Source organism: Artibeus jamaicensis, unplaced genomic scaffold, assembly GCF_021234435.1.
Source record: "Artibeus jamaicensis isolate MK-2021 breed Jamaican fruit bat unplaced genomic scaffold, CSHL_Jam_final contig_729, whole genome shotgun sequence".
Lineage (NCBI taxonomy): Eukaryota > Metazoa > Chordata > Mammalia > Chiroptera > Phyllostomidae > Artibeus > Artibeus jamaicensis.
In genome coordinates, this window is record NW_026521939.1 from 7,157,515 (window position 1) to 7,229,102 (window position 71,588).

Here is a 71,588-nt window from a genome sequence, read left to right on the forward strand (position 1 = left end):
ATGAATATGTAGATATATTTATGGATTTTTATTCTGTTCTGTTGATCTATGTCTATGCCAATACTATGCTATAGCTTTATAATAAATCTTGAAGTCAGAAAGTCTAAATCCTACAACTTTGTTTTTCTTTTCTAAATTGCTTTCGGCTATTCTAGATTGTTTGGATTGTCACATGAATGTTAGAGTCAGCTTATTAATTTCTACTCCCCAAAAAGGCCTGCTGGGATTTTGATTTGGTTTGCATCGAATTTAACCTTCACTTTGGGAGAACTGTCCCCTTAACAACATTGAGTCTTCCAGTTCACACACATGATGCATCTCTCTATTTATGTCCTTTCAAGACAGAAAAGTAAGAAGCCAGGAAAACCCCTTAGCAAGCGGAGTGGGGAAACTGAGACAAATAGCTGATTCAGACTGGCCTCATCCAGCACCCTCCTCCCCGCCTCCTTCTCCCTTGCTCAACTGCTCCGTTGGGCATTAAGCCCTCTGGACAAAGAGGTTCTGACCCACACTGAATAATCTTAGGAACAGAGCCTTGGGTCTGTTGAGCACAGAGACAGAGTTTTGGTCAAACTAGGGCAGAGGTGTCAAACTCATTTTCACTGGGGGCCACATCAGCCTTCAAAGGGCCAAATGTAATTTTAGGATTGTATAAGTGTAATTACTCCTTAACAGTTATGCTAGAGCTTGGCGCTGCTGCCAGGTAGAAACAAGGTGGAGGGCTGAATTCAGCCCGTGGGCCTTGTGTCTGCCACCTGTGAACTAGAGGTAACATCTAGACTTCAGTTGTGTTTCAGCTCCAGGCCCAGAATAACAGCAAAACCAAACAAGGTGACACATGGCTGCCTCAGGATCAGCTGCAAGAACTAATGACCCCCTACCCTAGTGCCGACCAATCAGTAGAGACCGACTCTGACTCTCTGATCATTTTTGATGCATCTGCATATTAAAAGATACACCTGGAACTTCCGCCAAGATGGAGGCGTAGGTGGAAGCACTGTGCCTTCTTGCACAACCAAGTTTAAAAACAACAAAGTTTTAGCAACAAAAAACACAGCCAAACCACAGAAAATTTGAACTATACAGAAGTCTGACAACAATGAACCCTTCAGCCAAACTGGTAAGAGGGGCAGAGCCAGTAGCAGAGGGGGGTCGCGCAGGAAAGATCCACCGGAACAACCCGGGTGTGAGACCCAGGTGTGCCAGCAGCCGTGGGCAGATCCCAGGTGTGGAGTAGTGGGTGGACCCGCTGAGGGTGCAAGGCGGTGGACCCACTGAGGGCAGACCATGGTCACACATTTGCGCGCAGATAAACTGGTGAAGAAGTGAGCAGTGAGATGGACGGTGCAGGCCCCAGTGGCGGGAAGCAGCAGAGCGGACTGCCATTGCTCCCTCTCTGACCCCGCCCCCACATACAGTGTCACAAACCAGCGACCTGGGTGGCCCTACCCTGGTGAACACCTAAGGCCCCTCTCCTCATACATAACAGGCACAAACGGATCAAAACATGGCTCAAGAACAACTCAGAGCCCTAGAGCTGATAAATCTAAGCAATGAAGAAATAGCCAAACTTTCAGATGCACAGTTCAAAACACTGGTGATCAGGATGCTCACAGAACTGGTTGATTTTGGTCACAAATTAGAGGAACACATGAAGGCTAAACTAATTGAAATGAAGGGAAATACATAGGAAACCAATAGTGATGGAAAGGAAACTGGGACTCAAATCAAAGGAGTGGACCAGAAGGAGGACAAAAATGACTAAACAGAAAAGGATGAAGAAACAAGAATTCAAAAAAATGAGGAGAAAAAAAAATGAGGAGAGGCTTGGGAACCTTCAGGACATCTTTAAATGTTCCAACATCCGAATTATAGGGGTACCAGAAGGGGAAGAGGAACAGCTACCAGTGGAAAACTTATTTGAACAAATAACAAAGGAGAACTTCCCCAATCTGGCAAAGGAAATAGACTTCCAGGAAATCCAGGAAGCTCAGAGAGTCCCAAAGATGTTGGACCCAAGAAGGAACACACTAAGGCACATCATCATTACATTAGCCAGGATGAAAATGAAGGAGAGAATCCTAGAAGCAGCGAGAGATAAGGGGACAGTCACCTACAAAGGAGTTCCCATCAGACTGTCAGCAGATTTCTCAAAAGAGTCCTTACAGGCAAGAAGGGGCTGGAAAGAAGTATTCCAAGTCATGAAATCCAAAGACCTACAACCAAGATTGCTCTATCCAGCAAAGCTTTCATTTAGAATGGAAGGACAGATAAAGTGCTTCTCAGATAAGATCAAATTCAAGGAGTTCATCATCACCAAGCCCTTATTATATGAAATGTTAAAGGGACTTATCTAAGAAAAAGAAGATAAAAAAACATGAACAGTGAAAGGACAGCAAACTCACAGTTATTAACAACCACACCTAAAACAAAAGCAAACTAAGAGGCCAGCTAGATCAGGAGCAGAACCATAGAAATGAAGATCACATGGAGGATTAGCAACAGGGGAGTGGGAGAAGGAGAAGGGGGAAGAAGGTACAGAAAATAAGTAGCATATACGGTAGATAGAAAATAGATGGGGGGCAAGAATAGTATGGGAAATATAGAATCTAAAGAACTTGAGACACATAGTCATAAACTAAAGGGGGGGAATGGTGAGGGAGGGGATATGCAGGGTGGAGGGGAATGAAGGGGGGAATAGAACAACTGTAATGGCATAATCAATAAAATATATTTTTAAAAAAAGATACACCTGGAAAGCTGATGAATATTCTATTGAGATCCTCTCAGACCTTCCCTAAAATTCCCACCTTTAGAAAACAAATAAAAACCCTTAAGACAAAGGACCCAGTGCCCATTCGTCCTGGAGCATGCCTGTGTCTCTCCCCTGCCCTTTCCTCAGGTGCGTAGTTCTGTTTTCTTCCTCCAAAGCTTTAGAGGTTCCCAGGAGACTTGCAACCAGGGAAGCAGCGGGAAGTGGCAGGTCATCTCAGCTAACCTCTGGAACCTGTTGCCAAGGGCCCTTATTTAACATCTGTAACTTGTTTCCTGAGTCTGCCCATCCCAGCTGGCTCACTTCTGCTGCTGCTGTGACTTTCTAAAGGGCAAGACATCTCTGAGCAGCCCGCTTGAATCGTGTCTTTGAGTATATTAAGTTTGCATGCTGAATAAACTCCCTCTTGTGCTAGCGTTCTTGGCTCTGAACTCTGTCTTTGCCCAACTCAAGAACCAGAAGCCGTCATTGCTGCTAACGCTTTTAATCTGATTCAGCAATATTTTGTCATTGTTTTTCAGCATTTTTTCTACTGCAATTTACTCTGCTGTATGATGGATTGAATGTTTGTGTCCCTCCAGCCCCGAATCCGTATGTTGACGCCCTTACCCCCTCCCAATGTGATGGTGTTCAGAAGTGGGGGTCTTAGGAGGTATTAGGGTTAGATGATGTCATGAAGGGGGTGTCTCATGATGGGATTAGTGTCCCCATACTTAGAAAGGCCCGACGAGGACACAAAGAGAAGGTGTCTATAAGCCAGCAAGAGAGAGCTCACTGGAACCCAACCATGCTGGAATCCTGACCTTGGACTCCCAGTGTCCAGAACTGTGAGCAATGATTTTCTGTCATTTATAAGCCACCCAGGCTGTGGGATTTTCCTGGGCAGCCTGGGCTGACTAAAACACGCCTTTAATCTCATCGTGTGTAGTTTTCATTTCAGACATTGTAGTTTTCGTCTCTGCAAATTCAATTCGATTTTTCTCTTTTTTAAAATATCTTTAATGTCTCCATTTGATGTGTCCAATATTTCTTCTAGCTTCTTGAACACATAGGGTGCAGTTATAATAACTTTAGATATCCTTGTCTACTAATTCAATTATCTGTCATTTCTGATTTGGTTTCAGTTGATTGATTCTCTGCTTCTGTCTATCACAGGTCATATGCTCCTGCTCCTTTGCAAGACCAATAATTTATTATTGGATGTCAGGCATTGTGAATTTTACCTTTTGACTGATGAAAAATGTTTTTTTATAAATTTTTAAAAATACTTTTTTCTGGGCTACAGCTAATTGACTGGAAACATTTTTTCTAAATATTTTATTTAATTTTAGAGAGAGGGCAAGGAAAGTAGAAAGAGAGGGAGAGAAATATCAATTGTGTGGTTGCCTCTCACACGCACCCCCTACTGGGGACCTGGCCTGCAACCCAGGCTTGTGCCCTGACTGGGAATTGAACCTGAAACCCTTTGGTTCACAGGCCTGTGCCCAATCCACTGAGCCACACAAGCCAGAGTGACTAGAAACATTTTTATCTGTTGGGCAACTTTTATCAGTTGTTTCAACTTTGTTAGGCGGGGCCCTTCCAGGTGTTTGACTTGGTGCTGCACAAACCCTGACATTCCCTACTGTGGTTGTGGGACGGGAAACTATTTCCAGCCCTGTGGGAGCTCTGGGGATTTTCCCCTCTAATTCTTTTGGGCTGTTCTTTCCCCTGCACAGGACTGTTGTGTCGCACGCAGGCACTGATCCTGCGCAGCTGAAAACCAAGTACCCCTCTGCCAACCTCCAGAGCTTTCCCTGGGCAGCTCTTCCTCTTCCCCACTCTGTCCTTCAGACTCTGGCCACATTGGCGTCCCACCCCCTGGCTCTGTCTCCTTAACTCCAGAAGTGATGCCCCCCTTGCACCAAGGACTCTCACCTCCTGTGTTCCCATCTCTCAGGGATGACTGTCCTTCATAACCTGATGTTCCTGCAACCATCAGTATGGAAATGAACACATACACGCACACAGTTCAGCACAGTCCATGTGTGTATTTGCAGGAACATTTCCAGAAACTTTGCTGGGTCCTTGGACACCAGCCAGGGCCAGGACTCTAAGCACCAGAAAGACACCTTTGGCAATTCAAAGTGAAATATAAAATGCTTAATTATAAAAACAGTTTTTGTTTCTAAATGATACAAACCTATGAGGATGCTGAATTCAAAGCAGCTGCTTTCTGGATTTTCTCTGTGTGTGTCCCTATTTTGCTGGTTTTCTGAGCACTAGCTGGAGCCACTTGTAGTTACAAATTTTGGCTGAGGGAAGAGCACGGGTGAAAGATTCCTGCCGACCCACAGGGGGCACCCAAGGAATGCTTGCTGCCTGGCTCGGTGAAGCTGCGCCAGACAGTACGGCGCAAGCCATCACCTTTCTTCTGCTGACAGAGGGTTTTGCATTAAATCCACAAATGGGAGCTACGGCTTCACGGCCCATGGAGGTCAGGCTGCCCAAACAGCAGATTGAAGGAGAGATCGCAATAAAATAGAGTCAATTCGATCCAGGGCCGGGCTCCCAGGTTTGGGAGGCGGAGCTGGAGTGGAAGACCCGGAACTCCCCGGGGAGGGCGGGGTGTCAGTCAGGTCTCCCATCTCCCCAGCCTCCCCTACTCCACTCCCCACAGAGGTGTCAGAAGAGAATGAGATTTCTACGCGCACGGTGTAGAAGAGACTGAAAAAAATCTTCTAGTAGGATCTCCAAACAGTGACGTGCCTGACGACACACAGAGTGGACGATTTCATTAACATCTTCCCCTCCACGCCACAGATTTCCAGGACTGTGCTCCTGCTTACTTTTCTTAGTTTTGATACAATTGGCAAATACAAAGATTACACACAAAGGGCCTTACTTTTACTATTTTCACTCTCTAAATTTTTAGAAGTTGATTCCTTTAGTCTTCTGGACAGAGTTGTCAGGTTTTACTATTCTTTTTTGGTTGAGCTGTGGCCAATTGTTTTCTATTTATTTTTCTCATTTAATGGTATCTGAAGTTCTATCACTTCATTCATTCACATACCCATGTTCTACTCACTCACTCATCCATACATACATGCACCTAGCCATCCGTCCACCTGTCCATCCATCATCCATCCATTTCATTCACTCAGCAAACCAAAATTGTGCACCTACTATGCTCCAGGTACCCAAGTAAGCACTGTGGATACAATGATGAGCAAAATAAAAAATGATCCTTTCTCTCATAGAATTCATTTCAGAGCCTCTGCTATTCCAGGTATGTGTGGACCAGTCTCACCTGGGAGCTTGTAAGAAAAAAACATCTCTGGGCAGTCCCAGCCCCAGTCAACCAGCATTTGCCTTTTAGCAAGCTCTCCAGGCCATTTGGGGGCACATGAACAAATGAGGGGCACAGATAGGAGGATGCAATGGGAACTTAAGTTTGGGTGATAGAATTGTTTTTTAAGACTTAAAACAAATACATTAGAAATTCATGAGACCTTGGGAACAGCAGTGGCTGAGGAGATGCTTCAATCTGCCCTGAGTCTCAGGCCCGAGTCTCTCCTCAGTGTGGACACTCTTCAGCACATCACTCTTGTCTGACTTGTTATCACCCAGCATCCTTTCCTATTGCTTACTGTGGTGGAAAGAATGATGGCCCCCAAAGATGTTGGCACCCTAATGTCCGGAAGCTGTGGGTATGTTGCTTCACATGGCAAAGGGGATTTTACAGATGTGCTTAGATTGAGAATCTCCAGAAGGGGCGATTCTCCTGGATTATCTGGGTGGGTCTGATATGATCAGAGGGTCTTGTAAGAGGGAGGCAGGAGAGTCAGAGGGGAGAGATGAGGCTACACTGCAAGGTTTGCAGACAGAGGAAGGGGCCTTGAGCCAGAGGGGCCAGCAGCCTCCGGAAGCTGGAAAGGCCAGGAAATGGTCCCCTGGAGCCTCCACAAGGAGCCAGCCCAGCCCACTCCTTGATTTGAGCCCCTTATGGCTCTTTGGAGAAGAAGTTTGTGTTGTTTTCAACACAAACTTGGTGGTGATTTGTGACAGCAGCCGTAGGACAGTCACACACCCACATTTGCCACCAGCACACGATTCCAGGTTTAATAGAATATCTTTTGATGACTATGATAATCCCATCCTTTCTCTAAGGATTAGTCTGACTTCAGAGAACCTGGACATGGAATCTGGCTTTTCCACTTCTCGACTAGGTGGCCGTCATTTATGAAATGGGGTGGGGGGGTAGACCAAATCAGGGCTTCCGCTGAGCTCCCCGGAGCTCTGGGGACTCATCTCCACTCCCCACAGCCCAGCACCTCAGAGCTCCTTGTGCCATGTGCCCTGCTCCTGTGGGGGAGTTTATCTGAAGACAGCCTTCGATGTCAGAGAATGTGTTTGAAAGCCACTGCATTTTTGAAATTCTTTATAATGTTGCAGGTAAAAGAGAAACCTGACTTCACTGAGCTCTTCTCAGAGCTCCCTGCCAGCTCCACTGGAAGGAGCTGGATTTTTTATCTGGTTCTCCTTCCCCCCTGGAAAACAGAGAGTGTGCTGGCTGAGCCATTTCTGGACACCAGCTGTGTGCCCCTGGGGAAACGAGCTCACTCTCTGAGCCACAGTTTGCCCTCTGTAAAATGAAGGAGTGAACAATGCCCGACTCCCGACATTATCAAGGATAAAAATAAAAGGATTGGTGGAGTGTGGTGTAATAATAATGATACTGATAACAATTGCCCAACACCTACTATGTGCCAAGTACCTTGCTCTGCCCTCACTTGATTCTTGAAACTCCCGTCCAAGGACAGCATGGTTGCCATCATCATCCAGGCCAGGAAGGGTTCCACTGTGATGCCACTCTGGGGAAAGGTCACCTTTGCCTGAACAACATCAATCAGATGTCCCCAAGTGCATCCTTCCTGCCACTGGGACCCCTCAACCCACGGTCAGGACCTTGCGACTGATGTTGTTGTCCACGAGCGAAAGTAGGAGGGCAATTACTTAACAAGCCTAAGAAAACAGATTCGTTTGTAATCAAACCTCTTGCCAACTTTCCACTCCTCACATAGATTCTTCTTTGTCTTCAGAGCCGGAAAAATGTGTGAGTCATATATATATATACATATATGAATGTACATATGTCTGTATATACTATACGTGTATAAAAAATCTGTATATATAGGGTGCTGCAATAAACCTAACTGAAAGAAACCTCACACAGAGTAATCTGATCATACATTTATGACTGGGCAGATCACGGTGGGGAGTCACTCCCAAGGCCTATAACTTCTTAGTGAAAGGTTCACCTTTGCCTTAAGCCAGCCCTGCCCATTGTTCTTGGGCACCTAGGTTAACGCACCTTTGAAAAGAGGATGCCAGAGTCGTCATCTTTTCCAGACCCCCCTGAAGCACAACCACCCTCAAGAGAGCACGGAGCGTTGCTGACTGTCCTGTGATCTGATCCCTGCCTCACTTTCTCCCACCTTCATGTACTCTTCCTTCCCTTTCCTCCTTAATTACAACTGTATAAAAGAAACTGCAAATTGCTATTATTTGGAGCATTTGAGATCTTGCTTCCCAGCAATGTTCTTCGGTTTGGCCCAAATAAAATCTTATAAAAATTCTCTACAGGTTTGTACATTTCTTATGTCGACAATAACATATGCAAAGTCAAATATCGGGCCTTCGAGATCTGTTTTTCTCTTTAAGACATCCTGTCTTGCTCAGGAAAATCAAGCCAGGGCCCCAAAGTGCTGAAAGGCAGGTGGGCTAGTTTCTCTGGTGGCAGTTTCACTTGGTGGTGGGGTTTGTCCCTGCACATTTTGCCAGATCGAGCAGGCGACCTGGAGCCCAGGGGAAGGGGGCCACAGATACTTCCAGCCTGCTTGAGCTGTTCCTGCTGGAAGTCACTGAGGGACTTACCTCGCCAGTGTCTGGGGTTTTCTAAGGCCCTGCTTCCTTTCTGCAGCAGCCCTGTAACTGGTGTGGCGGGGGCCGTGGCGTTCAGTCTGAGCCCCCCACACCTACAGCACCGGGTTCCCAGCCATGGCAGACAGGAGGAGCAGACACTCCCAACTAAAGTCCCTCGGTGTCTGAATTGAAAGCCATTGCCAGGGTTCAGAGAAAACCCTGGTTGCTCCCCTCACTCACCAATGGGACAGGAAAAGCTTCAGGACAATGTACCTCTTATTCTAGACCTTAAGATTTCGTTGCCACTACCACCAGACCAGGAGACGGGGAACTTTCCTGATGGGATAAACATATTGATGTAGAACAGAGGGTTGAATGCTTTTTTTGAAATGTTAAAACTCCCCTTTGAGATGCCCATCTGTTCATTCCGTCGCTCAGTGGTGTGCTGGGACCTCATGGTGAACCAAACAGAGTCCCTGCTGCGTTGAGGACCTCACAGTCCCTCCCCCTCCCCATCACAGTCGGGTTTATTGAAGCATAATTTGTGTAAAATTCCCCCTTTTTAGTGGGCAGTTCTGCAGGTTTTGACAAACATGTTTTGCTGTGTACCCCTCACCACAATCGAGATTCAGACCATGCTCTCGCCATCCCCAAATTTTCTCATCCTCTTCGTCTTGTCCCCTTGTAACTGTCTGTCTTCTGTCCACATGGATCTGTGCTTCCAGAGCAGCGTCTGGATGGAATCACACAGGATGTGGTCTTTTGAGTGTGGCCGCTCCCACTTAGCTGAATACGTTTGAGGTTTATTCCTGTTGTTCTGCATACTAAGAGTTCATTCTGTGGATGTCGCACTTTGATGCCGTCTTAGAGACAGACAGAAGGAGAGCCACCCTGTTGACCAAACTGTCCCTGAACTGACCGACTGTGTTTCACTGGAGTGGACATTAAATTTTCTCCCATAGGCAGAGTTAGGTCTGCAAAGGCAGATTTGATTGTCACGGGAAAATAGATAAATGTCATTTCTTACACCCCCAACTCTGTGGGTTGAGCAACTCCTATTCACTTAGGTGATTTTTGGTGTGTTTTGACTGGAACAATATGACCCCAGCTGGCCTGATAGTGAGCGAGGGCCCCAGTAAAGCCCTGTCCCCCAGGCTTTATGACAACAGTGCAGAGTCACAGAGGTCCTACAGTCCCCAGAGGAGCTCCCTCCCTTTGCTGAGAGCCTTGGCTCCTGTGAGCAGTGTTTTGCCCTTTTGGGGCTGATGGGAGAGGATGGAGTTTCTTGGAACTGCTCAGACTGCCAGTTACTGTGGCCCCAAGAAAGCCTGTGGCTTCAGTGTGGTGCCTCCAGCTGTGCCGGCCCCAGTGATCCAGGAATGTTACCAGCCCTATTACCTGCCTGGGTACCGCTACCTCAACTCGTGGAGACCCAGCCTCTTCTACAAGGTCTCCAATGCTCAGACCTGCCTGGACAAGGGAGCCACATGCCACAGCTCTGTGAAGCCACCCATCACGCTGCCGGTGCTCCACTCAGCGCTCTTCTGTCGCTACAGCCCCCAAGACTGGGACAGGTCCAACGAGCTGCAGGTGCGCGGGGCCGAGGCCTCTCGGCTGTGGGCTGGCAGGCTGACAGGGGACTCCTTGCAGCTCATGCAGGACAAGGACCAGCTGACCCGCCAGATGCAAGAGGGGACCTGCCGGAACCTGGGCCAGAGGCTGTCAGACATTGGCTTTTGGAAGTCTGAGCTGAGCTATGAGCTGGACAGGCTTCTCAACGAGAACCGCAGCCTGGACACTGTCAAGAAGCGGCTGGAGTGTGCTGCCGAAGAGGCCAACTGTCCCCTGCAGGCGAGTGTGGGGCTGGGAGCAGGGTGCAGAGGCCACCACGCAGTGCCTGCATGTTTTCTGAGTGAGGACAAGGATGGTAGGCTCTTAGGGGTTGGTTTGAGCAGCATCATCCTCTATAATCAGTTTTTAAGACAAAAAATATAATCTGAGTCATTTTAGGATAATCCTAGTCAAATCAGGGTTCCTTACAGTGAATGGAGTTTCTTTTCCTCTTTGGGGTTACATGGAAACAAGAGTTCCATCAGGCATGTGCGTGTGGTGGTCTAGAGAGGTCACGCTTACAATAACTGTTTCGTTTGTCTCTGAAGTTCTCAACACCTGCTCACATACCCTATGAGATTCACATTTACTATTTAGCGGTCCTCGCCCCGCACTAGAATACAGGCGCCATGAGGGCAGGAAATTTTGTCTGCTTTGTCGCCAATGTGTTTAACACGGACACTCAGCTCTGATGTACTGTACTTCTCTGTGGGTCCTTTACAAGCAATGTCGGTGCTCACTGCCTGTTCACTATACTACTGGCTTGAATATCTTCCTAGCCTAGCCCAGTGTGGGGCACATGGGAGGCACTTAATGAGTACTGGTTAAATAAATGAATAAATATCTGAATATGAACATTTTCAAGACTTCCTTGGTCTCCCATCATACCCCGGATCAGTAAGGATGGCTTTGGGCTACATGGAAACAGGTATATAACTAAAGCCACTCAACCAAACAGGAATTTCTTTTTCTGTCACAGTGAGAATTCTAGAGAAAAACAGAGCAAACTTCTGCACTTGATGCCAGAAAGTAGACAGGCTCCAATCTCTGCTTGGCCATCCTTAGCATGTAGCTGCTATCCTACTGCTTGCAAGGAGGTTTCGTGTCTCATATTGTGAGTTCCTGCTTGCAAGGAGCTTTTGATATTTTCGTGTGAGGCAGGAAAGGCATTGTGCCAACTGTGTCTGTCTTTTTGTGGGAAGTATCAGTTTTCCAAAGGGTGCATCATGGGATTTCATTTTTAGCCCATTTGCCAGAACTCACCTGGGCTCCCTGGCTTCAGGGAGTCTGGGTAAGTATTCTTCTCTGGAGTGTACATTGGGTAAGGAGCCTGCCCTGTGCTGGGGGAGCTGGTCTTGGCCACCCAGAATGATGTTCTGTGGCTCCCTGGAGCACGTGGGGACTCGGAACCTCCTGCCTGGAAACCTCCTGCCGCAGCTCCTGCTGCCTGTCAGGTGTGGGGGCTTCTGTAGGAGAGGTTCTGCCTCCAGATCCTCTGGGAGACGTGGCACAGATTCCATCCACTACAGTGGGGTGGGGGGAGTCCCACTGTTTCCCTGCACCCCCAGGTTTCTCCCTGGGAGGAGAGTGGGCAGGAGTGCTGCTCGGAGACTGAGGGCAGCGTCCCAAATCTATGCCCTCCTCTTCTGCTCTCCCCCCACCTCCCAGCCTGTCTGGGGAACTCAGCCCTGGCCCTCACATCATGTGGCCTCCTCAGACGGCCCCATGGTGGCACAGGGTCCAGAGACATCTCGATTCTCTCCGCTTCTCTCCATGTGCAGGGTCACCGCCTCAGTCCAGGTGCCTCTCGCTGGGCAGTGGTAACCACCTCCCCATTCCTGCTCCCCTCCAACCTGTTTTCCAGACAGTGGTCAGAGGGGTGATTTTAAATATTAAACTGGATCTTCCCACTTCCCCACTCAACCCCCCTCACTGGCTTCCTAATGTGCCCTAATTAACATCTAAATTACTAACCACAGCCTCCAACTGCAGCTTCTGCCCACCAGTCCATCCTCACTTTCTCCTCTCCAGTCCCAACAGTTTTCTGTCCTCTCCTCCTCCTACCTCGGCCTTTGCACCTGCCGCTCCCTCTTCCTGCTGCATGATTCCCATTCAGCTCTGCTGCTTCTCTTGGTTTAGGTCGTGGCGTGTGACCTCAGAGAGGTCCTCTCTGATCACCCTGACACACTTACTCCCCGCCAAGCCCCCCACATCACTGTTTTCCTCACAACTCTTACTACAGTCAGAAATGATTGAGTTTATGTGTTTCCTTGTGGGTGTTCTTCCCTCTCTGTGAAAGCTCCATCACAGCTGGGGCCATCTGTGGAGTTTATTGCTGTTTCCCCACTACCTTGAGGGGCTCAGGAAATTCTTGTGGAATCAATGAATCCCTCTCTTCCCTGAGGTCCCAGATGCACTGGCATTCCGATGCCAAGATGTGATGCTCCCCATTTCCTGCCCTGCCCCCTACTCTTTGTGACATCACAGGCTGGTGGCCCATCACCATTCTCAGTCTCACTGCAGGGCTTCCCCCAGCTGCCACTTCTCCTGTCTCCTGTTCCGCTCTGCTCATGTCCCCAGGACAGTTGAAGGTCCATTGCTGAGTGGCAGGGTTTACCGGGCTTGGCCTTGGTCACTTTCCTAAGCTCCCCTCCCATTTAGAAATGTCCAAAGACAGGTTTTCACATCCAGTTGACACCTGGACAATGATGGGGTGAGGGGCATCAACTGTCCTTGCAGCCCAAAATCCACATATAAGTTTTCACTTTCCCAAAACTTAACCACTAATAGTGTACTATTGATGGGAAGCCTTACTGATAACATAAACAGTCAAGTAACACATATCTTGTATGAAGTATAATATACTATGTTCTTACACTAAAGTAAGCTAGAGATGAAAAAATGTTATTAAGAAATTCCCAAGGGAGGGAAAATACAATATCTACAATATTTATTGAAAAAATCTGCATCTAAGTGGACCCATGTAGTTCAAACTCACATTGAAGGGTCAATGTCAACAATAATTAATATTCATAGATAATATTAATTGCCATTATTTTGAGTGCTTTACACTTCTCAAGCTGACTTAACATGCACAGCAAACTGGTGTGATATGCACCAGTATTGCACTCCCTGACCACCCCCCGCCAGAAACCCACGCAGATGCACAATGATGCCACTACCTGAAGTATCCAGTTTCCTGGGGATAAAACAGATCATGGCCAAGAGAGATGTGAGTCCCTCCTCTCAGGGTCTGATAGACAGCAGGGAGAATCCCCAATCTCCCCTGCTTGCTTCCTGCAGGTGGCCCTGGAGTGTCTGTACCACCGAGAGAAAAGGATTGGGATCGATTTGGTCCATGACAATGTGGAGAAAAACCTTATCCAGGTAAGGTGCCTCCTGAGTCACCCAATCCCTTAAGGTGGGAGGGAGGACCAGCTGGTCAGAGAGTGTTCTGAGCTGCCTGCTGGGAGCAGAAGCCCCATATGTCAGCCCGTGCAGAGTTGGGGCTCAGAAAGCCTGGGTGGGGGGCCAAGGTTGTGGTTTAGGAACAGGGAGGAAGGTCGTTTGACTTTCAGTCTTTTCATCTCCAAACTGTGGGTGCCATCTTCATCACACTAGTAAATAATAATAATAATAATAACTAGCATTAATTGAGCACCTACTCTATGTACCACTTGGTATGCATTATATAATTCAGTGATAAAATATTCCATAATTGAGTAGTTGGCACAAAGTAGGTGCTAGATTTTCTTTTAATCTGGAAATACACAAAAAAGGAAGGAAGGTGGGCAATGTATGTGGAATCTCCATAGTCGCGACCCTCATCTCTCTGGCCCTGGGATCACACGGGGTGGGGCAAGAAATGGACTCCACCCTGACATTTCAGCTTGTGGGGTCGGGGGTGGGCAGTGGGAGGTGAGGATGGGGGCTCTGGTCTGGGGGACAGGAGGGTGTGAGTTTCTAAGGGGCACTGTTCTTTCTGACATTTTCATTGCAGGAGGTAGATTTGTTAAAATGTTGCCAAGAACAGATGAGAAGACTAGCTCAGAGAATTGATATCCAGATGAGGTAAGGGCTGCTTTCTCTCCCTCTTAGAGTTTGTACTGGGTCCCCCAGGTGTCGTGGGGAAAGCCAGATGGACCCCTGGCTCTAGGTGGTTCTTATGGTCAGTGGCCTATTGGGAAGTGTTTAACAACCAGCTCCCTAGAAAGGAAAAAAAAATCCTGATTTGGAGCATTTGCCGATTTCAGGGGTATAAATGCTGTTATCATAGCTGATTTCATTCTACCAGTAGGATGTTACTGAGATGTGCACATTGGTTCTCATGAGTCAGCACATCACTGGTTGTTCCTGTTTGCAATGAGAGCCTCAGCAAAAGAAATCGTTCTCACTGTGGCCTCCTCACTGTGGCTTCCCCATGTGAGTTCTGAACCTTGGGAAATGGCAGAGAGTGGGTGGCATTAGACATCAAGGTGAAAGACAGGGGCATCTCCAGAGTAGAACTAGTGGACGCTTGAGCCGAGAGCCTTCAAAAGGAATCAGCTTTTAGTTCTTGGAAGATTATGTAACTGGTACCATGACAAGCCAAGAGGCTCCCCCATAATTAAAGAGAGGCTTGAGTTTTACAAGGCTTGGAGCCCATAGCTAAGCCCTTGGCTCCCAGCTCTTCCAGAGGCAGCCTTCCTGCCTGGCTCTCGACTCCGGCACTTGCTTTTAACTCATGCAGGGCACACAACTCTGCTAGCTTCTCCTCTTCCTTTACTCAGACAGAGGTAGCAGGAGGCAAGCTGGCAACCTTTTCAGGGCTTCCCTCCCTGCTGTGTGTGGCATGTGGGCAGCCCGAACGGAATGCTAAGGGGCCAGGCAGCTTGCACATAGGCTCCGGGGGTGCCCTGGCCTGCCATACCCCAGCGGTCACCTCCACGCCTCCATCACCACAGCTGTCCCTCAACTCCACTGAGGCAGTGAGGACTGGGTGGCAGGGGTTGCAGAGAATCGCCCAGGACAGTATAGCATCCAAGACAGGGTTGAAAAGCTACTTGCAGAACTGAAGGCAAGGTTAGGGGCAGATCCGAATGAGGTGCAAACATAGCACCTCACTGAATGGATGAAAGCAGGTTAAATCCTGTCATCTGCATGCCTCTGTCCTGACTTCTGACAATTCCACCCTCCACTTGGGTTGCTGTTTGCCTAGCATTTGTCTATACATTAATTCACTTTTTAAAAACCTTATATACTTGGATTTAAACAAAAAACATGTGGGCAGGTGAATGCCTTTACCGCATTTTTATTGCTTGAGTTTTTACAATGACTTTTTTTTGGCAAGAGTGAATGGTTTTCCTTTGTTGTTGACGTAAGACTATGACAAAACTTGGCCTTGAGGCGCCGAGGAGGCTGAAGTTTAGGGAGCAGGACAGTTTGAACTGGCAAAGGGAGCAACAGGCCAGACTTGAAACTGAGGAGCTGAACCCCAGAAGGGAAATTCTGAGACTCGGGTTGGGGGGGGCTACTTGTGCAACCCCAGACAATGAAGGACATGGTGGGAGAGTCGGGAGAACCAGAGAGAATGAAACAGACCAAGCCAGTCCCATCACCGGGGCAACAGGGAAGCACTGAGAGAGACAGACAGACAACATGAAGTGGTCAACAGAGTTGGGAGGGGGGTGTCAGAGAGACAGAGGGACAGAGAGGGACAGAGGAGAGACGTAGTTGTACTCAAAAAAGAGAGAAATGAAGAGGTGAGTTAGAGACAGAGAAGAGCAGAGGTGGAGAGGGGCGGACACAGAGACACAGGAAGAGAGAGCAGGAGATGCTGGAACGGACACTGGGAGATGCACCAGCTGAGGCAGAAGGTTGCGGGCTGGGGAGCATCCCCTTCGCGGGACCAGAGGCTGGGCCACCCTGGATGGAGATGGTTCTATCTTGAGGAGCAGCCCGTTTGTCAGAGAATGCCTATCATCCTGCAGGGAGGCAGCCTGTGCTGTCAGGCTGCCTAATTAACCTAGAAATGGCCAGAGCTTTATTACCAGTGTGTCCTGGCCGCCTGCAGGGAGGCTCTGCCACTGACCTACTCAGGTGGCTAACCTGGCACAGGCAGGCCTGGACTCTTGACGTGCGGTTTTCCGGGTGATTCCTGAGGCCCCTGTCCGGGCAGCACCACGTTCTCGGCTCCCCAGCCTTCCTAACAAAGCAGGAAAGGCTCTTCCTGACTGGGCAGGAGCCAAGTTCTGGCTTTTTTCCAGTAGATCAACAGCTAGGTGAGCCTTGACACTGGCAGGGCTCACTGTCTTGGGCCAAGGAAGGGACTCAGAAGCTGTCCCATTTTTCTCCAGGCCTCATGAGCAAGGGCCAGGAGTCTGGACGAGCTCGCCGGGGATTCTGAGGCCCCAGGATGCCTCCATCTGACCCAACATCATCTCGAGTATCCTGATAGGTCAGGGCCCACCATCAGGATTCAATGTTCCTGCTCCTGGCCTGTTTGTAACCCCTCACCAGCTCCCAGTATCCATAGCAGAAAAAGAAAGTGGCAGAAAGATGGAGACAGACAGGGGAGAAGGAGAGAGAGAGAGACAGAGACAGAGACCCTAAGGCAGAGAGAAATTAAGAAAGATGAGGCAGGAAGAGACAAAAATGTGAGAAAGAGACAGAGGAACGGAAAGAGAAAGAGAGAACGAGAGGACACAGAAGGGGAAGGCGAGAAGCCAAGGTAAGAGGTGCACCCATCATCCCAGTTGGCATCAGGACATCAGCTTGCTTAGTCAGTTATTCCCTTGTTCTCTTTCAGTCCTTCTAAGCACTTCAAGGCGAGATTCCCAGTGGATGCTTAGGTGCTTTTAACACTGAGTACTCTCTTTTTCAAGCAAGAGGGAAACAGAAAAAATTCAGGCTTACACCCTTCTAGAGACAACGGATTCTAGCTAGGACTCTGTTAGTGCTCAGTATTTATGTTTGAGGTGACCCATTAACGGAAAGAATTATTGTTTTTTTAAGACAGTGATGGAGATTTTCCCTTTAAATACATTTACCATGTTTATATTTTTAAAGTGATTTAATAAAAAAGATAAGTAGGATGCAACTAATAGTGTAAGTACTTTGGGACTATGACAAGCATCGTGCAAATGATTCCCCGATGGCTAGAATTTGGCAAACAGGGGCCTTTGAGCCTAAGCTTCTTAGCCAAGACACCAGCCCTGTAGGTTCAAGTCCTGGCCCCTGACTTACTATCCTCCCGTTTCCTCTGCTCAGTCCCTGACTCTGCCCAGTCCTTGCCTCCACCCAATCCTGGACTCGGCCCCAGCTCGAACTCCACCCGGCCCCTGATTCTGACCACCTTACTGAGCTGCTTATAGGTCCCTAAACACCTGAAGGTCTCTGGCTCCTTGGCTTTTGCACATGTGATGTCCTTAGCTTGGAATTTTCATGCCCCCACCCAACTTTGTCCACAATGTCTACTCCTATTATTAGGAAAAACCAGCGTAGTAGCTCCCTGGGAAGCCTTCCCTGATTACCCCCTCACCCTGAGTTAATATTGCTTGGCATCATTTACAAACCCGCACTATTGCCCTTACCATTCTGTACATATGTAGTTTTACTCTATTTAGTTACACAAGTCTGTGAGCAATGTGAAGGTAAGTGACTGGGTCTTATTCACATCTTTTCCTTCTGTGCCAGCTGTAGGATGAGACACATGATTTAAAGCCATACCAGGCTTTGTTCAAAGTGTGAATTCATATCTTCCAAATCAGGTCAGCAAACTACAGCAGGAGGGCCAACTCTGGCCCACCACTTGTTTTTGTAAATAGAGTTTTATTGGAATGCAGCCATGCCCATCATTTCTACACTATCTGTGACTGCTTTCTGCAGAGCTGAACCATATGACCCACAAAGCCTAAAATATTTAGCATTTGACCCTTCAAAGTAAATGTTTGCTCACCCCTGTTCTGATAACAGCAGGTCTGCTTGGATTGGACGGAGGCCCTGGGGATGTAGTGAGGGCATCAAAGTGGGAAGAGGGCTGAGAAGCTGCTGGGGATGGACGGAGCACCCTCCTGAGAGTACAAAGACTTGGCTTTCAGCAGTGGCTCTGCAGCAACCTTCTATGTACTCTTGGGTGAGGAACTCTGGATTAATGCATAATTCAGGGATAAATCCTTGACAACAAACCCCCCCACCCACCCAGGGATAACCGAGACGCTCAGCATGCTCTGGAGAGGGACCTTGAGGACAAAAACTCAGCGCAGTTTATTGATGAAAAGTGTTTTAACCTGAGGAACACATCAGACTGCATCAGCTTCTTCCATGGCGTGGAGAAGGTGGATGGCACGTAAGTACTGGGCTCTTGGTCCCCATCTGCCCATGCACGGTGGGAGTGGGGTTTTCTGAGTCTGCTCCTGCCAAGCAGCCTTAAAGGGGCCTCGTGCACCAGTCAAGTGAGAGGCAGTGTGGTTGAACAGGAATCCTTGGTTGTAACCCACAGCATCCAATTCTGGCTAAAAGAATTTAAGACAAGTTGGAATTTATTGGAAGGCTGTAGGGAGCCACCGACTCAAGGGAAAGGCTGGAGGGGAAGGCTCTGGCAGCTTAAAGGAGCCAGGAAGTGAGAGCTAATCAGCTCTTTGTCAGAGCAACACTGTCTTTCTATTCTTGCCCCACTTTGCCCAAGATTCAAATTCCAGCAAGATGGAGCAAGGGATCGGCTCAGTGAGGGTCACACAACTGCTGCTGCTGGGCCAGGACATGCTGGGACACCTCAATTGGCAATGCCACCAAGCAATTCCCAGAACAAAATGGTAGTAACCAGAGGGAGGAGGAATTTGAGCTCAGCCAGAAGAGCCAATTGATGTTCACCATCACTGGTGGTGGTTAAGAGTGGGTTCTACAGCCAGGCTGTTGGCCGCAAATCCAGCCTCTACTCTAGCCCTTGAGGTACATAACTTAACCCCTCGGAGCCCCAGGTTCTTCATCTATAACACTGGAATAATAATAGTCCCCAACTCCCAGAGTGGCTATGAGTATGAAAAGTTTGGTGAGTGAAGTGCAAGCACAGAGCCTCAGGTAGGGGAATGACAACAGCCAATAATTACCGAGCACTTTGCTCTATGACCTCACTTTCTCGTCACAGCAGCTACGAGCTGGGTGCCTTCTGCATGCTGGGCGCTGTGGTGGGCATGTCACAACAACCTAGAACTTGATGGATGCAGAACTAAAGTATGCTTTCTCAACTGGTAGTTTGAAGGCTGGAGAGAGAGAGAGAGAGTCTGGGTACAAACAGAGGGTGGTGTCTCTCTTATCCTCTTTAAGAAATTCTCTAGCTCATAGATTTGTGCTTGTCACATAGTAGATGTGCCATAAATATTTGTTGAATGAAAATGAGTGAAAGGGGGAAGTGAGGGAAAGGAGGACAAGAGGAAGGAAGGGAGGGGAGAGGGAGGGAAGAAAAGGAGTTTGTTGGCAGTCTCCTCGACCACGCCCAGGGTCACTTTCTTGATCTTAGTAAACACTGAAGTGTTGAGAGGATGCTTTGGGGTTTTCAGCAATGACACCTGCTGGGATCTTTCTTTTCCTGACAAGGTTGATGCCCCCATAGTGCTGGCAAGGTGAGCAGGACATAGGGGTCTCAGTGCCTTCATCCATAGCCACCCACAGATGCCTCCCTGACACCTGAGCATCCAGGGCACATGCCCAGGAGGGGGCTACTATTTAAAGTTTCTCCCCCCCCCACACCTCCACTGCTGTTTGTGGTGACCGATCACTCCCCAGATGTGCTAGCTCCGGGCTGTTATTTGGGGTTACTCAAAGCAGGGCCATGTCTAGGCAGCTGAAAGGACATTTGGAGACTCTGAATTGCAGTGTCTGTTTACTGCAGTTCTCGCTGGCATGAATTAACTGATGATGATGGCGGTGGTAATAATGATGATGATGATAGTGGCTGCCTCTTACCTGATATTTGCTACACCCTGCTGAAAGATTTACACACAGTGTGTTGTGAATCATAAGTATTCATCAAAAATTTTTGATGAAAGTGTTTACTATTGCCAGGTGCTGTGATGGGGGGGGCTTCATATTCACTCAACAAACATGGGGGTAGGTGTCATTATTACCCCTGTTTATAATGAGGAAACTAAGGCTCAGACAGGTGAAGCGACTGGCCCACACTCACACAGTGAGTGGCAAAGCCAATGTCTGAGCCCACATGGATGGACGCTGTGCCTGGGTGTTTTGTCCAGGTGCCTTTCTGTCTCCCCAGCAGAGTCTGTTGTCTCTGCCATCTTTAGTCTGCAGGCGACACAGGCTACAGAAAGCCGTCCCACCCACTCCTGAGGCACACAACCCGCAAGGAGACAGGACACCTCTGGTAAATTCTCCCCAGGGACAGTGTGATTAAGCTGGTCGTTTCCTCTGAGGAGCTCAGCTGTCTGCTCCAGAGGAGGGTGAGGGCTCAGAGGTTTGAGCCGCCTTGACATTGACGGTGCCCTATCAGCACTGGGGTACATCTGCTGGTCTCTATCTGCTGTCCTTGGTGCCTCCTCCTTCCTCATCTGATGGTGAGTAGCTGTGAGACCTTGGAAAAGACACTTCACCTCAGGTCTTCGTTGAATGAAAGCTTTGGATCAGACATAGTGCCCCTCCCATCTCCAGAAGCCTGAGAGACCCCTGTTCGTTGCTTGCTTTTAACTCCTGCAAAAGCCAGACTAAACAACCATGTATTATATGTTTGCAAATTTCTATTCACGATGCAATCTAAGTGTGTTTTAAAACATTTGAAAAGAGACGTCTATTTCAGAAAATCCAGTCTTTTCTTTCATACTGTCTGAGAATAAAAATCTACTTAATAACTGGAGAGACTTCCTGGCTAGAAAAGACCTTGAAAAGTTAATGCATTTCCCGCCTTCTCGAAGGCTTCCCAGAGAACAGAACTCTTGTTGGTTGCTTGTTGTAGGGATTTATATACGTGCAGGAAGAACTTTCTCTTGCCTAAACTGAATCCCTTATGAATTACCACCTCCGAGAAGCCTTCCCTGCCTGCCCCTTCTAATGTAGCCCATGTCTCTCCATTTCCTAGGTTGATTCCTTAGCTGCCCGAGAGGAGGCTGCCCTCTGCAGAGAGCCTTTCTGGCTCTTTGCCCTCTGTTTTCCAATTGAGTTAACCAATAGGAGGAACACTAGCAACAGCTGGAGGGAGAGCAGAGGAGAAAGCCGTTGGGGATTTATCCTTCCTTGCTCCTTCTCTCCCTCCCTCCCAGTGACCCTCCAGGCCTCCTCCTCTCCGACCTGCCCCTCTCCTCTACTGTCCACAGCTGGGGTGATGACAGCTTTGTGCAACCGCTAATCCATGAGCACCTCAACCCTCTCTGAGTATAAATTCCACTGATTTCCTTCTATGACCCTGACACATAATGGCCCCTTTCCATTTGTCTCTCTTTCGTCATCCTGCTCCTAAATTCCTTTATAGCACACAGTCCCATGTGTAAACATCTTATCTATCATCTGTCTCCCTCCACTGGAAATTTATCACCATGAGGTCAGGGACATTGCTGTTCTTACTTATGGCTCTATCTGGAGCACCTAGAACAAGGCTTGGCATGTGGTAGGGGCTCCAAGAGCATTTGTTAAACAAAGAAGTCAGTGCATTAGCACTGTCCCTGAACTGAAGGGACACCTCAGCCAGCATTGTGCCCTCTGTCTCTGATTTTGGTGGTGGCGGTGGAGGAAGTGTTACCAAAAAGAACCTTTCCAGGGAATCTCTTCAGAGAGGTAACTCACCAAGGAAAGCAGCTATTCTCTCCAGGTTGCAGTGGCCTCACCTATAAGTAAGGAGGTTGGGTTAGCCCAGTGGCTCTCAGCTAGGACCATTGTGCCTCCTCCCCTAAGAGACTTTGGGCAATGTCTGGAGACATTTTTGGTTGTCACACTGGAGAAGCATTGCTACTGGCATCTGGTGGGTAGAGGCCAGGGACGCTACTAAACATCTCACAGTGCATGGGACGGCCCCACAACAGAGTCTGATCCCCAACCAGATGTCAAAAGTACTGAGGCTGCCCAGGCTGGTATGGCTCAGTTAGTTAGAGCATCTTCCCATAACCAAAATGTTGCATGTGCAATTCCTGGTCAGGGAAGGTTGAGGGTTCATCTCCAGTCTGGACATATGGGCATGTGTGACCCCTGGTCTGGACACATATGTCCCCTTGTCTCAGTGCAGATCCCTGGGTGTGTACAAAGGCAACATTGATGCTTCTGTTGCATAGATGTTTCTCTCTCTTTCTCTCCCTTCCTCTCTCACTCTAAAAAAGCAAATGAAAAATGTCCTCAGATGAGGATAAACAAAACAGAAAAGAGTACTGAGGTTGAACAGCCCTGAACTGGGAGACCCCCAAGTCCTACTGCAAACCCGCGATCCTCCCCTGTGCTAAATTTTGTCCTTGTGCCTCTTGCAGGATCTCTGTGCCTGAGACCTGGGCCAAATTCAGTAACGACAACATCAGGCACTCGCAGAACATGCGAGCCAACTCCATCCGGCTGCAGGAGGAGGGCAAGAACCTCCTTGAGACCTTGTCGGATCAGATGTGGAAGCAGTTCACCGACACCAATCTGGCTTTCAATGCCCGCATCTCCGAGGTCACGGATGTGAAGAATAAGCTGCAGATGCAGCTGGCTAAGGTCAGTAAGTGAGATGTGCCTGAGGACCGTCGTCCACTCTGTCACACTCTCACCTTCCTTCTGTGGTCTCAGCAGCATCTGGCCAAGCTGTCCACCCATCTCTGCCACTGAAAAGGCCCCACTCGTTCCACAGTCTACAAGTGTGTCCAAACCAAAGTGGGGCAGGTGCTTTGAGCTTCCCAGGAAGAATTGAACATCTAGGAGTAAATCTTCCTTGTTCACTGGGTGTTGGAGCCTAGAGCTCGCTTGGCTGTCACCATAGCCCCCAAAGGCTGCTTGCTGATGGCCCCCAGGGCCAAGGGAGACCCAGGAACCATGTCTGAGCAGATCATCTCCACTTTCTGAAAATGTGATCTTTTGACCGTCAAAAGCTTCAACAGCCTCAGGACCCTGTGTGGAGGGGTGAGGTGCTTTTTGAATTTGAGGAGCACAAAGGGTGATCTAATTCCGTCACTATTCCTGCTACTCCCACACTGACATGCCCCTTTCACTCTCCCTTATTCCAGTGGGTCATGCTGTTTCACTCCTCTGGGAAAGTCTCCTCTGCATGAAATTTACCCTCCCTGCTCAATGTAAATTTAGAGAGCCTGTTGGATGCCAGAGCATCACTCCTGGTTCAGCCTTGTATCCCCACCACTTGGTATGCTGCCTGGCACAAAGTAGACACTCCTGCAATCTTTGTGCGGTGAATGAAAAGAATCCCAATGAGGAGTTTTGAGCTGATGTTGAATGATGCATGAATGAGGAAATGCTCTTAATTTCAAGCATCTTTTTTCTTTTTGTAGGGGAGTATCATTTTTATATTGCAGTAGGATATACATAAAAGTTACCATTGTCTTAGTCCCTTGGGTTGCCATAAAAAAAGTCCCACAGACTGGGTGTCTTGTAAACAACAGAAATTTATTTCTCACAGTTCTGGAGGCTGAGAAGTTCAGGATCAAGGCACCAGCCAATTTGGTGTCTGGTGAAAACCTGCTTCTTGATCACAGACTTGTCTTCTCCCCGAGGAAGGGGGCCCTGAGAGGTCTCTTTTATAAGGAGATTAATCCCATTCATAATCTATGGATGCCATAATCACCCCTCAATGACCCCACCTCCTAGTACTTTCCCAATGGGGATTTTGTCTCCCCGTGTGAGTTTGGGGACACGCAAACCTTTAGTTCATAGCTACTGAGCTATGAGAGTACTCACTGTTCAGTGGTCTCAAGTACCTTCACATTGTTGTGCAGCCATAGCTGCCATCCATCTCTGCCACTTTTTTTCATCTTCCCCAACCGAAAGAACTCTGCACTTCAACTTATACCTTTTAAACAATAACCCCCATTTCTCCTTCCCCAGCCCTGGGCAGCCAACATTCTACTTTCTGTGTCTATGACTGCCCTATGTACTTAACTGAAGTAGTCATACAATATTTGTCTTTTTGTGATTGACTTTTTTCACTTAGTGAGATGTATTCCAGTTTCATCCACGTTGTATCCTGTGTCAGCATTTCCTTCTCGAAAGGCTGAATAGTAGTCCATTTAATGTATAGACCACATTTTGTGTGTTTATTCACCCACTGATGGACACTTGGATTGCTCCCACCTTTTGGCTGTTGTTCAAGTGTCTTCATTTAAAGAGCATTTCATTTGGTAGATCAAATTCATTGTATTGTCAGTTTACGGCATGAAGTCTGAGGCCTGGGCATGACTTGGGAAGGCTCCTCTGGTGGGTCTTGGTGGCTCACCTGTGGAACAGAGAGTAAGAATTCCTACCCGATGCCAGTATTGTGAGGATTAATGAGTGGATCTCTATGCACATAATAAACACTTAATGAAAAGGTAACAAGTATCGATACTATTATCAATGGAAAGAAAATGGATCTTTTGGGTGGAGCTGGGGAGCAAAACCTTTTCTCTTACCAAATTTCTCTGGAGAAGTTTTGAATTATCACTAACAGCCTAATCACTGCTGATCAGAGAGTTTTTGCAACCATGTGTATTTTAATCGATAGGCATTATATAGCCCTGGCCAGGTAGGCCAGCTGGCTAAAGCATCATCCCAATATGTCAAAGTTGTGGGTTCAATCCCTGGTCAGGGCACATGCCTAGCTTGTGGATTCCATCCCCGGTTGGGATGCATATGTGAGGCAACTCATCAGTGTTTTTCTCTCTCATATCAATGTTTCTCTCTCTCCTACCCCATACCCTTCCTCTCTCTCTCAAAAAAGCAATGGGAAAATGTTCTCATGTGAAGGTAAAAAAAAAAGTAGGAGTTGATGTAATGAAGATAAATATATAGCAACCATTTTTCCTTTCAACACTTTGCTTCAGCTGGAGGATTTGAAATGCTCCCTTTAAACTTATAACTTAATTATTGAGCTTGGCCTGATTTTCCTTGACAAGAGGCATTTCTGGAAATTCTAGGTCCCCATCCTCACTTGTGCTGCAAAGCAATTACATTATTGCCTAAAGTGCTCATGGGCACCCACTTTGAAAGGCCAGGTCTACATGGCATTTCATGCAGGTATCATTGAAACCCCCAGTGGTTTGGGGATTTGTAGGCAGACTTCATTACTCACCATGATCTTGGGTTTATTCACCAAGGCCACACCCCAAACCTTATAACTTGTCCTGGGTCCTTGTCCTTTGTCCTTGCGTTTTGGGGATTTGGGGTACTCTTGGTCATATTGACCCCTTTTAGAAGAGAGGCTGGTGACTCCTGTGGGCTGAAACAATTGATAACCATCACGTGGGAGGCTGCCTTTGAGAAGTGATCTGTCTTGAAAGCCAGGGTCCTGAGGAATTTCCAGATAAGCTTAAGTCCCCACCTGCTTTCAGTTACGCAGCTGAACATGCCTTTTAGGGAGAGGACTTTAAGTGGGGGAAAGAGGAGAAGGCTTATGGGAAGGAGGTATGGGGGCAGGGGCACTGCGGTAGAACAGCCCTTATTCTAAAGTTGTAGGGAAATGATAGCAGGTGTGTTATGTGGACACAGCATTAACATCATTGAATCACACGGTGAGAAAGTTATTCTTTCTTCAATCCTTGTGATGATCTCAAGAGGAAGGTCTTGATCAGATGCTAGAATGCCTCCCTCGCCTCTTTAAGACTAGCTGATCTCCCTTTTAAACAGCGAGTGTGGGCCTCAGGCTAAGAACTTTGGGCAGGCAACAGTACTCAGCCAGAGCTGAAGCAGCTTGGTTTTACTTTCATCTTGTTTCATGCATTTTTATGGTCATTTCCAGTTACGGCAAATGATGCTGATTTTCCACTGATGATTGTGATATCAGGTTTTATTTGTTTAAAAATCAGGCTTTTTGAATGAATTGAGTTGAAGAAAAGATTGTTAATCATGTTGCAAGTAGTATGAGGGGTTATGGCAAAAATGGCAAGGCTGGTTGGCGAGAGCCTGACACTTAGAAAACAGCAGCGTGCATCTGTGTGCCTAACTATTATTGTGTGTGCAGTAATCACGAGTATCAAAATGCATCAAAATGCAGGTTTTGACCAAGTGGGGCTGGGCTTGAGAACCTGCATTTTGAACTGGGTGGTAGGAAGTAGCCAGAGTGACGGTTGTAGAGTGGTTCGGCTTTGCCAAACATCTGGATAAGCAGCTGTCTCCCTCCATTCTCTCCCTCCTTCTTTCTTCCTCTCTTCTAGACTCAGACTATTAGGAGAATCAAATCCTTCCACAAGGCAAGCCTGGGTCATCTAATTCTAATCAGATTTTCTCTAATTGCATTTTGTTTCCAAATTCCAGGCCAAGCCCAGTCATTTCTCAGGCTCGGATGGGATCAGACCGGCTTACCCCATCACAAAGCTAGTGCCCAATTTGTGCAGATGCAGCGCCCCTCTGGGGTTCCTGCCCCACCCCCTGCAATGCATGCCCTTCAGTCAAATCTCATTTTCCCATCCGACTGTTAATGTAGCCGGAGCAAATGACATTATTAGCTGGGGGATCCAGATAAGCCAGAGGCACAGCCTTGATCAGGTTGTCAGAGTAGCAGATTAGCTGGATTTCTCTGCTTCCTCTTGACAGCTCACCCCACACGTGCTGTAGGCTTTCGGCAGCAGACAGGAGGAGCCAGCTTGCACCCTCCCGCCTGCTCCACTTGGAGCTCTCTCATCTCAGATGGTGGCTATGACTTCCAGGTGCTTCCAGGGGATCCCAGGGGCCTCAGCTTCCAGGTGCCCAATCCCAAACCTTGGAGTCTGCTTCTCTACTTCCCACCCCACATCCACTCCACCAGCAAATATGATTGGTCCTATTCTCAGGATGTCACCCCTTCTCACTCCCTCCTCTGTGTCCCCCTTCCCCGGGGCCTCCGTCACCTCTTCCCCTTTTGCAGTGGTCTCTGTTTGCCCTGTGTGCTTTTGATGTTGCCAACTGATTCGCTGGCAATTAGTTAAGAGGGCATTTTCCCTTGAGTAGGCCAACTGGATTTACAGAGAAAAAAGTTCAATTACTTTAGATTCTTCAGAAAACCTTGAGAGTTTAGAAGGAGAGTGCAGGCAACAGACTCTCTCTGGGTAATGCCTGCCCATGCCTGCAGGTCACCATCTTCACTGTGGTCAGGCCAGCCTGCACCACTCACCCTGGCAACTGTAGTACTTCACAAAGTGCACGGTGCACAGTGAATTCCAAGTGAATGCTGACAGATGGTTAAATCCAGGGATGAACGTGAGTAGTCCACGTATCTTTTGGTTCCTCACTTTTTTCTCTCAACAGCTTTATTTCTACTTGATACGTACATAGGTACACATATTTCAAGTGTACAGTTTGAGGAGTTCTTTTTTGCCATGAGGTCAGCACTTCAATCAAGGTAGTAAACAAATGAAAGGTTTCCTCATGCCCCTTTGTTATCTGTCACTGCTGTCCCCCATCCCCAACCCCACAGAGCCCCTGACCTGCTCTCACTGTAGGTTAGTTTGCATTTCCTAGAATTTTATGTAAAGGGAGAAATATCCTATGCACTCTTCTTTAATTTGGCGTCTTTCACTCAGCATAATTGAGATTCCTAGTTTATCCTTTCTCATTATAGATATACCCTAGTGTATATGGTGTCCATATACCACCATTTGTTTATCCATTCACCTGCTGGTGGACATTAGGGTTGTTTTCATCTTGGGGCTGCTATAAACATTTGTGTGCAGATTTTCAGAATCTCTTGAAAAATTGGTAGCTCTAGCACCTCTGAGCCTACTTTTCTCCAGAGGAGCAATGGGAAGAAGTTGAGAGGCCACTGCATCTCTTTGGTCGGGGCCTGGGCTCTAATTTGCCTCAGTCGCCACTACGTCCATCATGGCTCCCTTCACTCATCCACAGCATCCTCCAGCTTCCAGCAGGCTTGTGCATGGGCACGGTCTGCTCTGTGCACCACAGGCGGTGCAGGAAAGCTGATGTGTAGCAGTGGCCAGGCAAGGAAAGAGTTTAACACAACACAGAGGGGCTATGAGTTTTAACTTTGAAAGGCTTTGCTCTTATACTGAAGTTTTTTGGGGGGTTTTGAGTTCCAAGTGGTCATTAACACCAGCAGAACCACCCCTTCCCTGGGAAGCAATGACAGGGCAGGATGGCGGTGGCTAAGGGGTGAGGGCCGGCAGCCGGCCAGTGATCCAGGACCCCAGGGCCTGCCGCCTGCCCTGCTGTTTGTCCTAGGAGGTCTGGAACCGTTGTGGAGTGGGAAATGCTTTTGTGCTTTGCGAGCAGCCGGATCCCTTCCAGCACGGGTGCTGCAGCCAAGCTACTGACTGGCTCATTTCTGAAAGTGGCTCAGACCAGGGGAAGAGGAACTCTGTGCCCCCCCGGGGCAGTCTGGGAGGAGGGCTGGGGTCAGGCCTTAAATATCACTGCGTCTGGGTGAGTAAGGTCTCTTCATACATTTTCCTTCTGAGAGCGTCCAGGAGCAAGAGGGATTGATCCAGTTTCTCAGTAATTCCTCCCTTTCATCTGAGATTAACGTTTCTAATGGCAAGGTGTCAAGCCCTCAGGCAGTTTCTGAACCTTTCAAAGACATCAGAACCTAGTTAGAATTAACTTTTTCTCCATTTTCTCTATTGTTATGGGACTCTCTCTTAAAGGCAAGGGTTACTAGCTTTCTACTTGCATATAAACATTCCATCTCTCATACATTTGTCAAAGGCTGAAAAGGAGTTGATTTGAAAAAAAATATGAAATAAGTGTATAGGTACTGTGTAGTGGATTTGGCACCTTGATTCTCAGGAAAAGCCACAGGGCCACATATGGTAGGTCTCTTAGCCTGATGCTCATCTGAGCACCAAGAGGAATCAAAGCCTCTCCAGTGATGACACATGAGCTCAGCTGTCATCACTGTGCCCGGGAGGTGTGTGCCTGGGACACTGTGCATGAGGGGTCCATGAGAGAGCAGAGGGGTGCAACACCAGTATCTGTCCACAGTGACACTGTGCCAAGTGGGAGAGGAGCTGTTGGAATCAGAGAAATAGAGCCAAAGTCCAGAGCTGGGAAGGTAGCCAACAAATGCAGTAGTTTGGATGAACCAGACAGGAGCGGGTGGGGAGGATGAGCAAGGGCTAGCATGGCATAGGTGGGGTTGGGAGAGGGCAGCACAAATGAGGCTGTTTGAGCTCATTTTGTAAATGCCATTGATGCTCAAGGAAGCTATTATTTCCTCTTCCCACTGCACTCTTGAGTTGGTATTAGCCAATCATATGCTTTGACTGGACTCCCTGGGTGGGGCAATCATTGGCATTGGTTACTACAGAGACAAGAAGAATGTGAGATGCAGCCTGAATGAGGCAGAGGGTTGCCTGGGCATCTCCTGGGTATGTCTCAGCAGTCTCTTGATGTCTTCCAAGTGATGACTTGTCCACTTTTGAGTGCTTGGCTGCTCACCTGCTTGGGACCTGCTGCCCAGCCTTGCCGATACTTCCTACTTCTACATGTGCTTGCAGAATTGTGGTCCAGATTCCCCTTCCATCTTGACATTCTCTATCCTTTATACATGAGCCCCACAGTGCAGTGCAGATGGATGGGTTCAATTTCAGCTCTAGCACTTCCTGGCTACCAGGCCAAGGTCATTTTGCCCCAACTCTGTGCCTCATTCCCCCCTCTTTCAAATTGGAACAATAATGGTAGGCAAATATTTATTGGCAGAATAAGGGCAGCAACCATAGTCACCTTGTAAGTGCTCAATGAATATTAGCTCTAAAGACGTTGTAAAAAGCCACGGTTTGATTTATGACCTGCTGAAGGGCAGAAACAAGCAAAGTGACTGAAAGAACACTGTGTCTGCAATCAAAGCACCAGGGTTGAATTTTGGCATAGCTAAGGGATCTGGGGAAAAATATGAATCTCGGTTTCTTAATCTACAAGAAAAGAATACTCCTACCAGCTGTGAGGATTGCATGAGACAGTAAAGCTGAGCAGGTCTGAAGCTTGGCTACACACTGGAATCACCCAGATGCCTGGGTCCTATCTCTCGGGAGTCTGATTTTGTTGGTCAGGGTGTGGCCCAGGTATCCAACCTTCAAACTTCCCAGCCAGGAGAGCCAGGGGTTCAGAGTTCAAACTGGTGGTTCTCCAGCTATGTGGTCCTTGGACCAGCAGCAGTGTCACCTGGGAACTTGGTAGAAATGCAAATTCTCAGGCCCCATCCCAGACCTTCTGAATCAGAAACTCTGGGGCCCAGCTATCTGACCTTTAACCGGTCGTACAGGTGTGCCTCCCAGGTTTTGGCATGAACCAGGTGCTTGTAAATGTCCTCCCTCCCTCCCTGAAGCAGACATTTACCTAGTACATCCTGTGTACCAGACTCTGAGTTAGGTGCTGGGGATGCAGTATGAATGGGACAAGAGTCTCTGCCCTCAGGCAGCTTATGTTCTAGTGATGGAGACTGGTTTTAAAAACTAAGTAGATACATAGTTAAAAATTGTGATGTGTTAAAGTGGAGATTCTCCAAGGCCTGAGAATGGGTCGTCATGAATTTTCACAGACTCACACTAAGAGATAAGGCATCTCTTGTCTAGCACAGAGACCCTACCTGTTTCCAACCCCATGTAGGACTTTCAGGACCCCTGACCCCAGATGGCTTCTCAGCAGCTGAGATTTGTATTGGTCTGGCATTGTCTAGAGGCAGCTCCAGACAGAATCAGCTGTGGGCAGGGCTTGTGCCACACCTGACCTCCAGAGGACTAGTTTTCACCCAGAGTGAATTTACTTTTCAGTGGCATTTGCCAATGCCTGAGACATTTTGGTTGTCACAACCCAGTGGTGGTAGTGAGGAAGGGGGCAATGTGCTACTAACAGGTAATGGGTAGAGGCCAGGGAAGCTGCTAAACAGAAGGCACAAGACAGTCCCCCAAAAAGTGTGGCCCAAAAAGTTGGAGTGCCGAGTTCGGGACAGCCTACTCAAGAGCCTTCCCATCCTGAATTTCAGGTGAGGTCCCCCTGGAGCAATCCTTTCCTCCCTAATTTCTTTGTTTCTGGGCTTGGTTGCACTTGAAAACCTTCCACCATTTGACCAGAAAAAGAATCTCAAGCTGCCTTCTTGCTTCCTGAGCTGGGGAAGCTGCGCTGAGCCAGGCATCTCCTTGGAAACTCCTTGGCTTCATGTAATTTGGAAAACAATAAATTTGCAAGGTTGCACAAGGCATCCAGAAACCAAAAGCCGGCTGGAACTGCTAAATCCATTTTTCCCTTCCACATCAAAAATAATTTCCTGGCGGTAGAGGCTTTCTCTGCTGTCACAAGACAAGACGCAGGCAGATTGTTTTACATGGCAAACAACCCAGCCAAACACATCCCCCCTTCAGAGGCTTTTTTGGGTGGACTTCTATTCCGGCCAGGAATATTAGGGCACTTTTCTGCTGAGCTGAGCTTGGTTTCATCTGAGGCAGACCTGGCAATTGCCTTTCACATCCCAGACATGGTCAGAGACCATTTCCAGTGCAGACCTCACTCTCGCTCCACACTGGGGGCTGGGGTTTGCCCTCAGCCGGTTCCCAACAAGGGCTGAGGTGGATGGTCACAGTGTAGTTTGCCATCCTCTGCAAGTGGAAAGAGAAAGAAGAGATACATTCCTCATAACCACAAAAGACATATTAACTTACTAAATGCAGCCAGAGTTCTAAGTGTTTTTCTTTTGTTAACTCATCTTTCCCTCCTACAACCCTATTAAGAAGGGGTCATGATTAGCCCCATTGTATAGACAAGGAAACCAAGGACAAGCAATTTGCCTCCAGTGTAACCTCCCCCTGCCCCCACTAGTAAACAGCAGAGCCAGGATTTGAATCTAGGTGTCTTGCTTCAGAGTTCATGCTGTCAGTTAACGTGAACACCTCCCCAACGCCTACCAGCACAACCTCATAATGACAATATATAGGTAACATCCAGATCTGTGGCTCTCAAAGAGGACAATTTTCTACCCCAGGGGACATTAGGCAATGTCTAGAGACGTTATTGCTGGGATATTATTAGCATCTATTGTATAGGTCTGGGGATGCGACTAAATCATAATACACAGGACAATGCACAGGACGGCACCCACCACAGAGCATTATCTGGCCCAAATGTCAATAGTGCCAAGGGTGAGAAGCCCTGGTCTCCTGGCATTAGGTTTGATAAGAGAGAGAGAGGAAGGAAGGAAGGAAGGAAGGAAGGAAGGAAGGAAGGAAGGAAGGAAGGAAGGAAGGAAGGAAGGGTAGTAAACAGAAAGATGGATATGTGGATGGGTGGAGAGATGGATGGATGAATAGACAGAAAGTACTGAGGCTGACAAACCCAGATCTATGTGTACTGGCCATTGTGCTAAAAACACAGTACCTAAATCAATCTTCATAGTCACCCTCTGAGGTAGAGAATGTTATTACCTCCATTACACAGATGGAAAAACTGAGGCTGGAAAGGGTCTGTTGATTTGTCAAGGCCACGTGCTCTGCAGTGTGGTGCAGGCTGGAGGCTCCCAAGACTTTCCTCTCGGAGGCTCCTGATTCAGTGGCTGGGCTGGTGGAAATCTGAGCTCTCCTCACCTGCCACCCTCCACCCGTTAGGGTGCTCCCTGCTTTGCCTGTGGTTTATGCTGTGACCTTGTTCCTCCGTGTCTGTCTGCCATGCTTTGGTGTGGGCCCTTCCACTTCTCAGTTCTCATTGGGACAACTGCCTCTTTCCCCTCTGTCCATTCTCCAAATGATAGAGAGAAAGATCTGCCTCAAAATACAAACCCAACTATTCCCCTTCTGCCTTAAAACTTTAATGTGCCGATGATTACCATTTTCAATCTGTTAAAATGCAGATTTGGTTGGTAGGTCTAGCTGGAGTGGGGCCTGAGATTCTGCATTTCTAACAAGAGCTCAGAGTCCTGCAATATTGGTCCATGGGCCACGCTTTGAGTACCAAGGTGCAGCCTTGTATGAAATGGGATGCTTACAGAGAATAGGGTTTCCTCTGTGATGGGCGACAGTAGGGCTCTGAAGCTACTGGCCCCAGGGCCAAATGGCACACCCTACCTGTTTGGTAAATAAAGTAATATTTGAACACAGATAGCCACCCCCCCCAATATATTTATGTATTGTCTGTGGCTGCTTTTGCACTACATTGGTCAAGGTGAATAATCGTGAGACCACATGGCTCAGAAAGCCTAAAATATTTACCACCCAGACCTCTACAGAAAATTGTGTTCACTGTGTAGCACAGTTTCACGATTCTCTGGAAAGCTGTATATTTGGACTCCAGCCATCTGCAGAGGGTTGACTTGAAGACACACACACACACACACACACACCCGGTCTCAGGCTGATCTCCGAGGATGTGGCTCCGGGCGTGCATGGGAGACAGATGGTGGAGTACAGCAGGTACAGAGCACTTAACCCCATCCGGGAGCACTTCCCACACCCCAACCAGAGAGGAAGCACAGGCTATGAGTCCCCATTTCCTGGATAAGGAACCTGGGATGCTGCGCAGCCTGAGACTCTGAGTGGGGTTGTGAGCTGCACAGCTGGTTTGTGTTAGGGTTTGGATGGGAACCCTGGTCTCCTGACTTCCTGCCCAGGGCTTCTACCTCCAAGGCACCCTGTGTGGAGGCTCCTGGGGCTGGGAATCTGCTGGAGGGGCATCGGTTAACAAAAAGAACTTTGGTTGCGGGGGAAGAGGTGGCTGTCATACAGAGGATGTTCCTCCTCCATTGTACATGTGACTCCTGCCTTGACCCCTTACACCCAGATACATGGGTTGTTGGAGATTAAGCCCAAGTCCTGGACTGGAAGGCCGAAGGAATTTGTCTTGCCTGCAAAGATGAATTCCGTTAAATGAATCTGAGTTTCCCGTTGTCTTATTGAAAAAAAAACAACAAAAAACCAACCAATGATCCCAAAGGAAAAAATCTCCTAACAGAAAAAGCATTACAGGATTGGGGTTGGCGTAGGATGCAGGATGGTCTCCCTGGCGTATGTCAAACACTAGACTGAGCACTTTACACACATTATCTCTCATTCAACTCTCACAGCAACCTTGTGGGTGAGTTATTATGATTATGCCAGTTTTACAGACAAGAGACCAAGTGCCCCATGCAATGCTGCACTCGGAGAAGGGCTACTGAGTGAAGAAGCTCAGTAGATGTTGAGTTCGCCATTGCACGGGGCACAGAGAAGTTAAGAGTCCTGTTTAAGGTCACTCAACAGAGAAGAGCAGGAGCTGGAATTTGAACCTAGAGCTCTGTGACTATAGAGGGGCTCAGTCAGCTGAAGTGAACTGCTCCCTTCCCCACCCACCCATGCACAGCAAGTGGAAGGCTTAGGACTCCCTGCCTGAGTCTTGCAGCCTTGACTGACAGGCGGAGTGCAGCAGGCAGAGCACAGAGATAAAAAGGCCTGGGAAGCCAAGTGAGGTGGGAATTCCACTCCCACCACCTCCTCCCCAACCCAGTTCCTGCGGGAGGCTGCGGAGACTCCTCCCATGGGGTGACCCCCTGGGCCAATCCCCCAGTGGCCCCGCCCAGCCAGTCTAGTGAGCCAGGCTGAGCCCTGAGCCAAGGATTCTCTTTTCCCTTAGTTTTCTGGTTTTGTGGGAACAGAAAGGTTAATGCCCTGGGGGAACAGGGAGAGGGGGGTACTTTTGGGGCTCAGGGCAGCCATTTAGAACTCAGGGAGAGAGGGAGGAAGGATGGAAGGAGAACTCTAACTGGTCAAGGGAAGGAGCATGTGACTTTCTTGTGGCACTTCCCAGGGCGTGTTTGTGGGAGAAACATGCGCCGCACCACTGCTCTGTGTGTGCCTGCAAAGGAGCGCCTGCCTCTCTCCAGCTGGTCCCAGCAGCGAAGGGCTTTGTGCACTCACTAAGGTTTCCCAGAGCTCCTTCTCAGGCCCAGGGCTGATCACCCAATCTCCACTCTGTGGGGTAGGAGTAATGACTATGATCCCCATTTTACTGTTTTGCTGAAAATGCCCAGGCAGCTTCAGACACTTGCTAAGGTGACCCAGCTTGGATGTGCTGGATCTGGGATTTGGACAGATCCAGGCAGTCTAACATCAACATCCGCACTTTTGTTTTAACCAAGCACCCAGGAAACAAGGGTTCACTGAACACTCAGTGTTTGGTCAATTAAAAATTACAGTCCCCAGTGGCCCTGGGTGAACACACCCTCCAGTTTGTACCCAAGAGTAAATGTGCTGGGCTACGTGGGTCACCCTTTTGGACTCGGGGCTGTTCTCTCAGAGAAGGAACGGACATCAGGGAATGTGAGGTCCAGGAACCAAGCTGACCTGGAGCTCAGAGCCTGGCAGGCCAGGTTGGCACTTAGAGCCTGTGTTTGCACCAAGCAGATCCTTAGCTTCCTACTGAGCATGAAAGTCAAGGCTGCTCTGTCTTCAGACCCTGCCCACGGTCAGCCCACTCTTTCTGGCTTCTGGCCCTTGGGGGTTGCATTCATCAAATTCTGGAGCCTGAGTCACCACACCTGGGGCTTCTGGAGATAACTGGCTGGCAGGACTGGGTTGGGTGGCAGGGGCTGCCCCCAGGACAGTGTGTGTATGGCTTTTTTTCCCCCTTCTAATGAAGAGGGCCCTGGCTGTGAGTGACAGAGGCTGGATAAGAGGTGAGCAGGGGTGTCCAACCCACAGCCTACAGGCTGCATGTGGCCCAGCATGGCTAATGTGGCCCAACACAGAACTGTAAATTTACTTAAAACATTATGAGATTTTTTTGTGATTATGTGACACAATGTATTTAGTGTGTGACCCCAAACAACTACTCTTCTTCCAGTGTGGCCCAGAGATGCCAAAAGGTTGGACACCCCTGTGTTACAGGGAACATTTTTGGCAGAGTACACACCTACCTGGGCAGATCTGCCTTGGCTGTGAGTCATTGACTGGTTCTAAAGCAGCCAACTCCAGAAAACCCCTACTGTTCTGGAAAATCCATAGGCAGGCCTGCTCAAGAAATGCCACTGGGGTACAGGGGGTGGCGTCACAGAGAACAAAGCAGCAGTTGGTTCCAGCTCCCCCCACACCACCTGATGTTGCCCTAAGGAGGAGATGGGAAGCCAGGGACTTCATGGTGATCTTCTCACCTGCTGCATCTAAGTCTCTGGGAGACACAATGTGTTCTGGGGTTTCCCAAATTCAGTCACTCCTGGGTCACTCCTAGTCTCCACCCCATTCAGAAGCCCATTTCTAGTTGTGCTATGTCCATGTGCCACCTGGACTGTTATTTACTTCATATTTCTGCTTAAATAAAATCACTTAAAATATTTATCCAAAATGTATTTATATCCCTTCTGTCAATGGAAAACCAACAGCACTTGTCCTAGACAGAACGATACATAATACGAAAGCAAACTTGTTAGACTGCGGCTGGATCCTGTGGTCTGCAGAAACCTCTTGTTCCATATTCCAAAGTTCTTTGTGGACCCAGGGTGAGGAGCAGGTGTTGGAGAGGCAGTGCCCAGGGCTGGCGCCACGCTGGAATTCCATCTGGAAGTGTTCAGCAGGTTTGAAAATACTTGACACACTCAGCTCCCCAGGAGCTCCCATGCATGGCGTTGCTGTGTCCCTGTCCCTTCGCTGTGCTCACACGGGAGTTCCTGGAGAACCGAAGTGAACATGTATCGGATACCTCATTTGTGGCCACGTCCCCCAACAATGTCCTGCATACTGAAGGTGTCCAACACATACTTTTAACAGAAGATGAAAGGACTTGAACTTCCATGATGCTAAAGAAAGTACTGTCCAAACTGTGGGAAGCACTCGTCAGTGGAGAATAAATGTTTGTTGCATAAAGGTGCAAATGAATGCACTTACACTAGAATGTAAGCTCCACAGGGCAGAAATCTGTCCTGTTCTCTGCTGTGTCCACTGCCTAGAGTAGTGCTGGGCACTGAACAGGTGCTCAGTGAGTCCATGAGAGAATCAGTGAATCTATAAATTAATGAATGCGTGGATGAAGGAATGACTGAGCCCAGGATGACTGTCACTTTCTTCCCTAGGCTCAAGAGACAGGCCTTTTCTAAAGTTAGTTGCAGACCCTGGTAAGGTTGGCCAAGTCTTGAGCTGGAAACCAGGGTGTGGAGAGAGCAAACAAAAGAAACCAAGATAAGGCAGCCTCAGGGCACTGGCTGCAGATCTGAAGGTTCCCCAACAGCAGCCCTTACTGGCAGCTGCCTTCAATGGGCTTGGGCTGGTGCAGGGCTGAGGCAGGACTGATGGGAACTGGGAACAGCAGGCAGCTAAACAGGCTAACCAGTGATGTCTCCCTCCCACCACCTCAGCATTAGCGCTCCCCCACCCCAACTAGGGGCATCTAGATGATAGAGTGAGGGGCTGTTTCCCACGTTGGGCCGTGGGGTCCCAAGATACATTTTTCATTTACAGAAGGCTCGATTTTCTTCTGTATTAGGCTGGGTGCTGCTTTCTGAGCCTTGCCTGTCTTTGACATGCTCTCCTTCCAAAGGGCAGATTTCTGAAGAAATTCTCCAGGGCTTCTAAGAGAGGTGTTCCCCACTGGAGTGTTTACATGCCAGCTCATGTGCTCGACCAGAATGTTCTTATAGAATAGCATACTGTTTAACCTGAGAGTGGGCAGCATCACTCTGGCTCTGCGTGACTCACTGAGGACCTGGTGAGAAGGTTGGCCTTCTCCCTCAGGGGACTGTGAAGGCAGCAGAGCAGGCTTCCTGCCCTCCCATAAATCTGCCACCCATGTCTCAACCTGGTAGGAAATGGGCATCCTTTTGTCCTTTTGACTCAGCTTTTTTCTTAAGGTAATAGGAAAACCAGGACTTAATTTCTTTGGAAAAAAGTCTTTTAAGCAATTTCTTGGTGCCCATGGAATATAAGTGCAACCCAGCTAAAATAGTCATCCTAGTACCTATTATGATTTGTGAATATTTCATAGCTTGTGAAAAAGGGAAATACAACATGATTGGAAAAGCCATTGAAGTGGGGGGACTGAGTCTTATACTTGAGTCCCCACCCCATTCAGGAGCACTGGCATATTCATGAGTAAGCAGTTTTCTGATATCAAAATCTGAGAGACAGGGCCATAGCAATTTTAGGCCACACAGTTTCCAAACCTGAGCATACATGGAGACCACTGGGGAGCTAGCTAAAAATCTAGAGTTGCAGATCCAACTGTCATTCATTCATTCATTCATTCATTCATTCATTCATATCTATTGAGCTCCTCCCATGAGTAGAGTTGCCAGATTTAGCAAATAAAAATGCAGAATATTCAGTTAAACCTGAATTTCGGGTCACACAGTAGTCGGGACATGTACAAAAAAGTGCTTTGTCACTGATTCGAAACTCACATTTAACTAGGCATCTTGTACTTTACCTGGCAGCCCTCCGTCTGCACCTAACACTCCCTGGAGCTCAGAATACAGCATGTGTGAAACAAAGCAAAGCCCCTGACTTCTTGGAGCTTAAGGCCAGTGAGGGTGATAGGCAAGTGAACAGCTGAGGGAAGGATGTTGGGGGCTGTGGCAGGAGCCACTCCTAAGCTCGTCGGGAACAGAGCACATGTAACCTCACCATTGGGCCCTGCCAAGTCTGGGAGGGGTATTGGCACAGCCACCACCCCCTGCCGAAGAGCCTTCTCCTAGCAGAGGAGCATGGACATTAGAGCCGCTCACAGATCCAGGGATGCTGGTGATGGTGGGAGGAGAGGGGGTGTTCTGGTCATAGCAAGTTGGTATCCAGGGAGCATACTCCGTTCTGGCAAGTGTAAGGTCAGGTTCCTGCTGGTACTGACTGTGCTGCCTTCTCTATTCATCCTCTCATTCTTTTATTTTGAAAAAAATTAAAACACAGAAGTCTAGCGACTCTGTACCCCACATGAATATCCACATGTACCCAACGTGAATATCAACATTTTGCCAATCTTTTTTTGTGATTAACCATTTTCTGATTTTAGTTTTATTTTCTATTAAGGTATAACAATCTTAAAATAAAGTGTGAGAAAATCCTGATGAATTTCAATCCTGGTTTTTTTTTTTTTAATTTGTTTTCTGCCTCTGTATGCACCTGTGAAACCTCCACCTACATCAAGATACAGAATGTTTCCAGGCCCCAGCTGGTTCCCTCCTGTTCATTCCTGGGAAATGCACTGTGGTCATTTGTAGGGCACCAGGGGTATTATGTTGAAAAAATATTTCTATAGTTAAATAGAAAACTTTGAATCTTCCCCCCATCCTGCTCCCTTTCATTTCTTCTTTTATTTTTTCTTTTTAGTTTATTTACTGACCTAGTTATTAGGAAGCTAAACTCTGGATTGTAAAATGATATAGAACAACCTCGATTAATTCGGATTAAAGTGGTTGTAGAAATTAGCTATTATTTTTGGGTTATCCACGCTAATCTGAAAAGCCCCCTTTTCAGACTGGCTGACTCCAGTGGATATTGGAGATAGCAAACAAAGCCAACCTCAATGCTGCCCCTCCCCTGCATTCACAGCGGCCTGGGTAAGGAGAGGGGCTGAAGCTACTTTCCCAAGATTGTCTTAGGAAGAGCGAGGTCCCTGCCCCCTCAGGTTGGGGAAGGAATCATTTAAGCACCCAAATGGATGCTGAACGAGCTGACCCCGTGCCCCTCCATGCCACCCGACATGTCCCCCGCAGACGCTGCAGGAGATCTTTCAGGTGGAGAACACCATCCTGCTGCTGGAAAGGTCCATCATGGCAAAGGAGTGCCCTCTGAAGGTGGCGCAGACGCGGCTGGAGTGCAGGACCCGACGCCCCAATGTGGAGCTGTGCAGGGACATCCCACAGTTCAAGTGAGTGACGGAGGCTCCCCTCGAAGGCAAGCTCCCAGGAAACCCCGGTCTGGAAAAGGGACTCTCCACCAATCAGGACGTCTAGTCTCACAACTCAACAGGGCACTGGGTGGGGATCTGGAGTTGGGAGGGGCCCCTAGATAACCTCCTATCACAGGGAAGGCCCAACCCTCTGCACTGGAAACTGTCTCACCTGCCTAAACCAGGGATGGTTTTATAGCCCCACTGTGTTCTGGGAACCCCCCACCAGCTTCCCCCTGAAAGCTAGGGAGAGGCACCCTCCCACCCAGAGATGTGGCCTTTGGCCCATGGTTGTTTCACCTTTCTTCTGTCCAGGCTCCCATGAGAGAGGAGCCCAGCGCACACCACTCATTCTCCATGGCTCTTTCTAAAGTTCTCACCTGTGAACCATTGGCATAGCTTCCTGCTTAGCTAAGGAAGAGCTGCTTCTGTTGATAAATGGCCTCTTCACAGCAGAAGGGGTGAAAAGTACAGGCAGGCCCAGAAACAGGGTTTGTGAGTCTGGAGTATGAGCTTGGGAGTGATGATGGCCAGAGAAAGCCAGACGTCACACATGGTGGGTATTTTCCCACAATGCGCTGTGTAACTTGGCTTCTCTGCTCCCTCCATGCTGAGGGGGGCACTGCATTAGTTCTCTATTGCTGTGTAACAAATCCCCCAACTCAGTGGCTTGTCCTCCTCCTGAGCTGAGATGTGAAGATGAGTGCCAAGCTAAAGAGAGGGAGGAAAAATGCTCTGAGAGAAAATGCTGGTGGTTCTGTGGGATGATGTTTGCACAGCCCATTACTGCCTGAGATAATCACTCAGGAAACAAAATCTGGGTGTTGTGTGTTGTGGGGGTAGGCAGAGAAAGTGACTCCTGGCTTTGAACATGAAGGCCTGGCTACCTGCTCCTCAGCCTCCTGCTGCCCTGGAAGATTTTCTCCCCTGGAAGTGGGTGCAGCATGCCCAGGGGCCCACCCTGCTGGGCTGGAAGGGGTCCAGATCCTGGGTGAGGGGTTGGGGGAGAATCTCCTTATCATTTCTCCACCCACTTCATGCTTCTTAGTCTCTGAGGTTGGGTTCCAGCTCCTCCTGGAGCCCATTTGTTCCCCGCCAGGCTGCTAACACAGAACAGGGCTTCAGGGGAGTGGCCAGATGTTGTCCTGGAAGACCTACTGCTTGCTCTTGGACAAGCTCCCTGTCTCTTCATCCACCAGCTGTGTCACCAAGAGGTGTAGATAGGGAGCATGAATGGGGTACATTTGGCTCAGGAGCCCCAGACACTGTGTGTGTATGTGTGTATCTCTGTGTCGGTGTACTATGTGTATGCCTGTGTGTGCTATGTGCATTTTCCTGTGTAAGCATATGTGGTACATGCATGTGCATGAATGTGTGTGCATGGTGTGTTACGGGCTGAGCAGATAATGGAACTCAGGCTGTCTGCCTTCTCCAGCAGCTGAACTGGCCCATCGTGAATTACCTTCATTGCCCCACAGTCCCTCCATCACCACCTCTGAGCCTTCACTTTCCTTGTCTTCCTACAGGTGGCCCCTCTTCTCCTGGCCCTCTCTAATCGCTCAGGTCCCATCCATGCCCAGTCCCCACGATGAATACCCATTTAAATTTGAATTTAAGTTAATTAAAACAAAACAGAATTTTAAATCCAGTTCCCTATTCTCTCTCACACACACACACACACACACACACACACACACACACACACACACACACATTTCAGGTAGTCAGTAGTTAGTGCTGGAGCTACTGCATTGGACGGCACATTTTTGTCACTGCAGAAAGTTCTGTTGGAGAGTGCTTGTCTAGAGATCCCTAGGGAGGGAAGGGTGTCTCGGCTGCCTCTGTCACCTCTCCGGCTCAGGTTTGCCATGGTGCAGCTCACCCTGATGGCAGCTCAGACCCTTCTGGCAGCATGTCGTCCAGTCCTGAGCACAGTGCCATTCCCCCGCAGGTGGGGCCGGTTAGTAGTCACTCCCTATTCTTCTTCCTCCAGCCCTTGGTAACCACTAATTTACTTTCTGTTTCCATTGAATTGCTTATTTTGGATATTTCATGTAAATGGAGTCACAGGATATGACCTTTCACTGAGCATAATGTCTTCAAGGTCCATCCATGTTGTCATATGTATTGTACATACTTCATCCCTTTTTGTGGCTGAATCATATTCCATTGTACACGGACAGACTAACTTTTTATTCATTCATCTGTTGATGGACATTTGGGTTGTTTCCACCTTTTGACACTTGATTAGTGCTGCTATGAACATTTATGTATAAGTATTTGTTTGAGTGTCTGTTCTCACTTCTCGTGGGGAGATACCAAGGAGTGGAATTGCTGGGTCATGGTAAGTCTACATTTAACTTAGTGAGCAGTAGCCAGATTGTTTTCCTAAATGTCCTGTCTGTCTCTCCCTCTCTGCTCATCACCCTTGGTAGCTCTGTCGTGCATTTACTCCCCTGCCTGTCTACCCCTGATGGCTGAGCCTTGCCCATCTGGTTTACCACAGTCTCCCAGCACCTGGTGCAGTTCCTGGCACATAGTAGGTATGCCTGTGTTGAACAACTGAGTGAACAGTGTTTTATTCTCTGCTCTTGCCCCAGGCTCGTGAATGAGGTGTGCACCATCGACGACACCCTGCAGACCCTCAAGCTGAGGCTGCGGGAGGCACAGGACACACTGCAGCTGCTGGTAATGACCAAGTGCCGGCTGGAGCACGACCTGGCTATCAAGGCCAACACCCTGTGCATCGACAAGGAGAAGTGCATGAGCATGCGCAAGACCTTCCCAAGCACTCCCCGCCTGGTGGGCTACACGTGAGCTGGAGCTACCAACCCTCAGTCCCTGCTCTGCACCGGTTCCTTACCCAGTATAAAATTTGAAAAGGCAGACAAACAAAATAAAAGAAAGTGTTGTTTTCTCTCTTTCCTTTTATTATGGAAAAAATATATATTCAAAATAAATGTGCCCAAACCAAAGATCCTGTTGCTCATTTCTTGCTGTAGGACCAGCCTTCTGGTAGATCCTGGAGGAGACAGACCATGACCCCTCAGTAGGAGAATTGTGGTTGTCAGCATCCCCAGGAATAGGTCTCATTTTGTAAATCCTGCTTGTCCATTTAGGAGCACAGTATAGACAGACTGTGGTGTTCAGAAATTGGACACTGGAGCTGAGAGTCTAAAGCCTACTCGTCACTTAGGAACAGTGGGTCTTGAACAAGCTTCCAACCTAAGCATTGTCATCTATACTATGGTGTTTTAGAGATTGATATGGGAGAAGGAGGCAAAAATCAGTTCTGTAGATGGAGAAGGAGGAAGCATATAAGGGTTAAAAGAAAGCTCTATGAACAAGTGACATTGCTTCAAAAAGTTAAATGTAGCCGTGGCTGGTGTGGCTTACTGGATTGAGCACTGGTCTGTGAACTAGAAGGTGACCAGTTCGATTCCTGATCAGGGCACATGCCTGGGTTGCAGGCCAGGTCCCTGTTGGTTGGGGTTGTGCAAGAGGCAACTGATAAAGGTATCTCTTGCACATTGATGTTTCTCTTCATCTCCTTCTTCCTCCTTTCCCCACTCTAAGAATAAATAAAATCTTTTCAAAAAAATTAGATGTAAAATTACTACATGACCCAGAAATTCTACTTCTGTGTATTTAACCAAGAGCACTGAAAACAAAACAAAAAAAAAAATAGCACACGAGTGCTCATAGTACCACTAATCACAATAGTCAAAAGATGGAAACAACCCACATGTCCATCAGGGTAAATGGGAAAACAAGATGTGGTCTAGCCATGCAATGGAATATTATTCAGCCATAAAAAGGAAAGAAGTGCTGATCCATGCTATAACACAGATGAACCTTGCATACATGATGCTAAGTGAAAGAAGCCAGACTGAAAAGGTCACATATTGTATGATTCCATTTATATAAAATATCCATAATAGACAAATGCTTAGAAATAGCAGAGTGGTGGTTGCCAGGGAGAGAGGCATGGGAAATAACTGCTTAGTGGGCACAAGGCTTTATTTTGCGTGGTGAAAATGTTTTGGGACTATGTAGAGGTGGCTGCACAGCACCACTGACTTGTTCACTTTAAGTTGTTTACTTTATATTCTGTGAGATTCACCTGAATTAAATATGAGAAGAAAGAAGTCCTATTGCAGCTGAGCCTTGAGCAATGCAGAGGTTGAGGCAGAAGAGGGTGACATTTCTGGACAGAAGAATAGCATGGTAAAGGCATGGGACTAGATGGGGAAGCTTTTGGAGGGGCATATGAGTCATCCAGAAGGGTCACGAGGCCAGACCATGAATGACGAATAGTTTTGACTTTTTTCCTGAAGTCAGCGTTTCTCAAATGTTATTCACATCAGTGCTTCCCAATGTTTGATGTGCATGTGAGAATCACCTGGAGACCTTGTTAAAATGCACATTCTGAGTCATTAGATCTGAGGTAGAGCCTGAGATTCTGAATCAAACCCCCAGAAGATGCTGACAGCCCATGGAACACACTTGGAGTAGCACATAACACCTCAGTTTTTGCCGTGACCAAGAATCACCTTTACTATTATTCACTCAATCTTTTATATCAGTGATTTTCAACCCGTGTGCTGCAAGAAGTTTAAAACATGCAACACCTGACTATTGAGTTAGGGGCACTGACTTCTTTTCCTTTAGGTGGTCACATACCAAAAATGACAACAGCCAATACAATAGCCATCCAGTGTGAATGAATCAAAATTATATCTATTGTTTTTTTTCAGATCAGCAAAAAATAGTTTTTGGTGTGCTACAGAATTTTAGTAATTAGTTTTTGTGTGCCATGAAAGAAAAAAGGTTGAAAATTGCTGCTGTAGATGCTTGCACTTAAAAAAGATCTATTTAGTTTAAAGGCGAATTTATAGCCCGATTGCAAACAGGAAATCTATCTTGCCCAATGTTGAACAAATCAAAATAGTGTTGATGATATCTGGTTGGGGAATATTATCTGACCAAGGTAACATTGTCTGAAATCTCCTTTTGTGCAAAAGGGAGATAAGCTGGCACGTCTTAAAGAGGAGGTAAAGACCGCTTAGCATTCAGTGGAGACTCTCTTGAGGCAAGTTTCCTTGAAACAGAATAGAAAAATCGATTTTTCTACAAATGAGTAGAGATCCCTAAAGAGGGGATGTGAAGTGCCCAGATTGGTGTTTTAGAAATAATTCCTTCCTGAGGAGGAGAAGGAAATTGGATGGAGGCAGGGAGACCAAGCTGTTAGAATTTCAGGCACAAGATGCAGAGGACCTGGATTAGGACGGGTGCATAATGAATATTCATGAGAATGGGGCCAGAATACTTTGAGTATGGGTTGAGCGGGACAGGTGGTAGACCAGACAGGGCAAAGAAGTCAGGCCTCGGCAGCTGGTGCCTGGGGTGCCACACCCTTGAGGAGGGGTGTGAAACGGTGGTAGAAAGAGGCAGAAAGAAGTTGATGAACTTCTCTTTCGCATGTTGAGTTTGGGTCCTTGCCTTGAGGAATGTCCTGGTGTGTCTGAAAGGCAAGTGGAAATGTGGTCTTAGCTCAGGAGAGAGTCTGTGTCTGGGGATGTGGAAGAGATCCAAAACCTCAGGGCTGGTGCAAGGAGATCCTCAAAAGTGAGCCCTGACTGGTTTGGCTCAGTTGGTTGGGTTTTGCTGCTGCGAAGCAAGAGGTTGCCAGTTCAATTCCAAGTCAGGGCACATGCCTACACTGCAGGTTCGATCCCCGGCCAGGGCACATGCAAGAGACAAACAATTGATGTTTCTCTCACATATTGATGTTTCTCTCTCTATCTTTCTTCCTCCCTTTCCCTATCTCTAAAAAAAGAAATAAAATCTTTTTTTTTTTAAGTGGAAGAGAGGTTCTAGCATGGAATGTGATACTGGGTGGGTGTGATCCAAGGCAGGAATAGAGACAGCACAGCAAGAGGCAAACAGCTGGGAAAAAGCAATGTTGAGGGAATCTCAGAAAGAGTCTGAAGAGTTGTAAGAGTTGTAAGATGCTCAGCTGAAGAATAAAGAAAGCCCTTTGGAAGCAGGCATTCCAAATAGACCAATGACTTGAGTACTCACAGGTATATACCTTTTTGAACAGCAAATTGGCAATATATGTCAAGAGTCCTGACTTATGAGTTTGCCCACCCTGTCCATGCTGGTTTGCTGTGTGTTTGCTGTGAACATTTGTAAGACTCTGTCATTAGAAAACAGTCCCAGATGCAGACTCAGGTGTATATGTGTTCAAGACTTATCCCAGGCAACCTTAGAAAGTTATTCAGTGGCAGAGAGCAGCTAAGTAAAGTGTAGCACAACCAAATCGTCGAGTATTAAGTAGCGACAAAAATGACGCACATCAAATGCTTGAATGCTGAAGTAACAGGCTTGTGGGGTTAAACATGCACAGGAAAAAAGATTGCACTGGAATGTTAACAGGGTTGATGGTAAGCAACTGCTGGGTTCTTGTTTGTTTATATTGCAAATTATCTACGGTAAACATGTGTTCCTTTATTAATCTGGAGGAAAGTCTTTCTTTTTAAACAGACTTTTTAAAGCCTGTTCAATTTATGGAAAAGTTGCAAAGACAGCACAGAAAGTCCCCATTTACTGTTCACCCGTTTTGCCCTGATGCTAGCATCTTATAACTGTTTGTTACAGTACATTTGACTAAACTAAGAAATGAACATTAGTGCATCACAGACTCCAGGATTTGTTTTTCCACAGTTTATCCTTTTTCTGTTCCAAGATCCAATTCAGAGTATCACATTGCATTTAGTGACTAGATTCCTCTGTCTGCGACTGTTTCTCGAACTTTTCTTGTTTTTCGTGACCTTGATGGTTTTGAAGAGTACTTATATTTGTAGATATTTGTCAAATACCCCTGAATGTGGGTTTGTCTGATGTTTTTCTCATGATTAGTTTGAACTTGCAGATTTGGGGAGACCACAGAGACGAGGTGCCCTTCTCATCCCCTCAGAGCAGGGCGTTCATGATGTCCCCATGACAGCCTGGGGATGTCAGCGGGATCCCTTGGTTAAGGGGCCTCTGCCAGGGGTCTCCGCTGTGAAATCACTGCTTTTCATTAAGTTCAGCCCACACTTAAGGGAGCAGTGATTAAGCTTCACCTCTTGGAGGGGGAGTGTTTTACATATATTATTTATAATTCTTGTCTAACAAAAGTATGTCCCTTCACCCTTACTTGTTCTATCATTTATTTTTATCTATATGCACTCACAGATATTTAAATTATACTCTGGGTAATATTCCAATACTAATTTATACAGAGTGGGACAAAAAGTAGGTTTCCAGTTGTGAGTGTATGAAACACAATTTATACTTATGTTATTATTTATTATTTTATTATTTTCCATACAGACAGGTGTAAACCTACTTTTGCCCACCCTGTCCATGCTGTTTGCTGTGTGGTTCAGATGGTTCCAGCTTGGCCATTGGGAACTCTTTCAGGTGGGATGCTGGGTCCGTGCCTATATCCTCTTGTTTTTTGGATACTTCCTTATTTTCCGGTGCTATAGGATGCTCCAGACTCATCTCAATTTTTTTTTCTGTTCTAACCTAGAATTAGCCATTTCTTGAAGAGCCCTGGTTTCTTTTATAGGAGAACAGTACTTAGAAATCAAGGTCTGGACAGACTTCCGCCAAGATGGAGGCGTAGGTGGAAGCACTGCACCTTCTTGCACACAACCAAGTTTTAGCAACAAAAACACAGCCAAACCACAGAAAATTGAACTACATGGAAGTCCGACAACAACGAACCCTTCAGCCAAACTGGTAAGAGGGGCAGAGCCAGCAGCAGAGTGGAGTCGGGCAGGAAAGATCCGCTGGAGCAACCCAGGCGTGCGACCCAGGCACACCAGCAGCCGTGGGCGGATCCCAGGTGTGGAGAAGCGGGCGAACCCACTGAGGGCCCAAGGTGGTAGACCCACGGAGGGCTGATCGCAGTTACCCATTCACACGCAGATAAAGCAGTGAAGGAGCTAGCGGTGAGACAAACCACACAGGCCCCAGTAGCAGGAAGCAGCAGAGGGAACCGCCATTGTCCCTATCTGACCCTGCCCCCACATACAGCATCACAAACCAGCGACCTGGGTGGCCCCGCCCTGGTGAACAACTAAGGCTCCATTCCTGCTACGTAACAGGCACAAACAGATCAAAACATGGTTCAAGAACAACTCAGAGCCCCAGAGCTGATAAATCTAAGTGATGAAGAAATAGCCAAACTTTCAGATGCACAGTTCAAAACACTGGTGATCAGGATGCTCACTTGATTTTAGTCACAAATTAGAGGAACATATGAAGGTGAAACTAATTGAAATGAATGGAAATACACAGGAAGCCAATAGCAATGTAAAGGAAACTGGGACTCAAATCAATGGAGTGGACCAGAAGGAGAAAAAAAAATGACCAAACAGAAAAGGATGCAGAAACAAGAATTCAAAAAAATGAGGAGAGGCTTAGGAACCTCCAGGACATCTTTAAACATTCGAACATCTGAATTATAGGGGTATCAGAAGGGGAAGAGGAAGAACAGCAAGTGGAAAGCTAAGTTGAACAAATAATTAAGGAGAACTTCCCCAATCTGGCAAAGGAAATAGACTTCCAGGAAATCCAGGAAGCTCAGAGAGTCCCAAAGAAGTTGGACCCAAGAAAGAACACACCAAGGCACATTATCATTACATTAGCCAAGATTAAAATGAAGGAGAGAATCCTAGAAGCAGCAAGAGATAAGGAGACAGTCACCTACAAAGGAGTTCCCATCAGACTGTCAGCTGATTTCTCAAAAGAGACCTTACAGGCAAGAAGGGGATGGAAAGAAGTATTCCAAGTCATGAAATCCAAAGACCTACATCCAAGATTGCTCTATCCAGCAAAGCTTTAATTTAGAATGGAAGGGCAGATAAAGTGCTTCTCAGATAAGACCAAATTCAAGGAGTTCATCATCACCAAGCCCTTATTATGTGAAATGTTAAAGGGACTTATCTAAGCAAAAGAAGATAAAAAAGATGAACAGTGAAAGGACAGCAAACTCACAGTTATCAACAACCACACCTAAAACAAAAGCAAACTAAGAGAACAGCTAGATCAGGAGCAGAACCATAGAAATGAAAATTATATGGAGGGTTAGCAACAGGGGAGTGGAAGAAGCAGAAGGGGGGAGAAAGTACAGAAAATAAGTAGCATAGATGGTAGGCAGAAAATACATAGGGGGGAGGGCAAGAATAGTATGGGCAATATAGAACCTAAAGAACTTGAGACACTTGGTCATAAAGTAAAGGGGGGGGGACTGGTGGGGGAGGGTGTGTGCAGGGTGGAGGGGAATAAAGGGGGGAATAGAACAACTGTAATGGCATAATTAATAGTTTTTTTTTAAAAGAAAGAAATCAAAGTCTGGGTGCTGGAAGTACTCATGCTAAGAAATTTTTTTCAGTTCTTATTGTGGTAAAATGCACATAACATGAACTTTGCCACCTTAACCACTTTAGTATGCAGTCAGTGGTATTAAATGCCTCCGTAATGTGGGGCCATCAGCACCATCCATCTCTGTAGCTCTTTTCATCTTGTTAAACTGAAAGGCTATACCCATCAGACAACAACTCCTCATTCTCCCCTCCCTCCTGACAGCCACCATCTACTTTCTATCTCTTTAAGTTTGACTATTCTAAGTACCTCATACTCATAGACTCATACAGTGTTCGTCTTTTTGTGAGTTGCTAATTTCACTTAGCATAATGTCCTCAAGGTTCATCCACATTATAGTATATGTCAGAATTTCCTTCCTTTTTAAGGCTGAATATTTCACTGTATGCGTACCCACATTTTGCTTATCCATTCACCTGTTAATGGACACTCAGCTGGATTGCACATCCTTTTGGCTCTTGTGAACAGTGCTGCTATGACCATGGGCATACACACATCTCTTTGACACCCTGCTTTCAGTTCTTTGCATGTGTATGCCCAGGAGGGGATTGCTAGATAACATGATGATTCTACTTTTGATTTTTTGAGGAACCACCATGCTATTCCCATTAACAGGGTTCCAATTTCTCCATCCTCATCAACACTTCTCTTCTGGGGCTTGTTGTGTGTTTTATAGCTGCCATCTTAGTGGATCTGAGGTGGCATCTCCTAAGTACCACGTGCTAACTGATTGTGCCACTCGAGCTCCAGAGGTGGCATCTCACTGTATTGTAGACTTGACTTGCATTTCCCTGATGATTAGCATTGTTGGGTATGCTCATTGTTCAGAAAGTATTTTTAATAAGAAAACTTTGGTGCCCAGAAGACTTTATGTGAGTTGTCAGAAGTGCTTTTGGCTGAGTGATGGGGGTAGAAGATAAAGTGGAGGAAATGGGATGCCCTGAGATTTGAGTCACCTCCTACCCTCAGTCCTGGCAACAGTGGGCATCCCATACATATTTTGTTAAGCAAATAGTAAATGGCTAAACAAGTATATACAATGCATGTATATCTATCTGTCTTGGACTCAGTATGTGATTTCTGAGTTTTAGAAGGAAATGGGTGTGGTTGCCTTTGGATGTGTTAATGTAAGCCTCCCAATCCATCTGCTGTTTACAAGTGTGGGACCAGTGATGTGGGATCCCACCATGGCTCTCAGAAGCTGGCCCGCTGACCACAGCCTCCCAGGTGTCTCCTGTGCTGTAGCCCAGGCAGGAAATCCTAGAGACAACTCCAAGCACTGGCTCCCTCCCAGGCCTGAGAACAAATTGGGAGAACTTAGAGGGCCTCCTACTTGACTTGCTTTCCATGTTGGCTCAGGAGGGATGCTGCCCGACTGGCTTCAGGGGAAACACCAATCACAGCCTAAGCAGGGTGTGTGTGCATGTGTGCACGTGCATGTATATGCTCCTGCTCCTAGCCTTCTTCTGCCTCCATGGCCTAACCCAGCATGTTAGCATTTTTCAGAACACCAAATCTCTGTTAGAAACCTGCCAGGCTCTCCCCTGGCTGGTGTTGCTTGGTTGGTTGGAGCATCGTCCTGAACACCATAAGGTTAGAGATTCAGTTCCTGGTCAGGGCACATACCTAGGGTTTGATCTCTGGTCAGGGTGCATATGGGAGGCAACCAACTGATGTTTCTCTCTCTGTCTCTCTCTCACTTCCTCTTCCTCTCAAATCAATAAACATTTTTAAAAAAGAAAGAAATCCAGCAGATTTTGGAGACAAAGTGAGAAACCACAAGAAAGAAGATGGAGTTGAAGACACAGGGACTCACGAGGCTGATGAGCATAGACCTGAGTCTCAGAAAGCCTTTTAAAATCTATTAATTGCCAACATTTAAATAATAAATTCTGCATCAAAATATATATATTTTTGGCTTCTCTTAAACATGAAATTATCTGGCTTCCCTGTGCCCACATTCCCCTGTGTAGCTGATATACTGAGCTTTCAGCTCTTATTCTGCAAACTACAGTCCCCACCACTCCCTGTTGCTCCACACTGGTTCTGCTTCACTCACATATGTTACCTGCTGACTCTTTAGGCAGCTGATTTTGTCCTTCTACCTTGTTGAGGTTCCCTGAAAGACCCTTTGACCCAGCCTAGAAAATTGAGGCCCAGGGAGTGGAGAGGAGAAGGCACTTCAAGTGGGGTCACACAACTACAGAGGAGGCAAATTTGGGTAGGCATCAGGTCACCTGAACAATGTTCAGTTGATTTCCTGTGATGCCATGCTTCTCTCTGCAAGAATTGTCCAGAATTTATTATGTGCCAGAAACCAAAAGTGACTCTCTGTCTTTGTAATTCTTTCCCAATTGGAGTGCATTAAAAGAAGGGTTATTGGGGGGCTGAGACATTAAAGGCTGGAACCATTAGGGGCCAAATCGCTTATTAATTTGAACATTATTGTATCCTCCTTCCCAAGTCTGTTTCACTAATTAAACAAAACGGAGTCTAGGAAAAGTACAGTAAAATCTCAGTAGCAATGTTCTGGGAATGCAAAATTTGGGGGTATGTTCCATTTTTCTGGTTAACAAAGGTGACCCTTATTTGGTTTTAAACTTTAGAATCACAGGATATTTCTTAAGTGAATGGATCAATGAATAGGTGGAGCCAGCGAGGGACAACAGGAGGTGATACTTTCAACCCCTCATTTTTTCAGAAGAGAAAGGCCCATCCAGGGAGGCGTAGTAACTTGCTCACAGACACACAGCGAGTTAGAGGTGGAGCCAGTACTCCCTGTTCTCTTCAAAATTCCCAGGCCTGCTACAGTAAAACCTGCTGAAGAGTTTCAGTCCCCCTTCTCTCCCGGTTAAGAATGCCGAGGAGTCAGATGGAGCCTATCTTTGTTGAGGATGCCTATGAAGGCCTGTGAGTTTTACTGTTTGGTCTGGGAGTGAAGGTGGCTGTGGATTAGGGCACACAAGAGGATGTTTTGGGAAGCTGCCTTATTCTATATATGAAGTTGTATTCATTCATTCATTCATTCATCCATTCATGTCTTCATTTGAGATAATCACCAAGTACCTGGCACATACCAACACCTCTGCTGGGCATTGCAGCCCCAGCCGGGAGCACCCTGGGTTGAGTCCTGCCTTCTTGGAACTCACAGCCACAGGTGTCTGTCAGACATCCAGGGGAAAACAATTCTGTTTCACTGAGGAGTCTAATGAGATTTTTTTAAATGGGCTTCAAATATATACACTCATCTCTTGAAAAAAGGAACCTGCATGGCCTTTTTTGACTCAGCAGCTGGGTCAGAAGAGGTGCCTGGGTCTGCAGTTCCCTGCATCTGACCTCAGCCAGTTCCACGGGGGGACCCATCTGCCTTTTGTTCTGCCTGGGCAGCATCAGGGACCTGCTCCCACTGCGGCCTCAGCCATAGGTCTGTCCATTGAACCCACGCCACATCTCTTCACCACTGAAACCCCCCCAGAGGCTTCCCACTGCAATTTTTCCAGCCTCATTGAAGAGTAGGTGACATATTGCAAAGTACACATACTTAAAAGGAATATAGCATGATCAGCTTTAGCATATATGTCCACCCAAGAAATCATAGCCACAGTCAAGATAGCAGACGAATCCATCTCCCCCAAAGGCGTCTTCACTTCCCTTCGTCACCCCTCCCTCCGGGCCATCACTGATTTCCCTTACGTTGCTATAGACTTGTTTGTGGTTTCTACAGTTTTATGTAAATGCCTTTTTTTCTGTCTCACTTCTTGCAGTCACCGTGATTATTCTAAAATTCGTCCATACTGTTGTATATGACGGTAGTTGTTGAGTTTCCTTTTATTACTAAGTAGTCCACTGTCTTTTCCGTTGTGAGCTGAGTAGAACCCAGACCTCTGACTACATTCCAGGAGCCTTCATGATCTGCTCCCTGCCTCCCTCCACGGCCTCAGCTCCTACGCACCACCACACTCTCTACGTGCTGGCCAGGTCACTTTTTCTCCACTTCTCAACACACCTAACTTACGCCCGACCCAGGGCTGCTGTATGTGCTGTCCCCGCTTCATAGAATACTCCTCGTGTATATGGTTCCACCTTGTCACGTGGGTTTCAAATATCACCTCCTCAGTGAAGCCTGCCCTGACCACTCTACCTCACTTCTCACCTCTGTGACTATCCCATTATCTTGTTCTACATACTACACAGAACTTACCACCTGAAATCCACATGAGCAGAATAAGTGAACAAATGAGTGAAGCTATAAAAAACCCGTAACAGCTCAGTTCTGTCATGATGCTTAAAAACTCTGGAACAAATGCAATAAGACAAAGGCAGAATTATTCACCAACAACAGAACTTAGAGAAACCTCAGGACACCTAGTAAGATGGCCAAACTTGAGCCAAGTAGTGCATTTTTTAAATCCTCAATTGAACATATGTTTTTTATTGATTTTAGAGACAGAGGAAGGGAGAGACAGAGAGCGATAAAGTGAGAGAGAGAGAGAGATCAATGTGAGAGAGAAGTATTGATTGGTTGCCTCCTCTATGTGCCCTTACTGGGTATTGAACCTGAGACCTCTTGGTGTACAGGATAACGCTCCAACCAGCTGAGCCACCTGGCCAGGGCAAGCTAAGTAGTGCATTTTAAATCTTATTTAGAGAAGCAGTAACTAAAAACTAGAACCCCCCCCCACACTGGGACCCAGCTCCAGGGTTCTCTGCACTTCTGCTATTGGCCATCTTACACTCAAAATGCCTGGCTTCATTCCATGGAGAAGGTCCCAGAAATGAGACCCTGGAGCCCCCAGCATCCCTGTCCCTGGGCCCCTCCCCTACTTTCATCTCTGCACTCCCCTCTCAGTTGCAGGTTGGATGGCGCCCACCTCCCGGCCCACACAGGTCTCCATTGACATGAAACGACTCACTTCCCACTGTGGGAGCTGGAGCCGACTATTCCAGAAACAGGGACCCTGGACCTTGAGTTTGTTCAGATGCTTTCTCAGTCTCTAACATCAGCAGACATGGGGCAGCAGTCCCCTCTTCTAGGAACTTCTTCTGGGGGTGTCGCATCCATTCCCATCTTTTAACGCCATTCATCCCCTACTGGCCCCCAGATCTGTGTCTTGTAACCTCAGACTCCTTTATCCCCCACCTGACAGCATCACCAGGTTCACTGGCCCAGAGCCAGTGCCACCACCTGTCTCTCCCTAAGGAAACACCCCCACACCTCCCAACCTGGCAGTCATCTTTGATTCCTCTCCTCTCACACCCCACACTGAATCCACCAGCAAGTCCTGGTGGCTCTACATTCAGAATCTCTTCTGCACTTGACGGCTGCTCACCTTCTCTGTTATCACCCTAGGCAAGTGCCCATTGTCTCTCACCTGGGTGACAGGTACAGTGTGGGAAGAAGGTGACTGTGGCCCCCAGGTTGCTTACAGGTGCTCAAAAGGACCCAAACACTGGATACAACTAGCATTCAGTGAGGCAGACGGAGGTTGGTGATCTTTGTTGAAAAGATCAGCGCTGAAGTCACACAGGCCTGAGATGGTAAAGTTCCTGAGGTTCAGTGAGCCTCGGGCCCCTTATCTGTGTAACAGTTCCCCTTCATGAGGATTCCTGGGGAAGCCTCAGCACCATCAGGAGAGGGTCCCAGAGCCCATTCAAGCGTAAAGACACAAGTAAAAAAAAGTACACAGTACATCTCAAACAATATTAAAACTGTTATTTAAATGTTTATAGATGTGCCCTGGCTGGTGTAGCTCAGTGGATTGAGCACAGGCTGTTAACCAAAGGGTCGCTCATTCCATTCCCAGTCAGGGCACATGCCTGGGTTGCAGGCCAGGTCCCCAGTGTGGGCCACGTGAGAGGCAACCACACACGGATGTTTCTCTCCCTCTCTCTAAAAATAAATAAAGAAAAGAAAAGAAAGTATTTTAAAAATGTTTGTAGATGTGCCCTGGCTGGTGTAGCTCAGTGGATTGAGCGCAGGTCTGCGAACCAGAGGATCGCGGTTCAATTCCCAGTCAGGGCACATGCCTGGGTTGCAGGCCAGTTCCCAGCAGCGGACGCACTAGAGGCAACCATACATTGATGTTTCTCTCCCTCTCTCCTTCCCCTCTAAAGATAAATAAATACTAAAAAAAAAACAAAAACAAAACCAAAAAAACACCAAAAAACCCAAAACTTTATTAAAAATGTTTATAGATGTGTTTGACTGATATATTATTGAATTGATATTGGCTTTCTGTTGTTAGAGATTTTTCTTGACAAATCCTGAAAATGGGACTCTTCCATGTGGGGAAGGGAGCCTCTTAATCAGTGTTTAAAAGGGGCAGTGTTATAACGTCATGGTTAAAAGCAGGGCTTTTAAGTTTGTCCTGGGTTCTAAGTTTCTACTCCCTACCAGCTGTGTTGCTCTTGGGAGAGCCACTTAATCATTTTGAGCCTCAGTTTTCTCATCCATAAAATGGAGCTGATAATACTCTTCCCTTGTTGTTACCCAAACACACTTTCAAAGGGTGATTGTTAAGACTAGTATGACTCTTCATGTAAAGGGTATTCAGTACTATTTTTAAAATAAGATTTTATTTACTCATTTTTAGACAGAAGGGAAGAAAAGGAGAAAGAGAGGGAGAGAAACTTCAATGTGTGGTTGCCTCTCGAGTGCCCCCGACTGGGGACCTGGCCCACAACCCAGGCATGTGCCCCGTTAGGGAATCAAACTGGCGACACTTTAGTCTGCAGCCTGCACTCACTCCACTGAGCTACAGCAGTCAGGGTTCCAGTAGTATTTTTAAAACACCTCACATTTATTGAATACTTGCTGTGCACCGGGCAAGTTTTAGAAAGTACGATCTCATTTAATCATCACACAGCCATGGAACGTGGGTTCTATTTATCATGTCAGTTAATGGAAGTGGCAACTGAGGCCCAGAGAAGTTAAGGAACTTGCTCGTTGCCACGCAGTCGATAGATGACTGAGGTAGGGCTAATGTCCAGCTGTGTGACTTCAGGGTCTGAATGTTGACCACAGAGAAAGGAGAAGCTATTGTTTAAGGTAGATCCAGAGTCTAAGAGGGGTCTGGCAAGCCCCGGGGAAAAGGCCAGCCCTTCAGGGTGGTCTAAAGAAACAGAGGACCCCATGTCCTTACTGACAAGCGTCTGACCTGGAGGAACAGCACTTTTCCCTTCTCTGCTAACAAATAGCATTAATAGTAATAATAATAATTGGACAACATCTTGAATGCTTGTGAGATACCAGGTGCTTTACCCTCGAACCCAGGATCTTTTGCAGTAGATGTGTCTGTCCCCACTTTACAGATGAGAAAACTGAGGCACAGAGAGGCCGGGTCACTTGCCCACAGTGACACAGCTGTGATGAGCGGGCACTGGCCCCCAGGTGGCTCCCCACTGGTGCTCCCTCCCACCCTCACACCCACACGAACCAGCGTCAGACGACAAGGCGCTTGGAGGGAGGCGGCTGCATATTTTGCCTTGTCCAGAAATGTCAGTGCGTCACCATCACACAAAGTCCTGGCTGTTTGCTCCTGTGGTTCCTGGGGTGCTCTTGACAAGTGTCCCCTCACGCAGGCTGAGGGGGAGGGGCAGGAATGGGAAGCAGGTTCAAAGCGCACAATTAAAATTCCTGAACAGCTATGTGGGGTCCTTCTATTCCTCTCCTAAAAACACACAGAACATTCTTGGTCTCCATACTGGGCTGGGGGCTGGGCTTTAAGCCTCTTGCTGCACCTTCTCTGGTCCCATGTGACCACAGAAGGGCTCCCAGCTGGAATTCTCTGTGTCCCAGAAACAGCCAGTCCTTCCCTCCTCCCCACCCAACTATGCTGCTTGGGATTCCTGGCGCTCCTCTGGGGGCAGGCATGGGTGTGGGCACCCAGGGGGAGCAAAGCCCAGGATACCCTGAGCAGGGGGCCTCTGAGGGGCTGCTGGCCCGGCCCTTCCCCTGCCTCTCGCCTGTCCCATTTGGGCCCCGCAGTGTGCGTGCACACATATGCCCGTGTGTGCACATGTGTGACTTCTGGGAGGAGGTATTCACAGCTGCCCACAGGGCAGCCCCAGGCTGTTAGTGGTCTCAGAAGATAACGGAGACCCCTCAGCTGTAGAAGCGAGTCACAGAACTGGCCTTCCAAGGGGTGTGTGGCCTCCTGTCTTGATAGGGGGGCCATCCTGATGGGGAGCTGAGAAGCAGATCAGAGAACCCTCATTTCCTAGCAAGGAAGGGCTGTAAGGAGTGGTTCCCTCTCAGGTTCCCCAACTTCTAAGGGCCTGAGGGCAGTAAGGTATGGGGAGTGACTGCTTAACAGTCTCCTTCAGGCGTGATGAAGATGTTTTGGAACTAGATAAGGTGATGGTCACACAACATGGTGAATGTACTGAATGCCTCTGAGTTGTATGCTTTAAATGGTTGATTTGTGAATTTTGTTTCAATTTTTAGAAAAGGAAAAAGAGAACAGCTATAGCTGGTGCAGCCCAACCCATTCCCTCCTTCTTCCAGCCTGTTCTCCTACCTAAGTAAACATCTGTGTGAGCTCTGACACATTCCCTTGAGATCATAGAAAACATACTGATTGAAAAGTTAGAAAAGATTTTGAAAATGTATGTAAAAAACTGAAACACACACACAAATGTAAGGATGCCCTTGGGCTTGGGAACCTGTGAGTACAGGTACCACACAATCACAGAGTCCTTACAGCGGCACCCAGGGCCCTCATTACATTTTGCTCCTCATTCGCCTTCATAGTCCCAGTTCTGCACCCGGTCACCTGCTGAGGTGTGCTGGGCTTCTGTCTCCTGTCACCTGCCCATACAGGTGAGGGGATGGCTTTCTCCTTTTTTGTGAGTCAACATGAGGGTTAAAAGCACCCACTGCCAGGGGTGTGCAGCTGCTCTGCCTGAGTTTAATCGGGGCACTGCAGCTCACTCTCTGGGTGAGTGTAGGAAACTCAGTTTTCTCATCTGTAACGTGGGGACAATGATAATAGTTTCTGCTGACAGGGCTTTAGCCTGCTCTTTGGAATAACGTCTATAAAGTACAGGCAGCAGAGACTGGCAACAGCAGGGGTTTGCAAGCTGCTCGTGACTGTTAGGCCGGCCCTGCTTGCCCAGTATGTGTTAGTGACCCCCACCACCAAGCACAGAGCTCCAGGCCAGTGGGGACCCTCCAGAGGTCTTGCCAGCTCAGGACTCGCTGATCCACACAGCAGCAAAAAGGCAGAGTGGGCTTGGTGACAGAGGTCCTCACTGAGGCCCCTGGAACAAGAGGAGGGGGAGAGAGTGTTGGAGGTCTCCAGGAGGTAAATGAGGGGAGTGAACCACCTCTGAAATAGAAGAATGCAGAAAACGCGAGTGGAATATGCCCCACTCCCCATACTCCCTCCTCATCCTCGTTTCCCATAAATCCAGTGGACTGGGCTTTTCTCAGTAATGGTTCCAGGAGAGTTTTTTTCATCAGTTCACAGGATGGGGGTCATGTTGCCTCTTCCCTCCACCTCCTTGGATTCCAGGAATTGGTCCAGAAGCTTTAAATCTAGTCAAAGAGTTAAAGATGTTGGGGGTTGTGGGAAGGGTGAAGGCGCACCTGGGTTATAGGGGCGGTGCGCCTGGCTTCTATGGAGGTGGGGAGATTGCAGATCAAGAATTCTGCATAAGGCCCAGCCTCGCCCTCTGGCCCCGCCCCTCACGGTTGTATGCAAACTAATGCAATCTGTAACATCGCCTGCGTGCCACGCCCTGCTCCCCAAGCTCCCGATTGTTGTAGGGGAACCTGGCTAGCAGTGCCGCACCTTTCCCCACTGCCTCCGCCTACCCACTAGGTCTGCGGGACTGCGAGGCGCTGAGGACCCCTCTGCTCTCCATCTGTCAGCCAGACTGCAGTGCAGCAGGCTGGTTGTTGGTGGTGGGGGGAACAGGCTCAGTCAGGTAGAGAGATGAGGCCGAGTCCCCTGAGGGGATGAACGTCTGCTCTGCATTCCCTGGCCAGGTCTGTTAGCACCTTGGCAGGTGACTCTAGAGGGCAGACCAGGTGGGTGGAATGTGCATGTGGGGGGGACAGAGGGGGGCAGGTCCTGGCACTGCTAAGGGGCAAAAGAAACAGGGTGGGTCTCGGCAGTGGGACTAGAAAACAAGATTCTCTCTGGAGCTGCCCACCGGCTGTTGAGCCTGAGGGGATGCGGAGGTGGGCGCGGCCAACGGGAGCAGTGTCTGCCAAGGTGGGCCTCCAGGCTCCCTAGGCCCCTGCTCCTCCTCTGCCAAGGCCCCACAGGAGGAAGGAGGCAGTTGGGAAAGAAACCTGGTTCTGCCAAAATCTGGCCCAGGGCCTGTTAGGCTCAGTGTGTGTTTCTGCTCATGAAAAATCTTTCAGAGCATCAATTATGTTGACTCCTCTTGCACAAAACCCCCTCCAAGGTGCCCCAGTGCTATTAGGGTACCCCCAGCCCCCCAATTTAACTCTGATCCAATTCTCTAGCTTCCCCTCTCTCCTGCGCTCCAGCTGCACCAATTTCTACCTTCCAACCCCAGGGCCTTTGCATGTGCTGATTCCTCTCCAGGAGCACGAGTCCCTCCCCTCTTCACCCGGTTAACAGCCTTGTGATTTAGCTGCTGGCTCTCCGTTTCCCAGGAAAGCCTTATGTGATTTCTCTGACCAGTCCTCTTAGCTTCCTTTTCCTTCTCCGTAAGTAACTCTTTTTATACACTCCCCTATTACTTAGGGATATGTTTCCAAACTTCTTCGATAATAGTAATTATGTAAAAAACACTTTTTAAAATGCAGATTCCTGCCCTGGCTGGTGTGGCTCAGTGGACTGAGTACCAGACTCTGAAGTGACAGCCCGCAGGTTCAATCCCCAGTCGGGGCACATGCCTGAGTTGCGGGCCAGGTTCCCATTAGGGGGCGTGTGAGGGGCAACCACACATTCAGGTTTCTCTCCCTCTTTATCTCTCCCTTCTCCTCTCTCTAAAAATAAATAAACAAATCTATTTTTATAGCTTAAAATGCAGATTAAAGTTTAAAGTTTAAAATGCAGATTCCTGGGCACCTGTTCAGTCCCTGGAGTCAGAAACTCCAGGAGAGGGGTCTGGGCACTCTTGAAGGAGCCCTTTGGATGATTCTGTCCGTTACTGTGGGTGGCGGCTGACAGAGGCTTGTACCTCCCCCACGCACTCTCTTTTTCTTTTTCCTTGCAACTCTACCTCTAACACAGTGTCTGGCACATGATAGGGCTCAAGAAAATGTTTGTTAGACAAATGGATGACTGGAGAATGAATAGAATTAGTTCCAGGGACTAACTTTAATTCTGTGCCAAGTGTATTTATTACCCTGACTACACGTGGCCAGCAGAATCCAAAAGGGGCTGACGTGTCAGGGAACTCTAGCTGGAAGAGAGTCACAGGGTATTAATAAAACTCAAGGGTGGGGAGTGCAGAGACACAGAGGTGAGTTTGGGAAGGGGACCCTGCCTGAGCTGTGAACCGGAGCGGAGGGCAGAAGGGTCCTGGAAACCCTCCTGAGGTCATTTGGCCCACCCCCTTCTCTGGGAAAGCACCTGCCCCCCAACACAGACGAGGCAGAGGGACTGTTTACACCTGTGGGGGACTGAGGGCCCAGGGAGAGAATAGGGTAACAACAACAGCAATAATAATAATAACCATGGTAATTAAGATACTTAATGGTAATTAAGGCACCTCTATAATGCTAGGCCCTGCTCTGAAATTACACAAATTAGCTCATTCAATCTACTAGCTCTTTGGGCAGAGACATACCTTCCCCGCCCTGTACCCTCTTCCTCTCTGTTCCCCCATTTCAACTCCCACCAAGTGTTAAACAGTGAATTGGAATAGCTCTAGCCCTCCTTCCACCCTGCTGTGTCCTGGATTTCAAACACCCCCATTCCCACCAATCTCTACAAACAAGAACTGCAGGCATGCCTGCCCCTCACACCATTCTCTTGACTTTGGGGTTCTAAAAACATTGCTACTACCCTAAAGTGAGGTTGTGGGTGGTAGGGGACCCCTCTGTCTGATGCAAGAGTGCAGGGGAGAGGAGAGGAAGGATTGGGGTGCAGCACAGGGAGTCAGCCCCACCCTGGCTCTCCTCTCTTCTGGCTTCCCACCCTGCAGCCAGCACCCACAAGGCTGCAGCTGGCAATTCAGGATTTTGAACTTGGCCTGATGCCTGCGAGGTTCATTTCTGAGGGGGCAGAGAATGGAAAGAGAGGGTAGGAGGAGCCAGAGCTTTCCCCATGCCCTGGCTGGGATGGACAGTATCTTTGAGATCAAAACCCAGCTGGCCCACACCCAGGCCTCTGGGGTGTCCCTCCCCCTTGATGAGGGAGGGGAGGGATAAGGATGCAAAAATAGGGGTGGGTGGGAGAGGGCAGAGGTTGAGGGTGGGTTGCTCTGCAGTCACTGGGCCCCGGAGGAGTTACTATCAGGCCCCACCCCCCAGGAAACAGAAAGGACGTGTTTCAGGGCTGTGCGGGCTGTGCTGACAGTAAAGGCTTGTTTGCCTGCTGCCCACACTCACTAGGAATCGCCTGTGTGGCCAGGGCTGCCACTTACGCCAATGCCCCTGCAGTTGGCTCCCTTTCCCTTTCCTGACTGCACCTCTGTGTCCCTGGGGCATCGAGGGCCTTGGGGTGGTGAGCTTTGGGGCTGGATGGGAGGGATCAGAGCACCTGGACTCCGCCAGGACAAAGGGGTAAAAAGCTCTGAAGTCTCTCCAGACTGCGCATGGCCAACTGAGTGATGCAAGGGTGGGGAGTGCGTAGACAGGCTGGAACTTGTTCCTGCCCAGGGCTCCCTGGAGCAGGCGTCCCCCCTGAAACCAGGAACTCTCAGCCTGCTCTTGAGTGAGGCTCCTAGAAACAGTCTTAACTCTACCCTTCCCCTTTCCAAACCTGGCGCCCAGCTCCAGTGAGTCCAGAAAGGAAGCCCCCTGGAAGTTCTGGGTCCAGGACTTCAAAAGAAAACAGGCAGCAAAGCATTTCTTCGTCAAGGAGTACACCTGTGCTGGGGTTTCGTGGGTCCACCGGGGCGAGGTGTGTTCACATCCAGGAGGTCAGGGTGTTCCTGACTCAGGCTGGTTAGAGCAGGCTGGGCAGGGGAGGGGTGGGTGGGCTGGTGCCTTGGATTCTGACTTTGCCCTGTGGGTCTTAAGCAGAGCTGGCTTTGTGGGCATGTGGCCTGTGAAGTCTCAAAGGCGCTTGAGTTCAGAAAGGCCCTGCACTGTAGTTAATGCTCTGCTAGAGCCATTTGGAGATTCGCAATAATGTTGAACAAGGGGCTGTGCATTTTCACTTTGCACAGGACCTGGGCAATTATGGGGATTACTAACTGATCCTGGTCTTAAAGCTCGAGGAAAAAGTGGTGGCTCTAGAGTTTCTACTTGGGGGAAGCTTCGAAGTTAACAGCTGGTTGGAAGTGAGAGCTGGGCAACTTGTCCCGAAGCCATACTTCAATAATAATACTAACAATAATAATAGTTAATAATAATAACAAAACAGCACACTCTTATAGTGCTTACTATGTGCTGGTGGTCACTATTCTAAATGCTTTATATGAATTAGCTCATTTAATCCTCATAATGCCTCTATATGGTCAGAACTATTATATCCCCATTTTATGGAAGAGAAAACTGAGGCCCAGTGAGTGGCCTGATCAATCCTGGGCAGTTTGGCTCCACAGCCCTTCACCTTGTGCTAGAGCTTCCCCTTCATTTATGTTGGGTTGGCCAAAAAGTATATATGGGTTTTTTTCTGCAAAAGACACATTTTTCATATTCAGCAATCCTTTCATTGAGTTGGATATTTTGTGCTATCCTGGCTATCCCCAGGTGATATAATGTTGATTGTCCTCAGTTAATGTCTCAACTTGATCTCTATCAACTTTAATCGGTCTACCTGACTGTGGAGCATCGCCCGGCAAAAAATCTCCAGCACAAAACTTTGCAAACCATTTGACATGTTTGAGCAATTGCAGCACCCTCTCTGGACACTGCACAATTTTGTGTGTGTGTTTCAGCTGTGTTTTTACCTTTCTGGAAATAATAAAGCATAATGTGCCAAAATGTTGCTTATTTTCTTCCGCCTTCAATATTAAAATGGCTGCACAAAAATTCACCAGTTTTGATGTTTTATTTTAAATGCACGCTGAGATGACAGCTGTCACAACACAGTCTAATAGAATTGTTTCAAATGAAGTTAAAGACAACTAAGCACTACTAGAGCCATCTTATGAAAAAAACAAATGAACTTTTTGGCCAACCCAATATTTAAAGTTGTTTTCTTGTAGACAACAGAGTTAGGTCTTGTGTTCTTATCCACTCACACAGTCTCTCTTTTCTAGTTGGTGTATTGACATCATTCACATTTAATATCATGATATAGTTGAATTGATATCTACCATGTTTGTAACTATTCTGTAGTCAGTGCAGCTGCTCTACCTTTTTAAATGTTCCCCCTTTTCTGCCTTCTCTGTTTTTAATTGTTTTATATGATTCCATTTTTTTATCCTCTTTGCCCATCAATTATACTTCTAAAGTTTTTGTAGTGGTTGCCCTAGAGGTTTTACAGTGTACACTTACAACTAACCTAAGTCCACTTTCAAATAGCACTATCCTGCTTCAAGAACCTTCCCAATTCCCCCCTCTCCCACCTTACCCTATGGCTACAATTCATTTCTCTGCAATCACCCAACACATTACTGCTGTTCTCTGTCGTTTATTGCACTATTCATTTCCTGAGCCCTCCCAAAGACATAGGAAGTGGGGTTGTCCTCACCTCATTTTACAGGGGTGTCTATAAAGGCACAAGTGTTTAATGAGTTGCCCAGGTCACAGCCAGGAAGTGGCAGAGCTGAGCTCTGAGCCCAGGCACCCTCACTCAGCATGGGCGGGGGGCCTGCTTCTGTTTAGTTAACCTATTCCAGGGGTCCCCAACAGTCCCAGGGGTCCCCTGGGCAGTCTGGTCTGTGGCCTGTTAGGACCAGGCCCACCTAGCAGGAGGTGAGCTTGAATCATCCTGAACCCGTCCCTCCTTCCCCCTCACCCCCTAGTCTGTGGAAAAATAGTCTTCCAAGAAACTGGTCCCTGATGCCCAAAATGTTGGAGACCACTGATCTATTTCATGTCATACAATGGAGCAAAAATTTTGTAAGACTTTTTATTATTTTATATGGTGTTTTCATTAACTGTTGTTCTGGCCAGTGTATTATTATTATGGGGGGGGGTCGGAGGGGCCAATGGAGGTGGGGAGTCGGCCAAAGAATTTGGGTTCTAGTCTCATCTGTTGACTCCTCCTCAAATCACACCCTGCTCCCCCACTGACTAGAGTGAGAGGAGGAGCCTGTGGCACCTGTCCTGTGGTGTGAAATACTCAAGAGCTGGGCCATCCTATGCAGAAAAATGGGGGGCTGCTCTTCAAGAAGATTAACACTCTGGCCTGTGTTGCAAAACCTCTCTCCTTCTGGATTTTTGGGCTGTTCCCTGGTGGCCCCGGGGTTGCCCCTTGGTCCTTGGAGAGAGGCCAGAGAGGCATTCTGGGGACCTTCCCCTCAGGAGCTGGACTTCCTGAGCCAGCTGGGCAGTGCCCTTCTCTGGGGCCGACAGGAAGGATCCTCTTTCTGTTTGTGAACAGTGACCACACCCTGCTGGCATCCTTCCTTCCTCTGCCCTCCCTGAGCTCTGCCCCCTTGGCAGGGAGAAGGAACTTGGCCAAGGGTCCTGGGGCAGGAGTGGGCAAGACTGTTCTCCCCAAGCTTGTTGGACTAATTTACCAGGCCAGAGGGGATCCCCCTGAAAGGGTTTCTGGAGTCCTGGGGTAGACATAGCATCAGCTGATCTTTGAGGGGGAAGCCATACTAAAACAGAGGGGACCTGAGAGTTCCCACAAATGCCTGTGGAGCTGGGGCTGTGGGGCACCCTGTGACAGGCCAGGAGAGTACACATATGGTAAGGCATCTTTTTGTTTGACCACCGAGTGTTCTTCCTTCTGTCTCCAACACCTCAATTTCCCTTTGAGAAACGACCCTCCCCCTTTTCAGTGGCCTCTCCCTTCTGGAAGATCAAACCTGGCCAGTCCCAGCTACCATGTTGGTTCAAGCTGCCCACTGAGTCAGCCCTGGGGCTTTTGCTGGGACTGTGAGAAGAGAAGACTTCTATTTGCTGAGCTTCTTGAGCTAGCTGGTCAGATACAAACTTGGAGCTGCTGGTAGCCAACTTGCCTGCCAACAGAAGGAATACTGAGCCTAAAGATGAATTTTTAAATGGCATTTCAAATTAGCGAGGAAAGAATGAATTATTCAGTAAATGGGACAATTGGCTATACATGTAGAGGAAAATTAACTCAGATCCCTTCCTCCCATCAGAAACAGAAAGAGATTCCAGTTGGATGAAAGGAAAAAAAAAGATTAAAAAGTGAATATAGTAGAAGAAAATGCAAGATAATACTTTTTCTTAAGTTTTGGAGTGAACAAAACAAAATCTTCCTGGTCATGACGCAAAATCCAGAAGCCGCAAAAGGAATCTATGCACAGACTGGCTGCATAAAAGAAAAACCTGCACAGCCGAAGGTACAATAGAAAAGGTTGAAAGGCCAGTTATTGCAATGGACAGATGTAAATACCCCTAATTACAAAGAGGTCTGGCAATCAATAGGATAAAAGGAAAACTGCTTAAACCCACATTGGACAAAGGACATGAACAAGCCAATGACAGAAGATCAGTCAGCCAGACCATTGTTCACTGCCAGAAGCGCCCATCAAAAGGAGCACTTGAGGGAAGGGCTTAGAAATGATGTCATGTATGAAGTGCTGAAGAAATGGAGAATATTTAGCCCAGAAGGAAATGAATCAAAGCAGCACTGTCCAGTAAATTATAATGCCAGACACACATACAACTTTAAATCTTCTAACAGACACTTTTAAGAAAAGCAAAAAAAGAAACTGGTGAGATGAATTTTAATAATATATTTTATTTAATTAAGATAGTGTCATTTCAACATGTAATCAAGGTGAAAAATTATTTTGGGGTTTTGGTCCTACCTCTTGGAAATCTGGTGGGTATCTTATACTGAAGGCCCATCTCAATTCAGCAGCCATGTTTACAGTGCTGGAGAGTCATAGCTTTGTTAGTCTATACTGGGCACCCTGTTAAAGGCTACGAGAACGGACCAGAGAGCTGAGGCCCTGTCTTAGCTTTTCCATTTCTCCATAGCTAAATGGCTTCCTCATTTGCTAGCTGTGTGACCTTTTTAAGTTTCCATGTCTGCATTTGAAAAATGGCACTAAAGGACTGTGCAGGTTTTTAATGGATTCCACATCATCCAGCTCACTGGCTCGCACAGAGTTAAGAGCATAACAGTTGTTTATCTGTAGATAATAATCGCCATGCAGCTGATAAGTCTGTAAGCACAGTGGACAAAACAAAGGCCAACATGTAAAACACGGTAGGATGTTAGGCTTTAACTCAGTGTAAGAAAAAATACTTCACAGTTGAGAGCTGCCCTGTCCAATACGCCAGCTGCCAGCCAGCCCCATGTGGCCAGGGAGGACCAAAGTGGCGAGTCTGACTGAGAAATGCTGACATGTAAAATGCACACCAGTTCTCCAAGACTTAGTGCAAAAAACAGAATGTAAAACATCTCATTAAAATTTTTAATGTCAATCGCATGCTGAAAAGATCACATATTAGACAGACTGGGTTAAAAATATTAAAATTAAATGTATTTGTTTCTTTTTACTTTAAATAACTATAATTCATTCACCTTATGGTTCTGTTGGATAGCCCTGATTGAGAACTCTGCAACAATGGAATAGAATGCTTTGGTGAGTAGTGAGTTCCCCATCCTGAGAGTGTTTCAAGCTGAGGATAAATGAACAGAAAGCAGGGATGGTGGATGATGACTGCAGAGTTGGCAATCAGTGGGTTTCTTTAGTCTGGGTCTCCTAGTCATGCAGGGTCTCCTGGGTTTGCAGCTAAGTATGTGGCCGGAAGGCAGCTGACCGACCGTCTGCCTGGAGGTGGCCTAGAAACAGCCCTCACTCCCAGGCAGCAGCACGCAGCTCTTCCAAACAGGAGTCTAGTGTGACGTACTATTGGCCCAGGGGGGCAGCGGCTGGCCTTCTGTGTCCCTTGTCTGTTAGCGTCTAGGGTCTGCTTTGTGAGTTCTTCATTCTCTCCTGCTTCCAGACAGTGTCTAGAGGGAGGGCCCTCCATTGCTGTCTGCTCAGCCCAGATCCTGGGCAAAACTCCCACAAGGGAAGCCTAGATGTGTGGAGGATCCCTTGGAATAAGTATTTTAGCAGATGTGAAGCTGGAACAGCTGTTTCCTCCACCCCAGCAGCCAGACGGCTTCCTCCTTGCAGCCTGTCTGTCTCCCAGGAAGCAATCCCGCGCAACCTTGTGCAGTTGCCTGATGCAAGCCAGGCAACCAAGAGCCGGCATGAGGCTCCGAGTCTGTGTGCCAGCCCTCATCTCCTCTGTTGCCAGGAGACCTCAGGCAAGTCTCTTCCTCTCTCTGGGCCTCAGTTTCCTCATTTATCAAACAAGGGAGAGGGATGCCAAATGGCCCTTCCTGTTCTTACATTCAGGGATCATTTGATTCATCAGCGTCAGCTCCTCACAGCTCCCGTCTGTGGCATCTCTTGTTTTTCATTGCTGAGTCTTATCTATTCCAACTTCATGGCAAAGATGATGGCAATAATAATAAACCACAGCAGCATTTTTCAGTTTCTCTTTTACATGCATTAACCTTATTCAGTCCTCCCAACCACCTGATGCGATAGGGACCATTATGTCCATTTTACGAAGGTAGAAACTGGCAAATTCTGAGCCCCTCGTATAAGTCTGCTCAGGCCACCATGACAAAGTACTACAGATGGGTAACTTAATGGAAATTGATTTTCTCACAATTCTGGAGGCTAGAAGTCCAAAATCAAGGTGTTGAAGGTGTTGGCAGGTTTGGTTCCTTCTGAGGCCTCTCTTTATTTTGTTATTTTAATCCTCACCAGAGGATATGTTTTATTGATTTCAGAGAGAGAGAGAGAGAAACAAACATCAGTATCTCATCAGAGTGACAGAAAAACGTCAATTGGTTACCTCCTGTACTGACCAGGGATGGAACCCTCGACCTAGGTGTGTGCTCTGACTGGAAATTGAAACCACAAGCTTGTGGTCTATGGGATGATGGATGCTCCAACCAACCGAGCCATGTGGCCGGGGCTGAGGCCTCTCACTTGGCTTGCTTATGGCCATTTTCTCCCAAATTGGATTAGGGCCCACATCAATGACTTCATTTTAACCGAATCACCTCTTCAAAGACCCCCACCTCCAAATAGTCACATTCTGAGGTGCTGGGGGTTAGGACTTCAATATATAAATTTGGGGGGCACAATTCCGTTCATAACATTCCTCAAAGGCAGGGAGAGACACTTTCCCCTGAACCCTCGCAGGCCTGGCCCACAGCAGAGGTCCTCAGATGATCTTCATTGACAATCAAAACTGGGGAGGTGGGGGGAACTAAAGAGGTAGGGGGATGAAAAGATCCCCTCAGGGTTCCCCAGGACCACCCTGATAGTACCCATGGTGGTTGGGGGGGCGCTCAGTCCTCTTTGCTGCCGTATGGTGCTGACCGCTTAGATGGAGAAATGGCCAAGTGGGGAGAAATTGCTTCTTCATCATAGAAAGGTGCTAACCTCGTTGGGGAGGGTCGGGAGGAGACATCATAAGGAGGACAAGAGTCCTAGCCAGGTGAGAAAGGTTGGGAAGGAAGAGCTTTCTGAGCAAAGGGAATAGCAGAAGCAAGCTGGGAGTGAGAGAGTGTATCCTGTGAAGGGGGCTCCAACTTAATGGCAAAGATGATGGCAATAATAATAAACCACAGCAGCATTTTTCAAATGCATCAAGTTCAAAGCTGGGGGACAAAGAGACAGGAGGGGGCAGTCCAGGAGGGACTTGAATGCTAAGGAATGTGGGCTTAAGCCAAAGCTCCAGGAGTTATGAAATGATGTCAGGCAAGGGGGCGGAGGGATGACTTCACCATGTTCATCACAGCAGTGAGTGGGCCCCTGGCTGAGCTGTGTCTCTTCCCCGTCACCTCCCTTTCCAGTTCACCAGTCCCTGCCACACTGCCAGCTCACAGCCCTTTCTTCCCCTTCCTCTGGGAAGCCAGGGACCCTCCTCATTTATTCTTCAGCTGGGATCCTGAACCATTCAGCCTCCCAAATATTAGTCTTGAACAACCACCTTGCAAACACAGCTTTTGGGCAGAGTTTGGGGAAGCTGGGTCCTGCACACACTGACAGCAGGATGCACTCTCCATCTTTACAAGGACTGCACATGCCTTGCTGAGCTCCCCACGCATGGGGGCAATGGCACGGGGGCAATGGATCGGGAGGAAGGGCCTCGGGCTAAGCCTCTGTAGGGAAGGAGAGAGAGAGCTTGCAGGGACTGAGTGGGCTAAATTGAGCACATCCTGTGACACAGAACATCCCCCTTTCAAGCTGCTTTGGCTAATGACAATAACAGCAACAATGAGAAAAATAGAGAGAATATTTAGCAGGCATTTAATTAGTTCATGCACACTTTACAAAATTAATTCACTTAATTGTCACAGCTGTCCCATGAGGTAGAAACTATTTTTATCTCTATTCTACAGATGAGGAAACTGAGGCACTTAGTGGCTAAATCCTTTGCCTAAGGTCACTGGTTCAACTGCTCAAGTAAAGAAGAAAGGGAGCTTTTGGCTGAGCATAGACGGGGAAGGCTACCTATGGCTTAGAAGTAGTTATAACTCTCAGTTTCTGGCCAAATGCTTCACAAAAATTAGAGGACACAGGCTGGCATCTCCAGTTTTTCCCCACAAAGCTGAAACATCTAGAAACTAGATGCAATGTTTAAACGGAGAGGTGTATAGAAAAATCTGGCTCCTGGCTCCCACTTGGAAAACTAGAGGTGTGGGTGGCTTGGACCCACAGTCCCAGCCGTTGTCCAGGGGAAGAGATGTGGGCAGGGGATGCCTACCCTATTGCTTGCACCACGTGGCTCCTGCACCCCTGGTGGCTGCTGGCCCCGGGGTTGGGGGCAGGAGTTTGCCCTGCTGCTGGGTAAGGGTAGCTATAGAAAGCAGTGTTACAAAGTCCTTTAGAAATTGACATGGGCACTTTTATTTGACATACCTGGAAACTGAGTCCCAGGAAGGTAATTTTAGATTACACAAAATCTACACATTTTTGTATGTGAAATGTCATCCTCTCTAAAAATTACTTGGCAGAAGTAGTTAAAATGCAGATTCCTTGTTCCCAGCCCCATGGGTTCCAATTCCGTAAGTCTTCTCTGAGGTCCAGAAACTGTTCTAAGCACCATTTCTCCCCTCCTCGCAGGGGATTCCTTTACCTGTGGTCCTTGGATCATACGCAGAGATATGCTGCTTTAGACCCTGGGCACTGAGGATAACTGAATGGCACACTAACGACAGACTTGGACCTAGTCCAAAGGTCCAGGTTTTATGCTTGGTCCCAAATGGCCATGATGAACCCATGTTCAGCTTACTCAATGTTAATGTCTTCCAACACCAAGATCACACATGAAGCTTTTCTTCTTAGAGCATCTAGTCAAGGTTCACATACCTGCACTTTGTAGCCTGGAAGCTTTTAGGACTCATCAGCCCCTGTCCATTCTCACCCTCTCTACCTGCCCCACCTCCCGCCTATGAATGAAGGTGGCAGGTCTGTGTGGAACCTGTTTCCTTACTCGCTGTGCAGGTTTGGAAGAAACAAACTTTGCGGCGGGGTGGGTTTTAGAGGAAAGAACCTGGGTCCAGCCCACTCCGACACCTTATGACACAGAGGGCTGGCTTAGGATCACATATGAAGGCTCTCAGATAAGCAGTCAGACTCACCAGCCGGCTCCACTGGCAGCTGGGGTGTGGCCACAAACGCAAGCGTGCAA

The 71,588-nt window shown here is 47.7% G+C and overlaps 1 protein-coding gene across 1 annotated transcript; it reads left to right on the plus strand.

Annotated features, from left to right (window-relative positions):
* The first annotated feature begins 9,952 nt into the window (after positions 1 to 9,952).
* TEKT5 (tektin 5) lies at positions 9,953 to 43,009 on the plus strand. Its single transcript, XM_037151194.2, has 7 exons — positions 9,953 to 10,528; positions 13,592 to 13,675; positions 14,289 to 14,359; positions 18,471 to 18,614; positions 22,726 to 22,948; positions 40,017 to 40,171; positions 42,793 to 43,009. The coding sequence occupies exons 1-7, from the start codon at positions 9,953 to 9,955 to the stop codon at positions 43,007 to 43,009; spliced, it is 1,470 nt and encodes a 489-aa protein (XP_037007089.2).
* The last annotated feature ends 28,579 nt before the right edge of the window (positions 43,010 to 71,588 follow it).

Excerpts from the sequence above, each read along its gene's own strand:
- TEKT5 (XM_037151194.2), top strand. The coding sequence starts at position 9,953 with ATGGAGTTTCTTGGAACTGCTCAGACTGCCAGTTACTGTGGCCCCAAG. Across the intron at positions 14,360-18,470 it reads AGAATTGATATCCAGATGAG|GGATAACCGAGACGCTCAGC; the intron begins GTAAGGGCTGCT and ends CCACCCACCCAG. Across the intron at positions 22,949-40,016 it reads TGCAGATGCAGCTGGCTAAG|ACGCTGCAGGAGATCTTTCA; the intron begins GTCAGTAAGTGA and ends TGTCCCCCGCAG.